The following is a 58059-nucleotide window of genomic DNA, read 5'->3' as shown; positions in this document are numbered from 1 at the left end:
TATATATATATATATATAATACATTACATTTCGTTTCCTTCATTTCTAATATGGCTTCTGTATCTGTATACTGTATCATAATGTGCATTTCATATATATTTATTAATAGTGCCTTTAACATCTATCTGTGTGCTATATAATACCTTTTATATCCATTTATCTATTGCATATAGTACATTCCGTTTTTACCAATCCAATATAGTGCCTTCCACAACTATCTGTAGTATATATTATAGTGCCTTTCATATCTATCTAGCTCTCTATTATACTGCACCCCATGTCTAGCTATTCATCTGTTATATAGTGTGATTTCAAACCGATGTTTTTAATATACCGCCTTTCGTACCTATATCCATTTTATACACAACTAACCGCATCTATCTGGCCACGACTGTCAGACTCATTCAGTAATAGAAATCCGTTAGCCAGACTTATTAGAAACAAATACCCACTCGCCTATTTATCCACCTACACTCTCCATTGATAGCCATCTGTTGGAACTAAATTGCATCACGGGTTTATAGTAAGTAAAGGCTGAAAATACTGTGATTAACACAATATTTCAGGATGTACCTTCTCTTTGGACAGTTGTCCTTTCTTTCGACTTATTTATTGGATACTAGCACCCCAGTGCGGTGAAATTAAATATCGCGTCTGAGCATTTGAAATTGTACAGTACGTGTGGACCGGCCGTTATAAAATAATCACCATCATAATTTAGTCATTGACGTTGCAGGGACAACCTCCGCTAGGAGGTGGGTGGGTGGGTGGGGGGGGCTCCATACCTTCGCAAAATCAGCCAAAAAAAAAAACATTTAATTTTCGCAAGAATAAAATTTGAGCGCTTTACTTTAACTTGTCCTCGGTGGGTTAAATTGTCCGAGTTGTTGGTTTGCGCACATTTCTTCCCGCTGGTGATCTAAATATTCAAACAAGTGGCCCTATGCCCAGCAGACAGGACCTGGGAGAGTGCGATGTGGACGGTTTGGATGTAATACAGTTGTTACGACAGCAGTGTAAATACTTTCACAGTTTCACAAAAGTTTTGATTCAATGACATTTTTGCTAATCCTACTTCTCTAAAGATCAGATCTTTGTCGCACATGAGTGACAAAATGGGAATACAGCTGCAGTGTGAATGAAGCCTTTTTTGGTTTCAAAATGTCAAACGCAGCATTTAACTCAGACTCTAAACATTTGTTTGAATAGTTTCTGAGTTAACGGGAGTGGCAAACGAGTTTGAAATACAGGAGCACACTCATGGAACGTTTTATAGGCACCAGCGGAAATAAAAAAATGTTAAATATAGGAAATTGTTCGGGATTTTTTAATCACCCGTTAGTTCACGTCTGGGTCGGCTGAGTTCAGAGTTTTTTTCACTGCAGTTATTTTTAGGATTTATAGTTATCATCCAGTTCGAAGTGTTATGATTTGGTATATTAAACCTGTTGAATTATCTCTGTCATTTTGTTGTTTCCGATTGTTATTCCTTTCCATGAACGCCGCCGTGTTGCTTGAAAGGAAAAGCGCCATTGTCATAAACCGCCGCGTCACACCCTGCGCTGAGCCTGACCAATTGGTTGCTGTTCGGAAGGAAACTTCTGTGTCTTTAACATAAAACAACGAAATATTTTGAGACCCCAGCGGTTATTATTTCCTTTTTTCTATACAAATACTGCATATCCTTATTATTATTTCAACTGTCCTGGGGTTGTCAGGTTGCTCGGCCCATCGTTATAAATAAGCTCGTGATCGTCTGTAATGGGAAGAGTTGTGTAAGGAGGACAAGCAGAAGAATCCTTTTCTATCACACTTGACATGCAGTAATCTGATCCGTTTATGACACAGGCAACATTACGCCAGTGCCCTTACCACTGATGCTTTAATATTTGGAAGTTTGGCAATGACCTGTTGTGCAGTTGCTTGATATGAGCAGCGCACAGTTATTTTATTTTTCTTAATAATAATTAATAATAATTCCGTTGTCTACTTTCTAAGTTAACGGATTTCCTCGCGTTCGCCCATCTGCTGCCTGTAATGTCACCAGTACCAGTTTTTGTCACAGTTTAGTTTAACCTGGAAATGCACCAAAATACTGTATTACTATTATTATTTATAAAAATTAAATATATTTTTGAGGCTGTGGGCCCTTTAGCTCTGGAGGCTACCGTCTCGCGGGTGCTGCTGGGACGTCCACTACGCCAGTAGTCACAACCGTTCACTGAAAGTTTTCAATACTAAAGATTCTTATTTCAGAAGTTCTAATTGTCAAGACGAAATTCACGAATGTATTTTTTAGGATTCTATTGTTTGAAAAATAAAGATAACTCTGATAATTTTACTGTTATGAATTACAACTGTATAAGTTCACGATATTTGTATGTTCTCGAAACACTTCAGTGGATCTGTGCTTTTTCACCTTATACTAAAAGACAAGTGTATGTGTGCGTCTCTCTATATCTACATGTATGTCTGATTGTTATAACAATAATAATAATACATTTTATTTATATAGCGCCTTTCCCATGCTCAAGGCACTTACAGAATAAATAAAGAACGGCAGAATATACAGTATATAGCATTGTACAAACCAGATAAATAAACAAAGAAGATTAAGACAGTAAATTCTGAAAAAAACAGACAACATAATTGATGTTCTCGCGCACACATACAGGTTATATTAGCAACTTGACAGAGAGGTAAACTGAGAGAAAGGTAATAAAGTCAAGTAGAGCTAAAAGCCTTCCTGAACAGATGAGTTTTGAGTTGTTTTTTAAAGGAATTCATGGAGTCAGCTGACCTGATTAATTTTGGTAGGTCATTCCAGAGTCTGGGCGCTATACAGCTGAAGGCCCTGTCACCCATGGAGTGTAGATTAGTGACGGGCACAACAAGATTACCAGAATCAGAGGACCTTAGTGGGCGGGCAGGCACATAGTGATGGAGAAGGTCACTGATGTAGTTTGGCGCGAGGTTATTTAAAGCTTTGTAGGTTATTAGTAGGATTTTATATTCGATTCTGTAAGACACGGTGAGCCAGTGAAGATGGAGCAGGATGGGTGTGATGTGCTCGCTGCTGCTGGTCCGTGTCAGGACTCTTACAGCTGAGTTTTGAATAAGCTGGAGCTGTGATAGAAGATTAGAAGGGGCACCTGCCAGTAGGGAATTACAATAATCGATGCGGGATGTGATAAAAGCATGGACAAGTTTCTCAGCATTAGAGAAGGAGAGGAAGGAGCGAACACGGGATATGTTACGGAGGTGAAAGTAAGAAAGTTTCTTAATGTGATTTATGTGGGTGGAATAAGTGAGGGAGGAATCAAAAATGACACCAAGATTTTTTACAGTAGAGGCAGGTCTGATGAGATCACTGCCAAGATGGACTGGGAAGGAGCTCATTTTATTAAGTTGCATTTTAGTCCCAATTTGCAGGAGTTCAGTTTTATTGCAATTTAATTTTAAAGAGTTCTGCTCCATCCAGGTTTTAATTTCACTAAGGCAGGTTGTGAGCTGAGAAAGCTCTGATGAAGTTCCACTTTTAACATTGAAGTAGAGCTGAGTATCATCTGCATAAAAATGATAACCGAGTCCATAACTACGGATAATATGGCCAAGGGGAAGCATATAAATACAGAAAAGCAGAGGATCGAGGACAGAGCCCTGAGGGACTCCTTGTGTGACTGGCGCTGAGCTGGATCTACTGTTGCCAAGACTAACAAACTCTTGCCTATCAGTCAGATAGGACTTGAACCACTGGAGGGCAGTGCCAGAGATACCCAGCATGTTCTCCATTCTGAACAGTAGGATGTCATGTCTGACAGTGTCAAATGCTGCACTGAGGTCTAACAGAATTAATATGCTGGTTTGTCCAGAGTCTGCTGCCATAAGCAAATCATTGGTTACCCGTAGCAGAGCAGTTTCACAGCTGTGCCGCGCCCTGAAACCAGACTGAAAGGGTTCCATCAAATTATTAGAGGTTAGGTAAGTGGTGAGTTGGGAAGCTACAACACGCTCAAGAACTTTTGACAGGAAAGGTAAGTGGGAAATAGGCCGGAAATTGTTAAGATTGTCAGCATCAAGGCCAGACTTTTTTAACGTTGGGGTTACAGAAGCAATTTTAAAAGTGAGCGGCACAGAGCCAGTGTCAAGGGATGAGTTTATTATTGTTGTAACAGTCGGGATTATGGCATGAAGGCAGGATTTAAGTAGTGTGGTGGGGATGGGGTCCAGTACACAAGTAGTCGGCCTCATCTTATAAAGCAGGTCATTAACAAACGCAGATGTGACTGGTGAGAACTTAGAGAAGGAGCTGGATGGAATGGGAAAACAGGGAGAGATATAAACAGATGATGTATTTATGTTGGTTGAATTATTTAGATCTTTAATTTTGTTACGGAAAAAGTGGAGGAATTTCTCACAGACTTCAGTAGAAGAGGTAGTTGGACCAGATGCGGGTTCGAGTAGTTTATTAACTACAGAGAACAAAACCCTTGGGTTATCATGGCTACTTTCTATTATTCTGCCATAATGGGTGTTCTTGGCAGAAGTTAGTGCTTCTCTGTAAGCTCTTTGGTGGTCAGAGAAAGCCTGGATGTGCACGGTGAGGCCAGTCTTACGTGACATTCTCTCAAGGCGTCGGCCAGCTGCTTTCATAGATCGCAATTCTGAGTTATACCAAGGAGCTGAGCGCTTAAAGGAAACCTCCTTATGTTTTAAAGGAGCTGTTTTATCTAATGCTGAGTGAAGGGCTGAGTTATAGTGGTCAACAAGACTATCTAGTGTTGATGGAATAGGTGCAGACAGTAAAAGATCAGAAATGGATCCAGAAAGGATAGAGGGACAGATATTTTTAAGGTTTCTGTAAGAAATTTGTCATTTACAGGTAAGAGGTGGGAGAGGTAATGAGACAGTGAAAAATACTGCTTTATGGTCAGAGAGTCCCAAATCAGTGCTGTAAATGTTGGCAACAGATAGTCCAGAAGTGCAGATCAGGTCCAATATATGACCGCCACAATGGGTTGGAAAATCAACATGTTGTGTCAAGTCAAAACAGTCCAGTAAGGACAGGAATTCATTTCTCAGTTTAGATGTGGGGGTGTCAATATGGATGTTGAAATCACCAAGAAGGCTAATTCTCTGAGAGTAAGAGCTTAGGTGGGTCAAAAGTTCAATCAGATCGTATGTATTTGTTATATGCCATTTGGTATGGGAATGGATTTGTAAAAGCAATTTGTAATGCACATTTGCATTTTTTGTATATTTTCTTGATAATTCTGTTTTTAGTTCCATTATTGATTTTTTTTTTATTATTGTATTTATACTAGCTGTATAAGCCCCTGCTGTAAAAAGCTCAGGGTCCTACTGAAATCATCAGAAAAAAAAATTTAAATGAGATGTCAAGTAATTGGAAGGAACTTCTCTGGGCATCTCTCTCCTAGGAGGATTCGTTTTCTAGATGTGCTCGTATCGCTTTTGTATTAGTGGCTAAGCAACTTTGTCTTTCTTCGGAGGTTTCGTTTTGTCGACGTGCTCGCCTCACTTGTGTATTAGTGGTGGGAGAAAAAGTAAAAGGGATACTGTTTTGCTGATGTGCTCGCCTCGCTTCTGTATTAGTGGTTAAGCGAATGACTTTCTTCAGAGGTTTCGTTTTGCTGACATGCTGGCCTCGCTTGCGTATCTTCATAGGTGGAGCCCTTACCCCGACTCCACCTCTTAGTTCCAGGCTGGACAGACACACACATTTCCATGCATAGATGTTTATATACAAGATAATATTGTGATTATTCATTAATTATTTTGTATTTTCCTGTGCATAATATAAATATATGAAATCCAATGTCTGTCTGTCTTTATGTCAGTCCGCTTTTCACAAGAGAACTACCTAACGGATTTAGATTGTGTTTTTTTCTAAATTTGCTTGAACATTCTGGTTGATTTTGTGACTTCACTCATCACGCTAAGTATCATAGTTCTCTTGCAGGAGCGATTTATTTGTGCTAATCCGAGACAGAGGCTTGCTGGCTGAGGGTTGGGGAGGCGTGATGTCAGGAATGGGGAGCTGGGCAGGGCCCTCCTCACTCATGCAGTCTACCTCTGGCCACGTTTTGGAGCGTACCTTACCTCAACTTAGCTAGCAATACCTACTTGTTTATTGATTTTTAAAGTTTGTCCTGTTTCACTACTACGTGGGATGTCAGGAGTGGGGAGCCAGGTGGGGCCCTCCTCACTCACGCGCCAGCCTCCGTTCGCGTCGGTCTACCTGTCACCACGTTTTGGAGCGTGCCTTGCCTCCTCTTAGCTAGCGATACCTGTTTGTTAATTGATTTTTAAAGTTTGTCCTGTTTCACTACTACGCGGGCGGAGCCACGGGGGACAGCTAGTAATTTATGTAGTTAATTTAGTTGTCTGCCCTGTCTCCTTTATGTTGAGGGCCACCTTATCATGCAGTTAGGGTACTGCCCCAGCTAGTATTTAAAGGGAAGCTTCAGCATTGTGTTTTGATTTAGATTCCTGGTTGTTTGATTCTGTAGGGAACTGAGTAGTGAGAAAAATAGAACACATGGGTCTGGGAAATTAATAAAGTAAAGAGATTTATAAAAGGGTCGTAACCAAGAATCAAAAAGTACACTTTCACCAAAAATAGAATGTGAACCAGGAATTCAAAAAGGGGGAGCAAAGGCCTGTAATTTGAAACACTAAGAAACACACACAAAGGTTTCTAGTTGTCTGTTATCCAAATCATGGATGAAGAGTAAAATGTGGTTGCTGGTATTTAAACCATCACATTGATGATATCAAACATTACGACACACGGAACAGTGCAGCAGGTGCCTTAGGGGAGCAGCCTGGCGACAGAGCCCATTAAAATGCTGGTACCCATAAATAAACAAAATAGCATTAAAGGACTAAAATTTAAAAAAAATGAAAAAACAAAAAACCTCTTGTTTGGATTTTCTGGCTTGGATCACTGTATCATCTTTTCAAGTACTGTTTCTGTTTCTTGATGCATTGGGCTTACCTTTAAGGGAATACAATTTTGCTTTCTCGTTTTTCATGCCTTGCTCTGTTTGTGGTCCCCTTTTTGAATGCTTAATAAATAACCTTTAAATATAAAGAAACTTGGGGCAACATGGTGGCGCAGAGGGTAGCGCTGCTGCCTCGCAATTTGGAGACCTGGTAATTCCTCCCTGTGTGGAGTTTGCATGTTCTCCCCGTGTCTGCATGGGTTTCCTCTGGGTGCTCCGGTTTCCTCCCACAATCTAAAGACATGAAGGTTTAGGTGTATTAGTGATTCTAAATTGTCCCTAGTGTGTGCTTGGTGTGTGGGTGTGTGTGCCTTGCGGTGGACTGGCGCCCTGCCTGGGATTTGTCCCTGCCTTGCATATTGTGCTGGCTGGGATTGGCTCCTGCAGACCCCCGTGACCCTGCATTAGTATATAGCGGGTTGGACAATGACTGACTATAAACAAACTTTTATTTTTTTCATTATTACGATAGGTTCAAAGTTTCCCCCTTCTTCTTCTACACATTTTGAACTTTTGCTATTTAAAATGTTAGCCCCGTTTTTGGGCCTGTGCAGGCCAGAAGCCTGACATTTGAGTTTGGGAATAGGCTGGCTAGGGAGAGGCAAAGTCTAAGAAGTCAGACCTGGGTAAAGTGCTGTATCCTGCATGCACATCAGAGGGTTACCCACCAGGTTCCTCCAAAGTATGTGATCCCACTGCAGGCTGAGAGGGTGAGCTGCTTCTAACTGCGTTGTCTTTCTTTTCTTCAACAATACCTAGAAACCACCCAGTGAGGGCAACTGACCCCACCCAAGTCCAAGCGCAACCACAAGAAGTAAGCATCAATCCTTGACCTGAGCAATCGACAAGATGGAGCTCCTTCATACCCAAGCCAAGTAGAAAGCAAAGAGCCCTTGAGAGGCAGCATTTTATTTATTTTCACACCCTTGTGCATTGTTTATGTTTAAAGACTGAAGTAAACAGGGACAGCCGGGTTGGCACCCCAACATTTAACTCTTGTCATGAGCTGTCATTCCCACAACTTTATGAGATTTGGACCCATATTTATCAGGCATCTTAGAGTTACTCCTAGGAATTACACTAAAAGTCTGACTATGATAAGAATTTGTCCTACCTTAGAGTACAGCATAAGAAGCACATAAACAAAAACAAAAATGAACAAAGAAGACATTGTGGCAAGCGGCTGGGGGTGGCACCCAACCGGGATGCCCGGAAGGACCGGGGGAGGGATTATGCCTCCTCCAGACCACGAGGGGGTGACCACCCTGGTTGCTTTGGGGACCACGGGAACTGAGCTTGGAAGCTCAACCCTATAGGGGCCCGTGGTCACCGCCAAGGGGTGCCCCAATGCCTATGGAGCCCTGGACCTCAGCACTTCCGCCACACCCGGAAGTGCTGGGGGAAGAGGACCAGGGACACCTGGAGTGCTTCCAGGTGCAGAGCCGGTACTTCTGCCACACTGGGGAGTGCCAGTGGAAACTTATCGGAAGACACCTGGAGCACATCCGGGTGATTATAAAAGGGGCCGCTTCCCTCCATTGGATGGCTTGAGTCGGGAGTGGAGAAGGACGGAGCTCGGGAGGAGAGGAAAGAAGGTGGCCTGAAGACAGGCAGTGTGAGAAAGGCCTGGACTTTTGGGGGAGTTTTGGGGTTGTGTGTGTTTCACTTGTGTAAATATGAATAAAAGTGTGTTGGGTGTTGTACCTATGGTGTCCACCTGTCTGTGTCCAGGCCAGCTCCCACAACATGAAAATGACATTTGAACTCCAGCTAGGAGAGAAACTCTGATTTTAACATAAATTAGCCCCCTCCCTAAGGAATGGCTTCCAGACATCCCAACCCAGTTTCATATGTCCAAAAACACACCTTTCCTCAGTAGAATAGGTAAGAAGAGAAGTGTTTGACCCGCTTGGGCAAATAAAGTGAGAAGACTTTGACCCGGCAGCAACTCAGCACTCTCTCCTGGGGACTCTGGCAGAAACTCGGCAGCAACCAATTCTGGCAGTCCAGACGAAACAGGCAAATGGACACCATCTCCCAGAAGCAAGTAGTAGAACATGAGATGACCCAGCTGGGGCAGACAGTCTGGAACAGATAAAAAGAGAGGTGAATATGGGGAGGGGATACTCACCTCAGTGCAGTTACAGAAACTAAGATGTCATAGGGTGCAGCTCAGGCAACATTGTGTCCCCTACTGGGAATGTGGTGGCAGGCAGCAGCTGCAGACACAAACCGCAATAGGAGTGTATCTCTTCAAAAGACATTTGGTATAACCCTCCGCCATTGCAACCTCATCATCCAGGTCATAACAATTATCATTATCCTGTAAATGATTTATTCTGGTTAAAAAAGATGAGGCCTCAAATAATTTAGCCTGAATGTCTATCAGGTGATTGTAGATATGCAAACGTATAATCGGAGGTAGACACTTAATCGAGGCTTGACAATAATCATGGAAATGACCATCCACCGTATTCAGAGAATCCTTCACAAACTGCACCTCCTTTTGAACTGAACTGCTGACAAAGAAACAATTTTTTACTTTATTGTGGTTAATTTTGTTAAGAAGTCGAGAGTCCGAAAGCATGAAATCACAAAAATACTCAAAATGCCCACTAGAGGGGGAAATAACATCAAAATCCCAGCTACTTACACAAATAACGACAAAGAATCTTGATAAACAGAAGATATATTTTCACAAAAATGCCCTTGAACAAACATAAGCTCCATGGAGTAGAAAAAGACAAAGGGTGTTCAATAACTGTCTTGGACATATTTACCAAGTTTTTAAGCTTTTATGTTCCAATGATGCCCAGTGCCCCATTCGCCTCCATTTTAAAATGCCAGTAAGGGCAAGATTTTTTTTTAAAATTTTTAGAAAAAGCTTAATTCTGGAAAACAATTACATGTGGCAAATGTATAAACAGTATATTACAGTATGTTTGTGAAGAAATAACTTTGACTTGAAAAAAATAAACTTATCTATACTGTATATATAAAAGTCAATGTGTGTATGTATGTCTGTTCCAGCATAACTTCCGAACAGCTGGAGCGATTTTCATGAAACTTGGTACACATGTTTCTCAATGGTCGACTAAAAATACTGTAGGGTGAAATATTTTATGCACATTATCACCCAGTTGACACTCGGAATGACCACCAGAGGGTGAACTGGAGGTGACTGCTAGCATTCATTACACTATGTAACACAATTTTTGTTCCTGGCTTCCAAGAGTTATATTTCAACTGCTTATGTCTAAAGCCTATGGAAAAATAACTACATTCAGCACAAACTTTGATTTTATGACCACAGCCCAGAAAATTTCATATTTATAGTGACAAAACAAGGGAATTTTTATCTTTTCGTTCATGCGGTCTGATAAAGAACAACACTTGCATGGTAAATAGACAAAGACAGTCAAAACCACTCAAAAAGGTTCAGAAATGAGTAGGTTTTCTAGATTTGCGACTGTACTGCAAATCACTTTCTCGAAGAAGCCCCCAAATGTAGTCCCCCATCATGTTTTTGTTATACTCTCCTTGGTAACGACGTTCAAAGTCCAGTATATCCTGATGAAAGCGCTCGCCTTGCTCCTCTGAGTAAGCTCCCATGTTTTTCTTGAATTTGTCAAGATGAGCGTCAAGGATATGGACTTTGAGAGACATTCTGCATCCCATTTTGGCATAATTCTTTATGAGAGTCCGAACCAACTGCACATAGTTTTCAGCCTTGTGATTACCCAGAAAGCCGTGAACCACTGCAACGAAACTGTTCCAAGCTGTTTTCTCCGTCCTGTTCAGCAGCTTGGCAAATTCGTCACATTCTATGATCTTCTTGATCTGCGGTCCGACGAAGATACCAGCCTTGACCTTAGCCTCGGACAGCTTTGGAAAGAGATCTTGGAGGTACTTGAAAGTTGCTGACTCCTTGTCAAGAGCCGTGACAAATTGCTTGATGAGGCCTAACTTGATGTGCAGTGGTGGCATCAGCACCTTCTGAGGTTCTATCAGCTGCTCCCACTTGACGTTGCTCTTCCCCACAGAGAACTCGGTCCACTGTGGCCAGTCCTTTCTGTGATAGTGCGCCTTAGTGTCACGGCTGTCCCAGAGGCAAAGGAAACAAGGAAATTTCGTGAAACCGCCTTGAAGGCCCATCAGGAATGACACCATTTTGAAGTCTCCGATGACCTCCCATCCATAGTCGTCATACTTCAAGGCACTCAGCAACATCTTGACACTGGTGTAGTCCTCTTTGAGATGCACAGTGTGAGCCATAGGGACAGTCGGGTAGTTTTTTCCGTTGTGAAGCAGCACAGCTTTGAGGCTCTGGGATGAACTGTCTATGAATAGGCGCCATTCACTCGGGTTACAGGTGGTACCTATAGCCTCGAATAGACCGGCCACATTGTTGCAGAAGCACAGCCCATCTTGCCGACTGAAGAAGTTGGAAAATGTTTGGTGACGTTTTCTCTGATTTGTGACTTGCACGCTTTCATCCAACAAGTTCCACTGCTTGAGCCTGGATGTCAGAAGCTCAGCATTGGACTTGGTAAGACCAAGGTCTCTGATCAGATTGTTGACGTCTTTCTGGTTAGAGAAGTATGGCCTTCTCTCCTCAGCTGCATCTGTGAAACCGCAATCTGGATCTGTAATATCTTCCTCGCTGTCTGACTTGCTGCTGTCTCCTGAAGATGGCTGATCCCTCTTCGGAGGAGTGGGAAGGGGCAGCTCGGGGCAGTGTGGTACTGGGGCAATGGAAGAAGGAATGTCTGGATAAACGATTTGAGGCGCATTCTTGCCAGTGCAACGTTTGGTAGGATCCACCATGCAGAAGTAGCAGTTGCTTGAGTGGTCAGTCGGTTGCCGCCAAATTCGCGGGATAGCAAACTTCATGGCTCTCTTTTCTCCCCTGTACCAACCTTCAAGAGTTTTCTTGCAATATTCGCATGTGAAATGAGGTGCCCAGGGCTTGTCTTGATCCCTGACAGGCATGCCGAAGTATGCCTTGTAGGCCTCGCACATCTTACGACATGCTTTCACGGAATACTTTCTCGCTCTTGTCTTTATAAATTGTCCACAGACGTAGCAAAATGCATCTGCTGGGTGCAAGCAACCTCTTGATGCCATCTAAATCAAATCAAAAAAATAACATAAACCGAAATGTTGGTTCGAGTCACCTGTGCTTTTATACTTGTATGACTACTATTGGACAGTCCGAGAACGTTCTAAAAAGTTCTAAAAGTTTCTTGAAAGTTCTAGATATTTCTGGAAAATGCTAGAAACTTCTGGACAATTCTAACAGTTCAAGAATATTCTAGAAGACTACTCAGTATTGAATGCGAATCGAGAATTTTCTCGAAAACAGACAAATTTCAAAATATCATTGTCCTGATCACAAAAGCAAAGTTTTTGTGGAACAACAGCTATTTTCTATTTTTTTTAGGCATAACGGGTTAGGAAAACACACTTTGTACCCAGGAACAAAATAAAAATAAAAATTTGTTACATAGTGTTATGTTTGAGCATCACCGCACCAACCTGTTGCTTTAGAAATTAAATAGATTGGCCAGTTCTGAGCGTCAACTGGATGATAACATACATACAAGACCGCAAGACAAGCATGTTAGTGAGTCTTTATTGTTTGATAATTTATTTTTATTTTTAAAGTTCTGTTTTTTTAAATTATGTTTTTCTCAAACAATTAAAAAATGTTATTTTTCTCCTGGGCAACGTTGGGTATTTCAGCTAGTTATTTAAATGGAATCAAAATTATTAAGTATTTTAACATAGGACCTTTCTATAAGCAGTTTATAAGAAAAACGTTCAAACCAAACAAAGTTATCTTCTGAAAAGCCATGATGGTGGACATCTGGCTACTCAAGTTTCTGTGTCAGCTGATTTTTCCATCTTTACCTACAGACACTTGTGCCAGGACTGCATTACCACAATACTGTATATCCTGTTTTCGCTCCTCCTCTCCTTTTCTAATGCTGAGAAACTTGTCCCTGCTTTTATCACACCCCGCATTGATTTATGTAATTCCCTACTGGCAGTTGCCCCTTCTAATCTTATATCACAGCTCCATCTTATTCAAAACTCGGCTGCTAGAGTCCTTACTCGAACCAGCAGCAGCGAGCACATCACACCCATCCTGCTCCGTCTTCACTGGTTCCCCGTATCTTACAGAATTGAATATAAAATTCTACTAATAACCTACAAAGCCTTAAATAACCTCACGCCAAACTACATCAGTGACCTTCTCCATCACTATGTGCCTGCCCGCCCACTACGGTCCTCTGATTCTGCCAATCTTGTTGTGCCCCACACTAATCTACACTCCATGGGTGACAGGGCCTTCAGCTGTATAGAACCCAGACTCTGGAATGACCTACCGAAATTAATCAGGTCAGCTGACTCCATGAATTCTTTTAAAAAACAACTCAAAACTCATCTGTTCAGGAAGGCTTTTAGCTCTGTGTGACTTTACTACCCTTCTCTCAGTTTACTTCTCTGTCAAGATGCTCATGTAATCTGTGTGTGTGTGCGAGACCATCAATTATGTTGTCTGTTAGGCTTTTTTTTCCTCTGAATTCACTGTCTTAATCTTCTTTATTTATTTATCTGGTTTGTACAATGCTACTGTGTACCCTGCCATTCTTTCTTATATTCTGTAAGTGCCTTGAGCATGGGAAAGGTGCTATATAAATAAAATGTATTATTATTATTATTATTATTATTATTATTATTATTATTATTATTATTATTATTATTATTATTACCATAAGTTCTTTTAAACAAAATCTATATTTTTCAGTCTGAAATTATGGGGAAATTTTACATTTCTTCCCAATTAAGTGGTGAAGTACAAAAAGGGAAGAATGGACATTTCAACAAATAAATTCAAAGAAGTCTCAAGGGCGTGAGCAGCACTGTTATCAGCCTGATGCAGTCCTTGTCGCTGTGTTAACTGCCGTCATAACACATTTCTGCTGTGACTAGGAGTCCATGCAATTAAGCTGTATTTCATAGAACACCTTTCAGGAAGAACACAAAGTTCTCTATTAAGCACATAAAAAGACACACTGCTGATGGCTGTGTCCAAGAGGTCATTAAAGGTCTGGATCTTGGTTTTTATCCAGGACACTTGCAAGCCCAGACACTCAGACTCCTCAGGATCATGGATCCTATTGTGGACGACCCTAGAAAGGACATTACCTGGCACAGAGAGCAGTGTTATCCCCCTGTAGTTGCCGCAATCCAGGCGATCACCCTTCCCTTTCCAGATAGGGATGACAAGTCCCGTTTTCCAGTCAGCTGGGATGATGCCAGTCTCCCAAATGGAAGCAAAGATTGTTTGCAATGCCAAGAGGACATCCTAACCACCAGCCTGGAGAAGTTCACCCCAGATACCACAGATCCCTGCAGCCTTTCCTCCCCTCAGCTGGTTCACCACCTGTGCAATCTCAGTGAGACTGGGTGGTTCACAGGTAATTAGAGGATCAGCCTCAATAACTGTGGACCCAGAGATATCCAACGTCCTAGCCGGAGGATCAGCTTTGAACAACTGCTCAAAGTAGCCAGCCCAGCGGGTCACAACTGCAGTGTCATCCGTAAGGACCGTTCCATCAGCTGCCCTGACTGCGACTCTCTGAGGAACAGATTTGGATGTGCGTAATGCTTTTTTTATGTAGTAATTACAGGGGGATAAAATTCATGAGCCACAGTATGAAGTTATGGGAAAGAGTAGTGGAAGCTCGGTTAAGAAGTAAGGTGATGATTTGTGAGCAGCAGTACAGTTTCATGCCAAGAAAGAGCACCACAGATGTGATGTCTGCTCTGAGGATGTTGATGGAGAAGTATAGAGAAGGCCAGAAGGAGTTGCATTGCGTCTTTGTGGACCTGGAGAAAGCATATGACAGGGTGCCTCGAGAGGAGCTGTGGTATTGTATGAGGAAGTCGGGAATGGCAGAGAAGTACTTAAGAGTGGTACAGGATATGTACGAGAGAAGCGTGACAGTGGTGAGGTCTGCGGTGGGAGTGACGGATGCATTCAAGGTGGAGGTTGGATTACATCAGGGATCAGCTCGGAGCCCTTTCTTATTTGCAATGATGATGGACAGGTGGACAGACGAGATTAGACAGGAATCCCCGTAGACTGTGATGTTTGCTGATGACATTGTGATCTGTAGCGATAGTAGGGAGCAGGTTGTGGAGACCCTGGAGAGGTGGAGATATGCTCTAGAGAGGAGAGGAATGAAGGTCAGTAGGAACAAGACAGAATACATGTGTGTAAATGAGAGGGAGGTCAGTGGAATGGTGAGGATGAGGGGAGTAGAGTTGGCGAAGGTGGAGGAGTTTAAATACTTGGGATCAACAGTGCAGAGTAACGGGGATTGTGGAAGAAAGGTGAAAAAGAGAGCGCAGGCAAGGTGGAATGGGTGGAGAAGAGGGTCAGGAGTGATTTGTGACAGATGGGTATCAGCAAGAGTGAAAGGGAAGGTCTACAGGACAGTAGTGAGGCCAGCTATGTTATATGGGTTGGAGACGGTGGCACTGACCAAAAACCAGGAGACAGAGCTGGAGGTGGCAGAGTTAAAAATGCTAAGATTTGCATTGGGTGTGACGAGGATGGACAGGATTAGAAATGAGGACATTAGAGGGTCAGCTCAAGTTGGACGGTTGGGACTTGGGAGACAAAGTCAGAGAGGCGAGATTGCGTTAGTTTGGACATGTGCAGGGGAGAGATGCTGAGTATATTGGGAGAAGGATGCTAAGGATAGAGCTGCCAGGGAAGAGGAAGGCCTAAGAGAAGGTTTATGGATGTGATGAGAGAGGACAGGTGATGGGTGTGACAGAGCAAGATGTAGACGACAGAAAGATATGGAAGAAGATGATCCGCTGTGGCGACCCCTAATGGGAGCAGCCGAAAGAAGAAGAAGACTCTATCTTTGACATCAGGGCTCGTTTATACTTCACGCTTAGAACGCGTACGCGCCCGCATCATGACTGTCACACGTTCCCAGTGTTTATTTGACGCGTCCTCTGAGCAGGTCCTCAGAAATTTACGCGACGCGTGCGCGAGTTGCAGTACCAGCAAAAAGTCAGGGGGGGCAGTATGCTTAAAGTTGGAATGTGACGTCAGAGTCTCTGGTTACTATCTACATGTGACAGAAAGCCGCTTTGTGGATCCTACGAGATTGATGTGCGCGCTTTGGTGTTTGATGAATGGTTCAATGTGGTGAAGCAAAATGGCGACATACAAATGCATTCGTGGTGCTTTTATATTCAAGCGTTGCATATTCATATTGCATAATGACATGATACATTTTAAAAGTCTCACATACCGTCTTCTGTGTCGTCTTTTTTTTCTAGGGCTTCATCCAGACCTGACAACAGCGGCAAACAGCAATAGATCGCCACACAGGACATAGTAAATGTATGATAACTCTCTGCACATTTAGAATCCTATGATTTATACTTGATATCACTTTCATGATGAAATGCATTAAAGTATGTATGTTACATTTTACAGATAAATCGTTAATTTCATTTAAATAATGAATACTGTTAATAGTTACACACATGGGGGTGACTCGGTAGCATAGCTGTCTCAAAGGGAGTCACGTCGCTGGTATTCTCTGCCTGGAGTTTGCATGTTTTCCTTGTGGGTTTCCACACTGTGCTCTGGTTTCCTTCCAAAGATATTCAGATTTGGTGACACTAAAATGACACCCGTGTATGTGAGTGCTTGTATTCACCTTGCAATGAGCTGATGCCCATCCAGGGATTGTTTCAGCCTCGTGCCCAATGCTGGAAGGAATGGGCACATCCCTGGATTGATGGATTTAATCATTAAACATCCTTTTCAGAGATAATGCGGTAAGGTGCCATCGGAATTTAATGGATGTTCCAGGCAATTCATAACACAGCGAAGCCGAACCTGTTCTCACCGTGATAATATCTCGCACTGCCACCTGGTGGATTCCTCCAGATTTCCGTAAAGTACGCGCACAAGTATAAACAGTACAACGCTTGCTTAGCAGGAGCGTCCGCTGGAGCATGCGTCGCGCCGCGTGAACTATAAACTCGGCCTTATTCTGTTTGTTTGAGTTTGTATTCTGGATTTGTGATTGGGACTTGTTTGGCTCGGATTAACTCTGCATTTTCAGACATCCCCTGCTGTGCCTTTTGTGCATGTGAGACCTACACTGTTTAACAAAGCATTTTTGAAAATAAATCTTTTATTTTTGTAAACATTTCTGTTGCCCTTTTTGTGCAACTAGCTGGCATTGACTATTTCCCCCTCTTCTGGCCATTTTGAGACATTATTCAGGAATTTACAGTTTGTGACTCTCTAATTCATAACAGTGGTTTATTTTGTTATGATATAATATCACAAGTGGCCAAAAATGCCTGCTCAGAGGATGTGCACCAAAAGTCAGCCTTGCTTCCACTCCATAGCTACTTTTGACAAGAGGGCAAAATGCCATTCTTTCTGAAAGTTGAAACCAATTATATTCTGTAATACACTCAAAATGTCTCTTAAGAGAGATAATAACCATAAAGTCCTGGCTTGTTTCTATAACTGGGAGTCCTAAAGCATAAAATTCCAAAAATCACTTCCAAAAATGCCCACTGGAGGGGACTATGCCAACAGACCCTGGCTAGATAAATAAACAAACTAACACAGGAACTTTATAAAAATAAAATAGTTATTGTCCAAAAACCATGTTGTAGCAAGAATAAAGCTCCATAGAGCACAAAGGCAAAGAACAGTTGCCTAAAAATTAAGGCTATATAAAGCAAACACAGTACTAAAACAAAATCCAGAGATTAGTTGAAAAAACAGAGCAGAAAGTTGAAAAATCCAGAATCAAAAAGGTACAAAGCACAAACACAAGGATTTACCAAACTCTGTAGTGCATTTGAAATAAACTGCCAGGAACTGTGTGAGACCCTCAAGATTTACAGGGTGGAGGGCAATACCTGACGGCTATTGGCAGGTGGCCCCACCTCTTGGGGGACAACTCGCGATACTCATGGAACATAACCCAGGTAGCTTACATGTATAGAGACAATTACAAAGAATAATGCAAATGATCGACAAAACTTAATGTAAGTAAATGAATCAAAAATGAACAAAACAGACCTAAAACATGAATTGGAACTCCAGCCAGGGAGAACACTGAAACACAAGAAAAGGTAAAATACAACAAGGGAGTTAAGAGCAAAAAAATAACAAAAAAACCTGCCTAAAAGGCAATCCAAACCAAATGAGTCCCAAATCAAAATCCACAAGAACAATCCAAGTAGCAGCAAAATAAGTCGAAAACCTGAGCAAAATTCCAAGAGAACTCAGTACTTTTTATGAGACTCACCAAAACCCACCAATGACCATTCAAGTCTGCAGGTCTCAGCTTTTTTTTTTATAGGACAGGGGGTGGTCTCTTAATTATGAAAAAAAGAATAAAATCATAAAAAACACACAAAAGCACAAAATATTGGCTCAAAAGTGACGTGTCTTCCTTGCAAAAAAAAAAAAAAAAACGTCAAGCAACACTTCGTAAAAAAGGAAACGTATAGAGGAGGTGGCAAAAAATAAAGAGGGGCTTGTGGGAGCCCCCAAGGACTTGTGTAAGTACTTCCTCATGCCCAGATCGTGCTCCACAACAGTGTGTGTGCTACAGCGGAAGGTTTTACACCTCTCATCACTCACAGTTTGGGGATTCAATACTGGAGGTAGCAGGTACTCAAGAAAAGAATACATACAATGCATCCGGAAAGTATTCACTGCACATCACTTTTTCCATCTTTTGTTACGTTACAGCCTTATTCCAAAATGGATTAAATTCATTTTTTTCCTCAGAATTCTACACACAACACCCCATAATGACGTGAAAAAAGTTTACTTGAGGTTTTTGCAAATTTATTAAAAATAAAAAAACTGAGAAAACACATGTACATAAGTATTCACAGCCTTTGCTCAATACTTTGTCGATGCACCTTTGGCAGCAATTACAGCCTCAAGTCTTGTTGAATATGATGCCACAGGCTTGGCACACCTATCCTTGGCCAGTTTGGCCCATTCCTATTTGCAGCACCTCTCAAGCTCCATCAGGTTGGATGGGAAGCGTCGGTGCACAGCCATTTTAAGATCTCTCCAGAGATGTTCAGTCGGATTCAAGTCTGGACTCTGGCTGGGCCACTCAAGGACATTCACAGAGTTGTCCTGAAGCCACTCCTTTGATATCTTGGCTGTGTGCTTAGGGTCGTTGTCCTGCTGAAAGATGAACCGTCGCCCCAGTCTGAGGTCAAGAGCGCTCTGGATCAGGTTTTCATCCAGGATGTCTCTGTACATTGCTGCAGTCATCTTTCCCTTTATCCTGACTAGTCTCCCAGTTCCTGCCGCTGAAAAACATCCCCACAGCATGATGCTGCCACCACCATGCTTCACTGTAGGGATGGTGCCAGGTTTACTCCAAACGTGACGCCTGGCATTTACACCAAAGAGTTCAATCTTTGTCTCATCAGACCAGAGAATTTTCTTTCTCATGGTCTGAGAGTCCTTCAGGTGCCTTTTGGCAAACTTCAGACGGGCTGCCATGTGCCTTTTACTAAGGAGTGGCTTCCGTCTGGCCACTCTACCATACAGGCCTGATTGGTGGATTGCTGCAGAGATGGTTGTCCTTCTGGAAGGTTCTCCTCTCTCCACAGAGGACCTCTGGAGCTCTGACAGAGTGACCATCGGGTTCTTGGTCACCTCCCTGACTAAGGCCCTTCTCCCCCGATCGCTCAGCTGGCCGGCCAGCTCTAGGAAGACTCCTGGTGGTTTCGAACTTCTTCCACTTACGGATGATGGAGGCCACTGTGAAAAAATTAATTTAATCCATTTTGGAATAAGGCTGTAACATAACAAAATGTGGAAAAAGTGATCCGCTGTGAATACTTTCCGGATGCACTGTAATGCCTCACACTAATCAGCCATCATTCCTTACCATCTAACGTGCTCAAGAGCTGGACCAGATTTAAACATAATGTATTATTATTATTTTTATTATGTGTACTCCCAGGCCGCTTGGCCACATTGTCTCTAAAAGGTCTCTGATGGTTGAATGCATATTACCTGAACATTTAGCGCCTGGATGTTTTAGTGTCATGCAAGGCACTGCACCATTATTATTGATTTATTTGGCTGATGCATTTTGGCTGACCTAAGCAACTTTTAACATTTGAGATACAATTGATTGCATTTCTTTTGTTTTACCAATTGGAGCACAGTCAGGTGAAGTGACTTGCTCATGGTCGCAAAATGTCAGTAGCAAGATTTGAACTCACAATCTCAGGGTTTGTGATGTGCCTGGTGCAATAGTAAATGCACAGTTTGGACACTACAGTATTGATGAGGCCATAGGCATCATTGGTGGTGTGCAGGAATCCACCGGTGGAGTAGAAATGGAGAGCTGCCAGAAAGTATGAAGTGGCACTGAAGGCAAAATACCGGTGTGTTCCTCATTTTGATTCGTCCTGCTCCAGACAAAGCAGGATTATTACTTCACTGCTGGGCTGCACATATGTCTCTATTAATTGTTGATTATAATTATTAATCTCCACATGCTCAAGACCGTTTTTGACCACCGACTTGGCTTCTTGAAAGGCGCTGTCTTATACGGTGTCTCTGGTTTTGTTTCACAGTTCTATGGATAGCTGCCAGTGTTGTTGCTGGTACTTAAGGGCGATCCACCTTCTGACTTCAAAGGATGTGACTGATTTTGGATTGGCAACAGCTACTTTACTTTAATTCCACTATTAAAACACACAAGTGGAGAGCTCAATATTTCTCTTAACTAGATTTTCCAGAACGTACGGCATCAAGTTAAATGTCACAACTACAAAACTTTATCTCAATGTGTTTGGTACCAAGTGCACTAGTGAAAAACCTAGCATTTGAAAACATGGTTTGATAGGATTATTGCTACATTAGCACAGAAAACGAATAACAGTTGACTCATAAATTACATATCAAGCAGACTGTTTCTCCAAATCACACCTGCTACGCTATTCCAAACTTCAGTGATGAGGTGCCCCAATACAACTGCAGAGTCAGTAGTTACCCATCTTAATTATGGAGGCCAAAAACGTGGAATAACTGTAAGGTGCATAGAAGCAAAGTTGTGTTCACTTCCACTCTAATTCCCATTCTTCATTGGTGTAAATTCCAACTGCATGCATTCACATGGGAATCAATATCATCCATGTGCAGAGCTGCTGCACTCCATGTCACCGCAGATCAAGGTCCACAGTTATAGACCAGCACTTACTGAATGGACGTTTTTGAGAATTGTGTGCTGTCTATGTTTTATTGTTCCCAAAAAATGCTCGAATTTGGTTTCAATATTTCATTTTTTTCATTTTAAGTTAGATTATTCTAGAAAACATGGGAGACTTATAAAAATACTGAAGAAAATGAAGTGATAGAAAGGGAAGAAAAAACAGCAAATTAAACCAAGCAATGTGTACAATGCTGATAAACTATTGATTGATCTGTATAAGACGCTATTAAGAGAATTACCTTCATGCTTCTGAAAGACAAATTAAAATACAATTCTTTGTACACTACTACATTTGTGAAGGTTAGAAGTGAGATACTATCCAAACCTATCTTTGAATGTATCTGAGTAATGTGTTTAGTGACTTGTAAAAACACAATAGGGCAGAATAAATTGTGCAACAGCAACTTCATAATTTCCAAGACAACATCAAATCTCTCAGTATTGTATCAAAATAAATTCTGTTCTGCCATTAAACAAAAGCCTCAAAAACGCTGAATTTCTTCAAAAATAGTTATGTCATTTCTGCTAGTTTAGTTAGGTTTTAAAAATGATTTTAAAAAGCCTTTTGATATCACTAAATGAGTTTAAAAAATTCTAACATAAATAATGAAAACTAATATCAATATTGCCCTGTGGTGGGCTAGCGCCCTGTCCAGGGTTTGTTTCCTGCCTTGCGCCCTGTCTTGGCTGGTATTGGCTCCAGCAGACCCCCATGACCCTGTAATTGGGATATGACGGGTTGGATAATGGATGGATGGATGGAATATCAATATTTTAACAGGAGAGGCAGTCAAAAATATTATCTTTAAAAATTAAACCAAAACAGCAAATCTAAATACTAAAAACCATAATTAACAAAAGATTAAATGAATACAGAATGAAACAGACTAAAATACACCAAGTAAATACATCAGAAACTGCTGGTCGACACCCACGGTGGTGTGTGGTGCTACAACTCTGCAGACAGATACATCTCAAGGGTCTTGCATGTGAGCATCTCCAGAGATCATTGAAGAGTTCTGGTTAGACAGCCAATTCCAGGAGCAGAGATGAGTCTTCTGTCTGTGGCGTACTTTTCCCTCACAAGTTCTGGCTTGTTCTTTTCAGGAAAGTGACTTTGCAGTTTTCAACATTTTGTACCAGCGGGTTCTAGTTAATGTAGCATTGCCACATACATGACTTTATCTAACTGCTGTGCCACCTGATCTCCAACTTTTACATTGCTAGTAGTGGTGTGGAATGCCACGTGTATTCTTTGGATTTTTGAATGGGTCACTCAAACGCTAGGCACATGTAGCTGAACGTCTCAGTGTTCTCCGTATTCATCTTTAAAGTTATCTTGAAACTTTTCTTAATTTTTTTTTTTTTTTTAGACCAAGACTTCTGACTTACTCTCTTTATGAGGGCAAGAGTTTTACAAGGCCTGAGCGAAGATGTACTGTTTTGTTTATTCACAGTACTAGCGTGTTGTACCGTGTCAGCCATTATATTCACAGAAATTTGATCCGTTTTTCCCTAGGAGACCATAGTTTTCCTTTATTGTGGTACTTGTAGTCTTTGTTCACTCTTTAGGAAGCGTCAGGGTGCCCGAAAGAACTACAATTACCAAAGAGGAAAGTGGCGCTGCCGAACAACGAATCAGATGCCGAGCTTCTTCACCGCTCCACGCGATTGGCTCATTCATATACAGAATAATTTCAAATGGAAAAGACGCCACATAGTAGGCAGTTGTGTTTGTAGGGAGGAGAGGTAAGTTTCTTGCGAATCGTAAGGGATACGTTGTTTTTTTTTTTGCTGGTATTGGAACGCTTGTGTTGGTAAAATCTGTGCTTAAGAGGAGTGAAAAGAAACGTGAGTATTTCATTTAGATTATTATTGCATTTTCTTATAGAGCTCATTGGAAATAATTCTGAAGTGTTATGTGCAAAGCTGAGCTTTTTGTTTTAGTGAGAGAAAACGTGCAGCAGTCGTTTATTTAGCGGTGCTTGTCACATCAGCAAAAGAGTCGCTGACGGTTCTCTTAATACATTTCTGCCTTTTAAATGTTCAAAATATTATTTTTGTACTTTATCTTAATAACGTTAAAGCTGAAAGTTGTGAAGGGTTGTTGTCGGCACGCAGAGTGCTTAAAAACGGTAGAAAACACGGCTGACAGCTGTGCAGCAACGTTTTATTTATGACGTTTATTCCTCAAATAAACGGGGACAATCCATTATCGATACACATTTCTACATTTGTGATTAAGGATCCGCCCTGCAGTATTCTTCCTTCATTTAAAGAGTTGCTCCTTCAGCCCCCTCTCTCGGCGTGTTTCTGTCGCCCGTTGATTCATTATTTAAAATCCTAGGTTCCATAATCGTGTCTTAACGTTCATCCTTGCTACGCTATTAACGCCCAAAAATACATTTGGTGTATTTTGCGTATGTCACATTGGTCGTTTAATATGGAATCATTATAATCTGGAATATTCCAGCACGCGTTCTTTTTGTCATTTTATCAAATGTCCTCATTTAATTTATATTCTATTGTACGGACTATAATCTGTATGTTATGCCTTTTTCACTCGGCGTTACATTAGTGTGAATCTCTTTTGGCTCACTGCTGCTACTTTGTTAAAATTTGTGATTGTTATACTTTTGGTCTCCTATCACGCATCGTAATACGGAGCATGCATGTTTAAAGGGTCCTCTCTGTTGTTTAGTTTGCATGAATTTATTTTAAGCCTTGGCACTTTTCACCATTTAAAATCTTATTTTTGATGTGTAAATTACTGTGACATAACAAGACTTTACACTTAATCCCACTAAATCGTATTCTATGATGCCTTCAAATGCAGTGGTTCCCAAACCTTTTCCCGGGGACCCCCTGTGACTGAAGGGTTTTTGTAACAACCAATTTCTGTCTTCCATTGGACTCCTTACCTAATTTAGGAAGTTTCTTGGCAGTGTCAATTTTTGGGTTCAATGCAGAACTTTCAAAAATAAGATTTGTAAATTATTATAATGTAAAATGCATTAATGTATGATGATTGGGAGTAAGGTTTGTTGGAGTTTGCAACTGGGTCGGTGAGGTTTTTATCATGATTTTTCATTCTGCTTATTCAATTCATTTATGTACTAATGATCACATTTGTGGTTTTGATCCTGAAGTGGTTGCAGCCTTTCAGCAGGCAATATTGTTTGCCTGGGTGTTTGCTCTACTTTTTGTCATTAGGATAAAATTAAGGGTAAATTTTAAGTAAAATCAGAAGTGGTCTCCCCTAGACTTTCTCGAATACTTGGATATGGGGATGGATATTTAAGGAGTAAACCGCAAGACAATGATTATATTATGTGCATTAAAGAACCATCAACAACAAATCAAATTAATATAGTGAACAATTATTATAAAAGTAAAGTTGAATAAATTGGACTCTGCAGCTGCATGAATAAAAGGTAAAGTACCACTTCTGGTTAATGGAAATAGGCCAAAAGTTGATAGAAATCCATTGTTTGTTTTTGTACCTTAATCACAATTGCATACAAGTATTTAACACAGGTCAGAGTCTTGCAGGAAAGAAGTTGTATTGGATCAGAACAATCCACTTAGTAATGAAGATAATGGCGCTGATTCAGCAGTTTTCTTTTTCAGTTGGTTCATCACCACTGTGGTACTTGCCTGTTTAATTCTGCTTCTTGTCATTGTACCATGAAGTATGTTAAAGTTGTTGCTAGGCCAAGTGGTGTGGCAGACTTATTACCAAATGTTCATAAACTGTCCAATCTGCTTTGTCAGATTCAAGATAAAGATTTGAAAAGGTCATTAATTATAGGTAGTTATCTATCAGGTGAATTGAATGTGCAGTCTTAGTCATGGATTTAGCAAATGACTGCAAGAGCAGTTTTATAGCCTAGATGTAAAAGCTGCTTGCACATTTGCTAGTGAAGCATCACTATGACCGGCTAATGCAGCCAGTTGGTGAGCTCTTAACTGCATTCCTTAAGAACTGCAAATTTTGGTTGACTCTAAGGTGAGGGCAGTGCTAAGCCTTCTGCTGTGTGTTAAGACTGAGAAGGTCCATGTCACCAAATCTATCAACAAGTTAAATACTGTACTTCTTTTCCACCACAGCCCTATTCATGTACATAGGTGGCTTGATCACCAGTCGGCGCCTTTGTTTTCCTTACTTCAGTGAGCAGTTTGAGGTCACTTTGTGATCAAATAAGATGCTTAACTATATTCTTGTGGGCTACTTAGTGTGTTACTGACCTCAGGCCTAGGGGAACCTGGGCCAGGTACAAGCCACTGTTGCTACAGGGTGTAGCCACAGCGATATGGTGAAAAAGCAAAAAAGAAGCAGGCAGCAGTCACAAGTCCCAGACCATACTTCTGTGTTTTTTGTTGTTTCGTTTTTTCTCCTTTACCCAGAAATATATAAATGCTTCAATTTCTGCATAGATCAATATGGCAATCAGTGAAACAATGGTGCAAGCCAATTTGCTCTTCATAACAAATAGTGTAAACACATTTACTTTGGTTCAACAATAGTATTGTGGCCAGTAGTGGTGGGCGGTATACCAGTTCATACCGAAAACCGTTTATTTTTGTTATGCTATGGATTTTTCTTCTACTGCAATACTGGTTTAAATAGCCTAAACAACGTTCGGAACGTGGCGCAGTGAGAAACTGTTTAAGAGGGGACCTTTTTCACTGCGAAACATGCATGCAACGGAGTACATGCGTTAGTGGAGGTATTCTGCGCTGTATGCATTAGACGCCTCACTGAACAGTCTCTCTCTGTCCATGCTAGTGCACAACACTGACGAGAACTGGCATGCTGCTTTGGCCAATGGTAGAGAACAGGCACCAGTTGTTCCAGTATTGCAGTGGATTTTCATTTCTTGGGATTGGTGTTTCTGACAAATTCATGCATCTTCGATTAAACATGCATATGTATAGGGCATTATAATCAATCCTGTCTTTCATATTATTGAAATTGACCTGCACTTTGGCTTTAACCAGGGCTGTCAAATGAAGATTTAAATCTTCATAATGGAAATAAGTATCAGATTCTCTAGCGCTTACACTAAGCAGTCTCGCAAGGCTTGTATCTCATATCCGTATATCCATGATAAAGCTTATGGCTCTTATATTTTCAGCAATGAGTTTGTGCCCCTGACGTAATGCTACTATATGTTGGTCTGGAAGTGTTACTTCAGGAAAATTGACTGGGTAATATGTAAAGGTGCTTGAGGTGCTCAACCAGCTTTAAATCTTGCATCTTCCTCGCCAGAAAATGGCTGATTATCCAGAGCAATGAATTCCATCACTTTTGCAGTAGTTGACTTAGCCTTTGCACTCTAACACTGCAAATTGCACTTTTAACTCATTTTATAAATAAGTGTTTCGACCCCTACACTTTGTTGTATATTTAATTTTAGGTATAAACATTTTCTTGTTTTGGCCATCAGTCTTTTAAATAATCCAAAATGACGAAGTGAAATTGGTTTTCTGAAAGGTTTGAAATTTTATTTAATCAAAAACTGAGATCAGACGTTCAGAACCTTATTCCAGTACTTTGTAGGGACCCCTTTGACAGCAGTTTCAGCTTTTTTTTTTTTTGGTACGAGCTTTGCGCACCTGGCCAATTTATCCCACTCTTTTTCGCAGATCCTCACAAGCTCAGTAATATTGGATGTGAGGGTGAAATGTAATCTGCCATCTTCATGTCTCTCCTCCTTCTGCCCCCCATGGTAGGGTTTTTCCTTATCTCATACTGGAGGGCTGTACTGGCTGCAGTTTTTCCTTCCTGTCGCATTCTTCACCAGTGACCAATTTCTGCTGTTAAATATCTTTTCCCTTCGTTTTAATTGTTTTGGCTAGGACTTCATCATTTGAATTACTGCTTCATTTTTTTTTTTTTTTTTCTAATTCAAATGGCACCCAAATAGAAATGAGATTTGAAGTAATTCACCCCAACCAGTTCCTTAATTAGAGGCCAATTCTTGTTAGTTAAAACCGTTGTTTAATTCCATGGGTTGCTGGTAATCTTATTTTTCCACAGCAGACACTTAAAAACTTGTTTATTTTTCTGGAAGTAGATCAGATATTTGTGAGACTTTATTTTTCAAATATTTTGTATGATGGGCACAGAATAGCTGGTCAGGTGTTGGCTTTGTTTATATCATTTATAGCTTGGCTTCTGTTTAAGGACAAGCAATTAGTGGTATGAGTGTTAAAGAGAGAGTCAATTAAAATTAAGCCACATAGTTTGTTTAGCTGCCAGAACTGGTCACTAAATAAGAAAATATTTGGAGTGAAAACCTGCAGCTATTTTGTCCCTTCAGGATTGTAGTTGGACACCCTCATTTTGAGTAATGAGTCCGAGGTGGAACAAAAGTACTAGAGATCTAAATGTATTAAAGTGGTGTGGCCATATGATAAAAAGAAACAAGGAAAATGTAGGCGTAAGTGATGGTAATGGAAAGACTGGGGAGACCAAAATGGAGGGAGATAAATACAGTAAAAGATTTGATCGGGAAAGATCTGACGGGGGGAGCTCCATCACTGATCAAGGACATCGACCCCACATAGGAATGGTAAAAGACAAAGATGTCGCATTAGATTTTTCAGTTTAGCCTCCATTTATGTAATCTTTTAGCTTTTTGGTGGCAGGCTTTTGTGAAGGCCAGTCGTCTTGTCAGACTTGCCCAGCAACTCTGTCCAACTAGTCCACAATTTGCTCTGACAAATTTTAAACAAGTACAGCAAATCAAGTACTTAATGGTGCTTTATGAAGGTAATTTACAAACTATGCTAGCCATTGCTGCACACTGTTTTTATTTATTTTGCTAAGGTGATGAGATGGAAGCTTTCTGTAGATTTTATTTTGTCCAGAAGCTGTAGTTTTACCTAGACCTCTTTGTGAAAGCAGTATGTACGATTGTATTGATCATGCACTCGCAGAGCTCTTTACAACCAATTCTTCTGTGTGTACATTTTAGTGAGAAGTCAAGCAAAATGACACCTTTTTATTGGCTAACTAAAAAGATTATACCCTAAGTTCTTGTCAATAAGCCGCGGCTTATCTAAGGAAAAAAGTTGTGAAAATGAAAAAATAGAATATCGGCTTATACATAAGTCCAGCTTATACATCCATCGCGGGGGTTGCGTTCCAGAGCCACCCGCGAAATAAGAATATCCGCGAAGTAGAAACCATATGTTTATATGGTTATTTTTATATTGTCATGCTTGGGTCACAGATTTGCGCAGAAACACAGGAGGTTGTAGAGAGACAGGAACGTTATTCAAACACTGCAAACAAACATTTGTCTCTTTTTCAAAAGTTTAAACTGTGCTTCATGACAAGACAGAGATGACAGTTCTGTCTCACAATTAAAAGAATGCAAACATATCTTCCTTTTCAAAGGAGTGCAAAGCAAGCAGTCAAAAAAAAAATCAATAGGGTTTTTTGGCTTTTAAGTATGCGAAGCACCGCCGGTACAAAGCTGTTGAAGGCGGCAGCTCACACCCCCTCTGTCAGGAGCAGGAAGAGAGAGAGAGATAGAGAGAGATAGAGACAGATAAAAAAAATCAATACGTGCCCTTTGAGCTTTTAAGTATGCGAAGCTCCGTGCAGCATTTCTTTCAGGAAGCAGCTGCACACAGCCCCCCTGCTCACACCCCCCTACGTCAGCGAGAGAGAGAGAGAGAAAGTAAGCTGGATAGCTTCTCAGCCATCTGCCAATAGCGTCCCTTGTATGAAATCAACTGGGCAAACCAACTGAGGAAGCATGTACCAGAAATTAAAAGACCCATTGTCCGCAGAAATCCGCGATATATATTTAAATATGCTTACATATAAAATCACAATTTAAATGACCGCTACGCGCTCGTGTTGACTCGGCGACGCCCAGAGCAGAAAGAACGCGCTCCGGCCGCTCCAACCGCGCCATGCGGGGAGTGAGAGAGACAGCAATATCTCACACTCTCTCCCCCCTTAAAGAAATTAAATGGGCGCGAGTGAGACCACTGACCTCCCTCCCTTCTATTAGTTATAGGTTATAGTACGTTCGGCTTATCCATGAGTCCGGCTTATCTATGATACGATTTTATTTTAAAAATTCGTATGATTTTTGGTCTCCGGCTAATACATGAGTCCGGCTTATAGACAAGAACTTAGGGTAATATGTAAGCTTTCGAGGCAACTCCGGCCCCTTCTTCAGGCAAGATGTAATACAGAAACTGGAGTTCCCTCTGTTTATATAGACACCAGGACAGATACAACATTGGAAAATCTTTAAGTGAGACATCCTAAATGTAAAAAAAAAAAACATTAATAGACCTCTTCAGGCTAAGATTCATTAAGCAAGAAAGAACAATGTATAGGCAAGATCTTTGGATAACTGTCCCACAAAGGGAACTCCAGTTTCTGTATTACATCTTGCCTGAAGAAGGGGCCGGAGTTGCCTCAAAAGCTTGCATATTGTAATCTTTTTAGTTAACCAATAAAAGGGGTAATTTTGCTGGACTTCTCACTACATTCATAATGGATAATGCGGTACAACACCCTAGTACTACTGTGTACATTTTGAAATTTTATTTTTTTCTAGTTCGCCGACACTTTCTTGCTTCTTAGGCATGTAGTTCATAGCCAGTTAATGGAATAGTAAGGATGGTCAACAGTAGCAGTCTTTCCTGGGAGGACTGGGTTGGCGTAAATGATAATGTCAAGTTAGTTAGTCTTTGAGCCCTAATATTATTGAATGTAATTGGAAATATGTATCCATTATAGAAAACTTGAAAATGTATTGTAAAGTAGCACGCTTGCTTAAACTATTAAGGCACAAAAGTCCGTTCCATCATTCAGGCATGTTACTGAACTAATTTTCTTTGTTGCTTAAGAATCCAAGTTTAAAGAATTTGGCTTACCATTTAATAACCTAGATATAAGTAACCGTTAAAATTGACTTAAAATTACTGCATATCATAACCGTATATTGACATCAAACATTTGCCAACGTCATTTTCTGAACTTGTTGAAATGACTGCTGGGCAAAAAATATTTAACAGATGTTTTCCTTCCATTCATTAAAGACCGGATTCGCCATTTCAACACAGCAGAACCCTACAGCATTTAGTGGCAGGAAAAAATGAAACCCAGACACTCAAATTAGTTCTCTGAAAACATAAGGAATTAAAATGGTGCACCTTTTTTTTTAAAAAAAAAAAAAAAAACTATTAAAGGACTTAAATGTTTAGGCTTATAGTAAAAGTCTGAGAAAAGGCAGATTTGCTCTCCATTTTGTGATCCAGAGTCCCACTACTCGTGAAGTTAATTTTTATGCTAGTGTATGAGTGGTTGTATGTATGTTTGGACGAGTTTTTAAATACTGGTACTATGTTAAAATAACAAAAAATAGATTTTTCATCTAAAATTCCAATAAACTTAACAATTTCCATAAAGTAATCTTTGAAAAATACTGCCTTAGAATGCACAAATTGAAATGAGGTGTGATCAGCCAGCCTGTTTAAACTTTAGTGATGGCTGTTGTCATTGGTGAGCATTATGACTATTTTTATATTTACACATAAAACAAGTGAATAATGGCTAATTTTCTTTTAATACAGTTGAAGCATAAGCATGGACACTGCGATGGCGAATTCTGAGAAGACCTTGCAGTTCTATGAATATGATGCACCATCTGTTGTCATAGATTTCTCCACGCTGGATGCTGAGCCTAATCCAGTTGATGACTGGTTTTGTATGTATAACTGTTAACCTTTCCCTTCTTGTAGTCAATTTGATTATGGGCTTGGCTGGAATGGATTGTGTGGCATGTCTGCTCCACACTTAAGTGGTATAAGTGGGTAATAACTAAAAGCTGTATTATGGAACTAACGTCTTTGCTTCATTGAGTAATTATATAGTCGTTTCATGCGGTAAATCACTTCCTTCCTATTAAGAACTTTTTACAGAATTTAGTTTAATTTTATTATGGTATTTTTTTTAGAAGGCTGATCTGGTATGCATGTTCATAATACATTTCCTCTACATGTAATGTTTTATAGACCAAGTGGAAAAAAAAGACACTGAAGTGGAAGAAAGAAATCCCGTGTTTGGAGGAAACAAGCAGGACTTACCAACAGCATACATTTCCCCAATGGTCAAGTCTCAAAAACAAAAGGATCACAATGAAGATGATGGTGAGAGTAATACATGGTGGGACTATGTACGGGTAGGGGTCTGAAGAGGGTGTTTAAAGTTAAGAGTGCATGCTTTCATAATTAGTGTGTCATTTTCCCTAGACATGTTGGTTAGTTGAACCATTTTAGTTTACAGTTGTAGCCATCCGGGCACTGGTTAAAACTAGTTCTAGAAGTCTTAATTCTCAAATATGTCATCCGAGAGCAAATCATCCTAGTTTCATAAAATGTACCATGAGCAAAGGTATGTTTATGGTCACTAAGTAGACCTCATTAGTTGTTTTCCTTTTCTGAGTGAAGGTTGGTCTTCTCCATTCCTAGTGACCTGTTGGTCAGTGGAGTGAAGTTGCCCTGTAAGTAATGGTAGCATATGGTGGACCCTGTTGAGGTTGTTGGGACAACACAGCATATCAACAGCTGTTTAACATAAATGGTGAGCCTAGCTAGGTGTCCTTGCTGGTGGTATTTCTCACAGTCCAGTTTTTCAGTGGAAATTTCTTTCTAATGTGTTGGTATTTTGTTTAACTTGAATGAGCTGTAAAGATGGTAGTTATAATATACATAAGCAGATTCTTTGTTTCTAAATTTGATGTATGCTTCTACTAAGTGAGGGGATATTCAGCTTAAACTAATTAAAAAGACGGGAGCATGATAGTTAGGTTTGTGTAGGCTTGATTGCCAAGTGCTGCTGACACTAGTGGCTTCTTCCCTGATGCATAGACGATGACCACCATAGGAATATTTACTCCTTTATTTGCATGTTAATATAAATGTGAAGTGCCTATTGTGATTGTCCTGTCTGTATGAAAACTTGACCCTCAATGTATTAGTTGCTTACACACACTGGACAATATTGTCTGCTAAATTTCAGTCAGGAAAGTCCCATTTTTATTCGGATATTTTGAAAAGGGCATGCTGTACAAATTTTGAAAATTAAGGGTAGGCGTACATGGTGGGGGGGGGGGGGGGGGATGGCTGTAGCGGCTTTTTTTTCCTCCAAAGGTGCTTTCATATAAGATGCTCATCACCTATTGACATTTAGGAAGTATTGGTGAATTTTTGAAATGTTAGTCTGAAAATGGAAACCAATATGCAAGCTTCCATCCATCCATTTTCCAACCCGCAGGACACACACACACCAAGCACACACTAGGGACAATTTAGAATCGCCACTATGCAAGCTTCCATTAATGATTAACTGTTTAAAGTTTACCTTGACAGAAGTTATTTTGACTTCATTTCCTTTTTATAAACTTGTCCAATTGCCGCTTCTGATGGCAAAATAGATCCCTAGTACAGCTGTAACATTGGTGGAGTTAGCACAGGCTGGTGGAAACGTAAACCAATCAGTTGCTTGTGCAAACCTCTTTCACACCAACTTGCTTCTGTTCATGTTATACAAATTAAATGAGTTTCGTGTAAAGTGCCAGCAGGAAAGTTTCATAACAAATGAATGGATGTGGAGTTTTGCGAAGTCATTTGAGTGAATAAACATGCATTTAGTATTTGTGTTAACCTCTGGAGCGTGATTAGTGATCATTTTCAACAGTCAAAACTCTGTGTACATTCAAATATATAAGCCATGTGTGCGTTTTCTAATGTGTTTTTGTCTGGATCAAGTTGTTGTATTTGTGACAGTGATGCTTGTAATAAGAATGTACCGATATATTAAAAAAAAAAAAAATCCATTCTTGTTTGCAGGTGTAATCACATTTTCCTGTCTTTTGCTAACATGCTTATTTTTAAAGCTGTAACATTACTTTCACATTAACTCTTTTAGGGCTAATTTTTTTTTTTTTTTTTCTCCCAGGGCTGAATATTTTTCCAAAAATTAACATTTTTTAAAAAAGAACACAAAGCAATTGTTTAACATATCAAATCAACAAAAAATATTTACTTTTGACAAATGTTACTGTCTTGCATGTTGTATGAGCTTGCATGCTGTGATTTCACATACATATCACATACATTTTACACAGCAAAGTCCTGCAAAGTCTGATCTCCCTCAAAGCAGCCAATTTCAGTCATTGCCACATTGCACTCCTTACAATATGTGTTGCTTTGGTGCCTACTTTTCAATTGTTGCTGCACTTTCTCACATATATTGTTAGTGTGTACTGTAGAGAGACAAGTTGCCCATTTGCCATCGTGCCATGCCACTGCCACCAAGTTTTCTGCCTGCATGAAAACCATATTGTCACCTCTTTCATCTTCTGAAACTTTATGAACTTTATGCATGGCGTTTATAGCCTGGCTAACCCCATGGGATTTGCTTCTTTTTATTACAGAAGTGAATAAAACTTTGCAGCAGCACGTACCTATCACCACGCTGCATAACCTGTCCAAAGCCACCAGGGGACAAAGCACATTTGGACCAATGCTCCCTGAAGTTATATCACCAGTTCTGTCCCATCAATTTGTAATGCCACAGCGCATTTAATCTCGTCTTTTGTTGTGGGTTTCCACTTTGAAAAACGAGAATGCGATGCAACCGCAGCCCGCGATTCAAAAAATTTCTCTGCATACCTGTTTCTCATCTGACAGTAGCTGAAAAGCAGCATCAGGAGAGAGCAGCCTGAAGTACAGCAGCTGGTGATCTGTCGTGTCCAACAGCAAGCCATGCCGTCTTGTGAAGTCCCGTAGTCAGATCGGCTCTCAACGGATCAATGTCTGTGTATTTATCCCACGCGAACCTTGCCGTAGATGCATCGGCCGCGCGAAGGCGTTCAACTGGCAGCAGATCCGCTGGCGCGGCATCAGCTGGTGTTTGATCAGTTGATGCTGGCTTCTCACTCTCTTGCTCGATCTCCTGATCACGGTCAATAAAATCCGATTCTGAAAAATCAGAGTCCGACTCCGCGATAATGCGCAAAACATCGTCTGCAGAGTGTTTTCTTTCCTGCACTCGCTTCGCTCCCTTGTGACATGTCGATGCCATCTTGCCATTGTTTACATTTCGCAACTCGCACACACGCAAGGATTAGTTGCCGAGTCAACGAGTCTAGCATTCCTCCAAGCACAGAGGGAATGCCTGTGACGTGACAGTGAGATTTGTCGCCATTAACAGCTGATTGTCGCCCTCTATCCCTGGATGTCGACTTTTGTCGACATGCGCCCTCAACCCCTCCTGTCGACAAAAGTCGACATCCACCCTAAAAGAGTTAAACTGTAAGGCATAATGCAAAGTATTTCATTTTTTAATTTTTACCAATATCGCTTTTGGTGAAATTACAAATTTCTTCTAAGCTCCTTGTGCTGTCAGTTCAAATGGAGCTTGAGATCTGTGATGCATTCTCATCTATACCAGAAGGTGCCTCTTGTATCCCATAATGTTTTGCCCTTCTAACATCAAGATTTTTGCATTGTGTTGTAATTTTCAGTCTTGGTACCCACAGAGCTTGAAGATCAATTTTTCAGTTCTGTTCCTCAGTTTTGCACCTCACCCTTGAAATTTGATATACAGAACCGGTATCCTAACATTAAGTCTTTAGTTCTAACATGGACAATAAAAATTGGATAGACTCCTGGCTACAGATAAGAGACCTCCCTGGTCAGATGGATCCACTTATCTGTGCACCTGGAATGCAACACGCCGTGCAAGATTCTCCATCCCTATCACTATGTTCACTCTTTCTGGGAATTGGGTTTGAGGTGACCCCTTGGGGCTACTCATTCTTGATGACTGCCTCAATTATCAGAGTTTCCATTCATTTGCACAAGGTCCTCATAATGGTTACCCAGCTCTGCTCTGGGGTGAATTTTCATGCACAATTTGTATCCCTTACCTTATCCTTGTGTTAAACAGTGACCCACCTTCCTCAGCCCCATTGTTTTGTTTTGTGGTCAAAATCAAATAACTTAGAGAGAAACTTATTCTCAGCCGGGATAATTTTGATAAAACCGTTATTAATCAGGCAGGAGAAAAGGTTGTAGATCTGCAACACCTATTACTCTTCAGCTAATGTTTTAACCTTGAGTATTCTTCTCCAGCATGATTGGAATGGTCAAATATTAAAGGTGTAGGTCTACTTTATAAGCAAGTGAATTTTCATAAGTGTCGATCAATACGTTTGTTTACGTTGGTTGGTTCATTGGTTTATAGCCAAATGATCTATAAAAAATTTTGTTTCTTGTTATACCATTTGGGTTGTGCCCCCACCCTTGAAATTTCCGCCTTGTTGAATACAGGACATCTGATCTGTCATCCTTTTAGTACGTTTTGTTACGTTTTTCTTTGTTGTTCACTTGACGTTTTATCTAGTTTCCTGATGTGCCTGATTAGATTTCTGAAATTAACTGTTTATGCTATTTCCTTAAGGCGAATACTATGTTACCTTAAAATTATTCTTCCATGGTTTCCTGCTGTACCTCTTTACTACAATGCAGGCAAGCTCCTCTAAGTTCAATGAACCTGAGATCAAGGTGGTGACTTAATTGGCATCTTGATTTCTTCCTTACTTGAACACCTGCTTGCCTGCATATCCTTGATGTAACTGACTGAGGTAGTTCTTTTTCTCTCCCTTCCTCCTCCTGTGATGTACTTTTTTAGTATTGACAGTGATGCTTATTAGCAGGATTGCTTCAGTCACCTCTATTTTCTGGGGAGTCTTTTCAATAGTCAGTGATTCATGTATTAGTTATTGAAGAAATGTGGTGCTTTGCCTTGCTGTTTAAATATTGGGGTTGCCATTTATGGGAGTACACTCCTGTAAATTGGATTAGGGAGTCTGGAATGTTGACTTAATTTGGAAAATGGTGTATAAATGTATTAGATGAAATTTCACTTGTGAATACTGGTCAGGTGAGGCAGTATAAATAAATCACTTGTATAGTAAATGCATGTGTAAGCATTTTTGTTTTCTTTGTTTTCAGGTGGTGATTCCTCTCATGATGCAAATAGTTATTCAAATTTAGTGACTTCGTGGGGAAATATGAATGCTGCAAGCAATCCTACAGTTCAAACCAAAGTTTCCTCATCCCAGTGCAGGAGGTATGCAATAAGTAAAATAAGGTACCATCCGTGTAGCTTTCAAAAATTTTGAATGTTTTTGAAATGGGTGCTTGAGCATAATAGCTAAGTAGAATGTTTTAAAGGATAAAGCCCCACCCCTCTAATTTCTTTGCAGTCATGGTGTATATTAATTTGCCTCAACGTTCTAGAGAATTTATACATTTTAAAAATACTTGCAGCTTAAGGGTATAAGAGTCAATAGGTGAATGAAAAAGCTTTAACTTAATGAATACATGCACTTTAAAGAACAGAGATTCAATTCAAGAAGGAATGCCTTCCACGATTTTGAGGCACCCACATGGATAATTAAAGAGAACTATTTTTATAAAAGATATTTGAAACTAACTTTCTTGGGTACATTCCTATTTGCCTGTCTCCTCACAGCTTCTTGTCCTGGGTGGAATTATGACGACCCAAAAGCTTCCAATGCCAAGCAATTCTGTTCTGTCATGGTTTGTAACGGACAGATGCAGCCTTAAATAATAGCAGAGTGTGGTACTAGTCATTAAAGTGACTTGTGTGTTTTACGCTGTCAAGGTTTTGCTCCTGCCTTGTGCCTGATGCTTGCTGGCAAAGGCTTCAGCTACCCCACAACTCTACTCTGGTTAAGCAATTTAGGAAGATGGATGGCTTATTACAGTTCCTACAGCAGATGTTAATCTTCCTGGCATATATCACATTATGATGCTGGTTCTACTTGGTACTACTTTGTCCAGGGTGTCTTCACAAGCAATGTTAACTTTGTTCATATCATCCCTTAACCGACATGGGTGCCCAAAGAGATGCTTGCTCAGTGTCTATTTTCCCTTTGAGCTGAGTGGCTACATGATCTTTTCTGCTGACTGCTCATCACTCTGGACCAAGTGATCATTCAATTCACTCATTTTAAGACTAGTTGTGCACAGTAGTGATGTGCAAAGCGATTCTTTTTAGTGATTTGATTCATTTTGTTCAGTTCAACAAAATGCTTTGAATCAATGATTTGTTCACTTCAAAAAAAAAAAAAAAAAAATTAAAATCTAAGGGTAACCACTATAACCATCAAACAAACAAAAGGCAAGCAACAAAATAAGTAATTCACACGTGGTAGTAATACTGTAAATTGAGTTTTGAGAAATAAAATTAACAAAACAATTGTACAAGTAGAACTTTAGTGCACACGTCACATTGAAATCTCCTGCAATTTCCTTATGTCCTGTTCTTTCTGTTGCGATCTGCCATACATGTGTCATCAGTGAACAGTGCTGCTATTTGGTGTACTGAGAGTCTCTTGTCTGCATTACACAGTGATTCTTTTGGTGAACAGTATACTGCGTTGCAAGTCTCTTGTCTGCAGTTCAGGAATGAACCTCTCCAGGGGCCTCGTGTATAAACGGTGCGTATGAACAAAAATGTTGCGCATGCCTGTTTCCACACTCACATTGCGATGTATAAAAACCAGGCATATTTTCATGGCAGCACAATAGTTTGCGTATGCATGTTTTCTTCTCTGTTTTGCAAACTGGCGTCACCCAGTGTCAAAGCAGTGTTCCTACGTGGTTTCCCTTTGATTTTTAAATTCACATCCCTGACTCTGCTTTACCAAATACACTGGAATTAACCGCATATCATTTTTAAATTTTAAGGCTCTTGATTGCAGTCAACCTGTAACAATATAATGGTCACTATATGACCAAACAATTCCAGATACCATAGCTGCTTTAGCGTTGATACTCTCAGTGCACCACTCAGTATTTTAACCCGCTGTATCTGAGTGTGGAATCGCAGCTGATCAGAAAGCTCTATGGTGGATTGTGTTGAGAGCACAGAGGATTATCGGTATACAGCATCTAACCCTGGAGAACATTTATAGCGCAGTCTATCAACAACTTACCATTCGGCAAATGCTTCAGAGCCTTTCCTGTAGGGACCTTGAGGTTCAGAAACCGTTTAATCCCAAGAGCTATGTACACACTCAGTCCATCAAGTGCTCCCAGTAGAACTGTTTAAGTACAATTACCTCACTGTAAACTTGCACTACAGTTGTGATATTGTGTAACCTTAGGGCAAATGGTTCATAAAGTGGCTATCTGCATAATATATACTTGTATATTGTACTTATGTTTTCATTTTGTGTATTTCATTTTTATATTTTCCCATAAACTTGATGGAAGATTTACATATTGTATCTCATTGTATCATACAATAACAAAGGAATTCAATAGCACGTATTTAGAGGACGGCTGGCTCCTAAGTCGATTTTCAAGAGTTGCTATCTTGGGGCTCTCATTTTGAAGACTAAATGTATTTTGCATTATGCAGAAGTTAACTTCATTTAAATGTATACTGTTAATAAACATGCTGGTGCCCTGTTCAGAGATTGATCCTGCCTCACGCTGTATTTGCTGGGACTGACACAACCCTGGATGAATAGATGGATGGGAATAAATATAAATGTACTGTAAAGATATTTCATTGTTCCTTAAAAGTTTTGAGAAATGCTCTTTGCAGTTCAAAAACACTATTGCCTTCATGAGGCATTGGATTGGTTTAGAAATACTTTGTGATCTGTCCAATTATTCCACTGAATTTTTAAGCAAAATTGACTCATGATTGTCTCCTGATATGTACTGTATATTATACATCTCAATTGCAACACTAATTGATTCAAATTCACTTTTTTCCAGTGCAATAAATAAAATATTTCAACTCTTCAAAGGCTTTTTGTATATTCAATAAAGCTATAGCTCTGGGGATTCTCAAGATGCATTTCTAGTAGTATTGTCACGTGAACAGAAATCGGTACAATTAAGTGCATTGTTTTGTTTTTTCTGTCTGTTTGAGGGTGTGTTGCTACAATTTTAACATCTTTTTTGGCTATTTTATTTGTGTGATTTTAATTCTAATTTTATTGAAGAAAAAATGGATGTTAACCCATAATGTAATGTTTAATGATGGAGCTCTTCAGGTTATTCACGTGTATTGGAATAATAGATGAACTGAACACATTTATAGGCTTCTTTCTTGGGTTTTGATAGAATCTCATTAGCCTTCATGTTCCTAAAATGAGTTTCTTCACAAACTAAATTTTAGAGAATTTCATTCTGTTGCTCACAAATTGGAAGACTCTCGAACTGTGTGTAATGATGTACTCTTGTTCAGATTTTTTTTTTTTTGTTTGTTTGCTTGCTAGCTAGGCTAATGGGTAAACTCATTTGACTCTGTTCTCCTTTAAGGGTATCAAAGAGATTATCTGCAAAACAGAAAACCGATCAGAGAAGGCAAATGAGAAAAACTATCCGAGAAGGTGTGCGAAGAAGTAATCGAATTGCTGACAATGAGAGCCTTCCACCAGTTTCAAAGAAAAGAAGGTAATATATCATCCTTTAAATCTGGTGAAATGATCCATGTATTGGTGTCATGTTAGTGATAATCTGCACCATTTGGTGCTATGTGATATATTGTATTGCCTGCATATTGGTTTTGAGTTTACCAAAATTGTTCTTGCAGTAATCCCAGTGTTCTGTAGAGGTTACCCAACCCTCCCATATTGCTATTGAAAAATTTCCTGTAATGGTACATTATAACTAGATAACTGTAAAACTTATTAGAACAGAGTTTTTTGTGATTAGCTAAATTACCGATCAAAGTCTTTTGTAGTGAAAACCATCCAGTTTAGATCAGTGGCTGATCAATTGGAACATCAATAACCTGAAAATTCTTTAGGCCATGATTTTTGTTGTAAAATGGCAGCATTTACTTTGTGATGGTTTTAATGTCCTCTGCTTGAATATTGTAAACACAGCTAGCAGCCTGTTTACAACGGCCAATTTTGAAAAGCCATTGCTGATATAGACTACATGGTTTAATTAGTGGTAGTTTTAATTAAGAGATTCAGCATTCTGTCTGAGACAACTATTTGATTAACGTATCTAATGAATAGTGTCTGCCTAGAATCAAACCTTTAAAACCAACTTCTTTCACCTGTACCCTCAATTGGCGTATTGTACTGGTTTATTTGCTCTATGCAACCTTTGGGAAATAGAATGGTGGCACCATGGGTTAGTGCTGTTGCTTTACACGTACAGAGTTTAACGGCTCAAAACTGAAATCAGGCAATGTGTCTGTTTACACCTTATTCTTTTGTGTGGCATTTTCTCCAGGTATTCTAGCCTCCAGAATACTACAAGTATACAACTTAGACTTTGTAGCTCCTGTAGTGGCTAATCTATCTGTGGTGGTTTCCTGTCTATGCACAATAGACTTGGTGGGTTAGGTAAAACTGATGAAATAAAACTATACTATAGAATTTATTCAGATTTGTCTTCAATCTTGCATATCCAGTGGAATAAAAAAGCAAGTGAAAGATTGCAAATGTGAAGTGTACCCACTGTTGTAATGGAAAAGGTCATAGAGCAGTGATCATTGGATTGATTTTTATATAATGGCATTAGCACCATATATATGGTAAGAGGGTATATTCTAAGTTTAATGAGATTTAAGTTATTTAACAGTTGAGTATTATAGTAACTTTTTTTTTTTTTTTTTTTTTTTTTTTCGTGTTTTACCACAGCTGCTGAATTATTGTAATATAGCAATACCATTCCTGAAGGGTTCTTGGTTTTGTGCTCGTCACGTTGTCCTATGTAACCCAGAATCCATTAACTACGTTAATTGCTGTTGTGTGATAGATAGATAGATACTTTATTAATCCCAATGGGAAATTTTTCTGGTTGTGATCAGGGAGTCCACAAAGACTTTTTTTTAATATGGTGAACCTTGTATTTGTGTTCAAGTTCATCTCCTGTGTCAGCCCAACTGCTTGGTTGTGGACATTTATAAGTGTACTTTTTTTTCCCTTCCTTCCTCTCCTTGTCTAGGTCTGCCAGTAAAGGAGAATCTGATTTGACCAGTTCATTGTGTGCTCCATTGGTTTCTCCTAAACATCAAGTTAAAGTTACCCAGTCCACCACCCCAAATGTACTCCGGTATGAAAGAACTTATTTTTTAGTTAATGGTGCTTTCGATTTTTGTTTAAATGAAAATGGCAGTAGGTTGTTGGAAAAACTGCTCTGTAAGCGTTCACATTGATAATGAATTGCCTGTAAAACGAGTTTTGCAAAACATTTCCACCATATAATATACAATGTTAAATAAGCATGTTTGTCATAGTAAATGTTAATACACATTTATCTGATATAATCTTGATAAAGGTGTCACATTTGCACTTGGTAGTTCTTTGTGTCATTTGTCACTGTCTTAACACATTACACGTGCTTTTTAGTAATACTGATTTTTTTGAAAGTTTATTAGCTAAAAATTTCAAACTTGTGTATTTAGGAAAATTTCTACCCGTACTGGAGGACTTGTGTATGTTTTATGAAATGGCTGGTGTGAAGCTTTTTTCTAGTGCCCCCCTTTCCTAAGAAAAACTTTGCATTCTGGGCTGAATGTCATTGTAGACAAGGGTGTAGTATTCAGAATCCAGAAGTTAGTCAGATCAAGTAATGTGTGGGTATAAGTGGGATTTGCAGATTATGCGTAAAATGCTCAGTATCTTGTCTGTTTGAAAAACGTACAGGCAAAGAAAATCCCTTTTGAGTACTAAGACTTTAAAATGGTCACTTTTTATGTGTTCAGAAGTTAATTTGATTAGTGGCTTAATTTTTTTTTTTTTTTCTTTCTGTAATGTTTATATAAAATCCTACCTCCGACGTTGATGTAAGGTCAAAGGTGTGTTTGTTTTTTTGTTTTGTTTTTTATATAAAGTTTGATTAATTTTTAGTATGCCCAGGTTTAAAATTTTCTGTTGGATTTTTATGTGGCTTTTCAAAATATTTTTTCATAGATGTACTTTTTCACTTTTAGACCAAAGATTCTTGTATCTGAGGTCCAAGTTGGAAGTCCTTGTGACTTCTTTTACACCTATATTTTGAAACTACAAAACTGGAATGATTCCAGGCTAAACTTAACATACTAGTATAATATCCACTAGTGTTGAAGGCTTGTTTTATGATTATCTCAACCTCTTTTGATACAAGCGCAGCCCAACCTGACAATCGAGAATCCATCTAACAAGTAATTCTTTAAAAACTGTACAGACCTCACATTCCTTAATGTTAAACATCTGATACCAATTCTATTCTGTGGAAATATCCAATACAGTGGTACCATTCTTTATCTCCCGTCTTGTTGGATGTCCTACCACACAAACCTTCCTCCTGTTAAGGCTGATAATGTTCTAATGGCATCGCTTATACAGCTGCTGTTTTCTGAAGCAGAAAGTGGGCACATCGCACCAGTGACAGTTTCAGAAATTAATCTGAATTTGCATCTTTCACACTCCTTCCACACTGAGTGATCGACCTCTGAACATTAGGAGAGCTTTTGCCAGCATGTAAAGTCTAGAAATTACCTAGCTGTGTTCTTGTTCCACTGTTCTTGGCTCCCTGCCGATCATGTTTCCATTTACCAGTGTAATTTTTCCAGGGTAGGGCAGTTTGCTACTAAATGAATGCTTATTTGTGGTTTATTCTTTCCTTTAGAAGAAGCAAATCCTCTTCTAAGGTGAAAACCACAGAGGAGCAAGAACTAGAGAAAATGCAAGAGCTCCAGAAGGAAGTGGCAGAGCTGCGGAAAAAAAATGATGAAAGCTTAAAAGCCGCTTTAGCTGGAACAGGTATGTTGGGGTTATAAGTAATGCTAGGTTGGGTGTTTTGAGTGCAATTGGCAAGTGTTAGCAGGCTTAATAGTTTAAAGCCTTCTGTGTCCATGTGTCATTTGTGATTTTTGCAAATATGTATCATTTTTAAGAGCAAGCATTACTCTGTGTGCTGTTAGTTTAGTGCGGGAAATGTTATTACTACAAGTGTATATTGTTGTTGTGGCAAGTTGAGATGATTTTATTCCCAGATCAAATAATGTTTAAAGGCAACTGTCAAATTGTCAGCCAATATAAAGAGAATTTTGTAATTGCATGTGGGCTTACTATTCTGTCTGTCAGAAGAGCAGCAAGAATAATGGGAACTGTGCATGATAACTAATGAAGACTAATTTGCTTGGGTACCACCAATAATACTCGCCAGTTATAAATATTTGCTGTATTTCAGAGTAACCATCCTCAATGTAATTTTTTTGCCTTCAAATCTGAATGTTTGCTATATAAGTGCAGTGTGTGACTGTTTTGCATGAAACTGATTTATTGTGGAATAACATTCAGTCCAAGGACAGTCCCGGCATTCCTCCACTGGGATAGGCTGCAGCTCTGTCACCAAAATTTAATATATATATAAAAAATCGGAAAAATGATTTGATGGGTTTTGTGTGTCCATCTAAATTACATGCTGTAACCTCCATGTAACTTATTGGAATTTAAAGTGTTTTAAAGCAGGCACAGTGGAATCTTGTACTTAATATTATTATTCTTAGACTTTAAATTCCATATTTAGCTTATTTTGTTTGCATACATTGGATCATTACTGGTGATGACATTGTTAAAAAGCCTTCAAGTTTCCTCTAAGTTTTCTTTACAGGGTTTTTTAAATTTTGTCATTTTAAATTGATTACTTAATGGCTATATCCTTTTATTGGTAGACGCTTGCTGATTTTTCTCCCTTATATTGCAGGCGTTCCAAATAAAAAGACGGTCATTCCAAGCACAGTGCCAATAAACTTTCATTTTTATACTGACGATCGAATCAAGCAAAATGAAGCTCCATCGGAAACGACATACAAACAAGTAGACTTCACATCAGAGCTTCGCAAGCATCCTCCTTCACCTGTATGTTTTTAAGATATTTGTGTTTTCAGTATTCCATCAGTGCCTGTTTGCTAACCTTTTTAATTACCTTAAAGTACTTGGACTCTTGTAGATGTGTGTGAATGCATGTGTATCATCGATAGTTGGATATGCAAATCTTGTGGTTTGATTTGTGTGAATCTGTGCAATGCTTTGAGCTCATACTATGAAAGCTATCAGAATGATAGATTCTCATGAATGTGACAAAACTGTTGGCTTTAAGTTTGGCTTATTTTACTTTGGCATTCTTTACCAGGCCCGAGTAGGAAAAGGCTGCACTATTCCAAAACCTTTTAATCTTTCCTGCTCAAGCAAGAGGAAGCTAGAGGAAAATGAATTTGTGCCAATGGCTCAACAGATTGAAGCCTTCCAAAAAAGAACACCTATGCGATTCCATGGGAGGAGTAAACAAAAAAATGACGAAGGTAAGCAGAGTAAAATCTGAAACACTTAAGGTCAAAAAAGTGTCCTTTAATACTGTGTGTTACTTTTGCTCACAATTTTTTTTTCCTTCCTTAGGTCCATCACCTGTAAAGACAACAAAGTTAAAGATGACTGACCCGAAAACTCCTAAGCTGCTTGCAAAAAGGCGTCATCGTCCAGTCACTTGCAAAAGTACTGCGGAGGTGGAGGCTGAGGAGCTGGAAAAAATTAAACAGTATGTTTTAGTCATTCTTGCCTTTTTTGTATTTGTGTATATTTGCTTCAGAAATTGGAACAGTGTTGTGCATTTCTATTCTGTTAAATTTTATGCAATTGTAGTTTATGTATGAACTAGCCACATAACCAAAAAAACACCCACCCCACCCCCCAAAATAACCGGCTTAACATCTTTGAAACTTGAGTACATTTTTATGAAGGGTTAATTTGTGAGGATCATTTAATGACTTCCTTGCTTTTTGGAATACTATATGCTGAAATACCAATCACCACTGGAATTTTAACAATGTTTAAGTATAAAGTAGTCTCTCGGTTTATATCCAGGACCCTCGCTCAGTCTCCAAAGATCCAGGCCTTTAATGACCGAATAGGCACCGCTATCAGCAGTGTGTCTGTCTGCAGAGAGAATGTTGACTTTGTCGAGAGGTTTACTTACCTCGGCAGTGACATTCATGTCTCTGGTGACTTTTCCTATGATGTCGGTAGACGTTTTGGGAGAGCATGTGGGGATCTTGATGTCACTAGAAAGGGGTGTGTGGCGCTTCCGATATCTTTAGAGTCCTGGGGCTTCCTGTTTTGTTGTATGGTTGCAAGACATGGATGATATCCAGTGACCTGAGATGAAGACTGGACTTCCTCAGTACTGTCTCTCTTCAGAGAATCCTTGAGTACCACTGGTTTGACTTTGTGTTGAATGAGTGGTTGCTCATGGAGTCCTCCCTGCATTGTGAGAGAGCGTCAGTTACGGCACTACGGCCATGTGGCATGATTCCCCGAGGGTGACCCAGCTAGCAGGATCCTCATTGTTGAGGACCCAAGTGGACGCCCACAACACCTGGTTGAGGAAGATAGATGGTCATTTCCAGAGGGTGGGACTGGACTGCATGTCAGCCTGTGAGGTTGCCAACCAGGATCCCAAGCTGTACCACTGCATGTACTTGACCAGAAAATATATTTGGAGCCGACTCTGTAATCCACACTGAATTAGTAGCCCTAGTCTACACTTGAGTGGCCCAACTTTGTAGAGCATTGTAGAACCCCAATGAAATCTTTGTCTTTGCCTAACTTTGGTTTGCATGCATGATAACAAAAACATACTGTGATGCAGTAGTCATAATGTTAAAAACAATGTAGTGAGATTAGGAGTATCAAGAGAAGTCTATATTTTGACATTTTTATTTTTTTAGGTTTAAATTTAAAGCACTTGACCTCAATCGGAAAATCCTAGAAGGTGGATTACTACCGAAGAAGCCTGCAGTTAAAGCCGCAACACAACCTGTGGGTTTTGACTTGGAAATTGAAAAACGCCTCCGGGACAGAGAGACTAAAAAGACTTCCACGGAAGAGGAGGATTACACTTTCCATCCAAGGCCTCTTCCTATAAAAATCTTGGAAGATGTTGTGGTATGTTTTCCCCAAAGGCTGACTTTTCTAAGTGTTTATGTAACTGATGTCAGACCTGGTGTTCTCTAAGGTCGGTTTATACAACAATTTCTCTTTTGCAGGGTGTACCTGAAAAGAAGCAACTGCCTCCAACTGTACCACAGTCTCCTGCATTTGCGCTGAAAAACCGTAAACGTATAGAACACAAAGTAGAAGAGGTAAGCCGTTGTCCTCTCTCTTCCCCCCCCCCCCCCCCCATCACTTATACTTTATACAGGCAATGTAGCCTAGTGGCTGAGGTAGTAGTTTTAAGTCATAGTTGTTTAACCTGCTTGTGGTCCACTTGTATTTGTGTGTGTGTGTGTGTGTGTGTGTATGTAATATTTTTGGTACAGTACCAAAAGCTTATTGGGATTGTTGGCCAGTTGTAAATAAATGTTTAAAGTCTGCTTTGCTATTTTTCATATATAGGAAAAGCCAGTACCAATAAAAGCGAATCCAGTGCCACATTTTGGAGTTCCTTTCAAACCCAAGCCCTTAGAAAGTAAACAAGTGGAAGTGTGCCCGTTCTCTTTTGAATCTAGAGAGAAGGAAAAGCAAGCCCTGAAAGAGAAGCGCATGGAAGAGCTACGTAAAGAAGAGGTTAGAAAATATCTTAATTTAAACTCTTAGCAGTTTGATTTCTAATCTTTTGTATAGCTAGATGTGGAAAGTTGTTGTAGGATGAGTGAGAAGTAAACTCATTTTGTATTTTTACTATTTGTATTCTGAACACATGCCTTCATATGGTCAATTCTGATAATAGTGCAGTTAATTTTGAATTTTCCATTTTCCTTTCTGTTAGTAGTTTTAAGTTGATCTAGCTATACCTCAAATACATTTAATATTTTTAGGTACAAGGCTTGGCTGTAAATTTGATAACTTAAGACATCAAAACAAAGTGGCATCCATTATCTTTAAGATTTACCTATAAATTTAAAGTTTGATAGTCTATTTTTTTTGGTTACAGACTGTTGCTTTGGTCTCATGTAGCTAAGCATTAAAAATTGTAGCAATCTGTTTTTGGATTATAAATCTAAATAGATGTTTTGAATAATATTTAACCTTTTGGTAAAAGAAAAATATATGCAAAAGTGCAGGTTATATCAGAACTCTACATTTCCAGGACACACGTTTGACTTGCTTCTGCTTTTCAGTGTTAGCAACAGTATTTTGTGATATTCAAGATTGTTCAAGTCTGCATCGTTTTCAATGTCTGCTTAATTATATTTCCAACCATTATTTGAAGGTTTCCAAGTTCAAAGCCCTCCCACTTCCTGACTTTGATCATATTCATCTTCCTGAAAAGAAAGTAAAGGAGGTTACACAACCAGAGCCATTCAAGCTGCTCATCGATGAAAGAGGTGCTGTTAAGAATGAAAGATGGGAACAAATGGTAAGGCTATCTGCAAGCTCTGATATTAATGGGTTCCTTCTATAAAAAGGATCTGTACATTACATAAATCTTGTGTAAAGTGCAGTTGACTCTTAGTGTTTCTGTGAATTCATACAAGTGCTGTTAAGCCATTAAATCCCTAAACCAAGCTTGAAAATTTTTTTTCTCAAATTTTTACTTGCCACCTATTTATGAAATTGAAATGCTTTCAACCTAGTTAATTCACAATCCATGTACTTTGTTTTGCACGTAAGAATGCAGCTTCAGTTTGTGGTGTTAGTGTAAATGAAGCAAATGTTAAATACGTATTATATGTAATACAGATTTAAGGGTCAACCATTTAATTTGTCTATTAGATGTGGTTTTATTATTTAGTGATGCTCCAAGCTAAAACCAATTTATCTAGATCCAAGTTGTATCCCGTATGTGGTAAGTCGCCTTGGATAAAGGTGACAACCAAGTAACTAATACAGATAAAAGCACAATATTGCTCACATTAATAATGGAGCTACTTTTAATAAAGCAGTTGAATGGAATTTCTGTTTTTGACTTGGTATTGTGAAAATTCACTGGTATTGGTACACTGAAACACCCAGATGTGTAATGTTGTAGTGGAGTCTTCTGCAGAAATGGAGAAGCTGCTTGGAGCTCAGACTTTCATTTTGCTTTACCCTCAATGACACAAGTAGTGTTTTTCTTTTATGTTCTTTTTATAATTCTTCTAGGTTGTTGTGTTAAACAAGCTCAGATGCTAATTAAAACAAAAGTGCCCTGACTACTTAAGCTAACACAATTATAGTTTACTAAGAGCCAAAACTGTTTTTACTGGGAAACCTGTTAAGCATGTTAGCCTTGTATTTTCATCACAAATATCTCAATGTTCTACTTTACTACAATCATTGTTGATGATATTTTCCGAATAAGCAACACCTTTTGGTCTGTGGCTTATTTTAATAGTTATTACTTTTGGCTCCTGCATAACCAAACATATAGAAGCCTTATGCTCACTATTGGGTTTTTTTTTAAGCAGAAAATAAAAATCATACTGAAATGGCCCTATTCTAGTGACATGACATGAGATTAATTTTGTCGCGTTTTCTTTAGCCAATACTGATGACCTATTTTATATGTATAGTCGTGATCATGTAGACAAAGACTAAAGTTTCGGAGGTGTTTCTGCAGCTTCTGTCTCTTTAGATTTAACAATGTCTTCACAGAAAACTTTCTTCTGTTGTCACACAACCAGGGCTTAACTTGGCACCGCAATTTTTTGTTGTGCCTCCATACTAACCTGCATTCTGTGAGTGACCGGGCCTTCCTCTCTGTACCGTACTTCCCAGACTTTGGAATGTCCTTCCTGAATTATATCTGCTGACTCAATATGCTACGTTTTTTTTATCTGTTCAGAAAGGTATTTAACTGATTTTAACATACCCCAGCGCGCCCCCAGTTTTTCTTCTGTCCAGAGGCTCAGGATAACTTTTGTCTTATATCAAGGTATTCAGGCTGTTCTTCTAGTACTGAATTTAGTATTTTACTCTGGTTTATTGTCTCATTCTATTTAATGCTTTGTATATCCTATAATTATGGTGTAGTGTTCTATGCAGAAAATATTTTCATCCAATATTACCTTTCCCTTACTGTTCTTTCTTGAGACTCTGAAGCACCTTGACAGTGCAAATCTACTGTTTTGGTATCAACTTCCCATAATGCATCTTTATTCTTTGAAAAAATCGAAAATTAAATGATTTTCAGTTTGAGTAATCCGATTTTATTATGTTTTGTTGAAGTTGCATTGTGCCTTTTGGTTCATGGAAATTCAGAAGTTTTAGAAATTACGAACTTTCAAAAATCTCAACAGAGTGCGGGCTGACTTTTTATTTATTTTTTTTTCTCCCCCCATCTTGTCTGCCATTTTTAAGTTTATAAATGTATGTAATTTGCTTCTAGTTGAAAGATGAGGAAAAACAACAAGCAGAAGCTGCAGTGTTCAAGGCTCGTCCCAATACAGTCACTCACCATGAGCCGTTTATCCCAAAGAAGGAGAGCAGATTATTAGAAGGTACCAAACTTTGTTCTTGTTTTTACACATCCTGTTTTAATGGCAGAATTTGACCCAAATTCAAATTTTCAGTATTCACATTTACTAGTTTTTGTGATCAGTTAAGGTGTTTAAACACGAGACTTGGCAGTGCTTGGCGATCTCTGAAATAAGTTGGGTCTCGAGCTTTTCCTTTTTTGCACCCCAACTTTTTTCTGCTTTATTTTCAAACTTAGAGTCCATTTCTAATTCCGTAGCTACCAGAGGCTTTGAGCTCAGTACTGAAAAGCGTTCAAAAGAGCGAATGGAGTTTGAGAGGGCTTTGGCAGAAAAGGAGACCATTTGCGCCAGAATGGAAGAGGAACGGAGACGGGATCAAGAAGAGCGAGCGAAGGAAGAGATTGCAAGGCTCCGCCAAGAGCAGGTAAAGTTCTGTTCAGAGCAAACAACTTCTCATCTAAAGGTAGCTTTCTTTTTTTCCCCCTCTAACCCCAAATCAGGCACACAAGCATCTAGAAACATTAATTGATTAGAAATTCACCTCGGCTTTGGGACTAAAACATTCAGTGTGTAACCTGTGTGTCGATGTTTTCAAAAGCTTTGTTTCTAGGAATGCCAAAATGTGTTGTAAGTAGAATGATTATAGACCGTCATTACAGTGAACAAAGCAGATTACATTTCAAGTTTATGCTTCCCGTGATGTCCATAAAAAGGCTTGTACTGAATACCTAATTCATCAAAAGGGAATGAGTTAATTGTAATAAGTTTATGTTCCCGTTAGTTGCATTCCATGTGAAACACTCACCAGATTCTGCAGTGGTGTGTTTTAGGGTTTTTGTTTTTGTTACGCCCTTTGTTCTGTTGGACTAATTTATTCCAATAACCCCCCCCCCTTAATTTTCCACAGGTACACAAAGCTCAGCCAATTCGGAAATTTAAGAAGGTTGATGTGAAGCACAGCACCCAAGCATTAACAGTTCCTGTTTCACCTAAGTTTTCTGATAGGTTCCGTTTGTAAATTTCATTTTTGTGCCACTTTTAGAAAGATCAATTTTTTGGCAGGATTAAGTTTTATAATTTATCCTTTTATGGAACTTCATTTTTTTTTTTTTTTTTTTTTTTTGGTGACATGTAGTTTAGATATTTTTCAGTATTGTTCGAATAAAAATATACTTTGTTACAAAATGGATGACTTTTACATTTATACTACAAATAAAGTCCTGTCTGTCTCTTACATCTAAGTCAGACTACTGAATATTGAGTGTGTGAACTTTTTTTGAACAGTTTTTCTTTCAGCTGTTGCTGTCATTTTCCAATACCTTTTTTGTGAGTTGTTGTGAGTGCAATTTGTGAGCTTAACTTGGTGACTTGTTTTGACAAATGAATGAAGCAATCAAAAAGTTCATTGCCATGTTGAATTCGCCAGTAAACGAACTTTAATTTTGAAAGTAGTTTCTCTTTGCCCACCACTCCTTTGTCTTTATTTCTTCCATTGAAAGCTAAGGCTTTTGCAATGCCCTTCAGATCTCAAATCAATTCCACTTTAATTGTTTTAACACGTTTCCACTTTTCTCTTTTAATCCTGTAAGAAAGTTTGCTGCTGTCAGTGTTGGAACGTTTCCTTTAAAAGTAATATTACTTGTAATTGAAAACACTAATGCATTGCACATTTTATAATTCTTGTAATTTTTAATTTGTATGAAAAATAACGCCCATTTTAGTGGCCTGCGTTTCATTGAATCCAGAGCTTGAAGATTAGTGTGCAGCATACCGACTTTATTCCATTTTTCGCTTCAGTCTACTGACAGTGAATGGTTGCATCCTGTCCTATCCTGCTCTAACCTTCAAGTGATAACACCCAACTCCTCCCCCACCACCAAATCTAATTTACAAAATCCTGACTTGAACCTCCAAGAGGGAACCAGAACATCTGGCCAGCTGCAGTTCTCCAGTCACTCTAATGTATGGATGTCATCGCGTGTGAAACTCTGATGGGCCAATCTCTCTTCTTTGTAAACCTGAAACATGAAATCTACTCTGCTAAGCCAAGTCTGAGAAGCAGCATTTACTTCAAAGCGGGAACTTCATCTGAACTCTTGTCCTGGAAAAGAGTAGTGCTTTCTCCAATGAAGTGGCCGAGGATTCTGCAAAGAACCTAAATGAGAAGTGCAGCCCATTACCAAGGACCAAATTTGTGAGGAGAGGGAGTGCACTTACAATGCAAGAAGAATCCTCCCCTTGAACCTGGAGCAATAACTCCACATGACGTCTGACATCATCCTTAAAGACTTGGTACAAGAAACTGTTTTAGGATATCGAGATGAATTACAACTCTTAAATCGACATCTGCTCTGAAAGAGTTTTGTCAATTCAGGGTTGGATGGCGGTGATCAGCTGCTGTCACATTTTAGTTAGATTCTCTTTGCTTGAAGCTAGCTTCATTGATTTGACTTTAATTCCTCGCGTGTGCATGAGTAGCAAAGAGCAGACCATCTCTAAAATGGCATTGACATCCTGGCAAGAGACTGAAGTGAAATGGGAACAGCAAAATGCTTTGTGGATGACATTTTGTGTATTATCTCTGAATCGAATTCTGACTTGTTGGACTCCAACTTTGAGGCAAGTGCTCTGGACATCAAAGAGGTACCAGCATTAGCAGATCGTTCCCCAGCTGATTGTGGCGCTGAATGCATTTTGTGTAGCTGATGCTCCTACAGGAGTGTTTTCCTGGGAGGACCACCATTTACGAGGGTAAGTGTTGCAAACCAGATTGTTGCACTGTGACTGCCAGTGCCACCTCGTAATATCTTCCTGCTGGCCATCGAGCCCCTCTGCACAGTCACTGCTGCCACACCATGTTGATTTATGTGAATCCATTACTTTGTGTGCTTTTTGGAAAAATTATTCAACCTGTAAAGGGTAAACAGCCCCTCTTTTTTTGTCTGCTTATAAATATGCAGTTATTTCAGTAATCCTTGTTTATCAAATTGTATGCTTGTTACGTCTAATGGCTGGAGATACCCCACCTACGATACAGAAAGGCAAAGTAAATTAAAGTAGGAGCCATTCTAAATTATAACACTGAAAGCTGACTGTGATCACTTGCTTTCTTACATTCATTTGTAGTCTGTGAGGAGCTGGGCAAGTTAAGTTCATTTTTGTCTACAGTGTCAAACGTCAATTTATTGGGGCAACTGAACTAGTTCTTTAAAATACTCTGAATAAAGAAGCAAGGCAGTGACCACGCTCTCTTCTTTCAACAATTTTCATCTGTATGTATTTGATATGTGAAGGTAGTTTCAAGGGACAGTGTGTGAATTTAATGTTGGTTTTCATAAAACCAAATGTGTCGTTAAAGTTGGAGATCCATATGCAGGTAGCAAATTGGTTTAAAATTTAAATGAACCAAGATGTCTCTTTACTAATGAAAGTTGGTATACAAGTGAAGAATGGCCGGCCCGTGACAAAACCGAGCATTTCTGAAGCAACTGCCTAAATGTAGAAAGATGCGGTCTAAGCATTTAGTCATCTAGTGGGCAGCATCTGTCATCTACTGGGCATTTAGAACCTCTGTTGGGTTTCTTCTAATCCTGGAAACGTCAAGGCACTGAGGATTGCAGTCTTTAATTGTCAATTGTGTTGTCCTCATTGGTAAAATGGGGGTTTTACAACCACGGCTCAACAAAATATCTACACGTGACGGGAGAAGTGACCCCACCACTAAAGGTTTTCATCTAAATATGAAATGACAGACAGCTATTTACATGTAAAAGCTTCCAGACATGACTAAACGCTTTCCATTTTGTGATAATGGAGTTTTCTTTCAGGCACATTCCATTCTATTAGATTTGCAAATTTTGTTTGGGAATGAGTTTTGCAGCAAATTCAATTCATTTTGAGCAGAGTCCAGCTGATATGGACTGATGAGTGCTTACTTTGTGCCAACTTCTTTTTTTGTGGCACTAAATTAAGCAGGAAAAAGTGTTCAACAATCCCAAAATGAGTGGCAATGGCCCCTTCTGACTCCATTTATCTGTCCTCAAGTCCATTTATTGGTGCTGAAGTGGTAGGAACCCGCTAATATAAGAAGATGCCCTCACAGTCCGAAGCCCAGTTGCTTCTTTCGCTCACCTGGCTGAGAAGTCAGATCTCTGCACTCTCGAATTCAAATCCAGCAGCTGAGGTGCCAGTTAGGGTGAGGCTGCACCTTACTGTCTCAGGTAACAGACACTGGTTCCTTCAGGGAAGCTCTCACACTGTGATCTGTTGAGGACAGCAACTTCTATTTCAATACCTGCTTATAGATAGATAGATAGATACTTTATTAATCCCAATGGGAAATTCACATTCTTCAGCAGCAGCATACTGATACAGTAAATAATATTAAATTAAAGAATGATAATAATACAGGTGAAAAAAAAAAAAACAGACAATAACTTTGTATAATGTTAACGTTTACCCCCCCTGGTGCTGCAGATATGGGTGGAGTAGCCGCCCCATGTAGCACTCGATATGTGGCCAAAATGAGATTGTCCCATTATTTGTAATTAATTTAGTATGGGAGTGTTGCTAACTGATACTTTATCACAGAATGTGGACTTACAGAGCTTCTCTTCACCTCTACCTTCATCATTTGGCAAACGGGTCAACAAGCTGGAAGTTGATGTAGGAATGCGACTCCATCTACTAGGCAGCGATAAGCTCAAGAGGGTCTTGCTACAGGTAATGTCATCAACAGGATGACTGTGTGAATCAACATATGAGGTGAGATGCTTAAATAACCGGACTGGGCTTGGGGCTTTCCTGGAAAACCGGCTGGAGGTCGGCCAGACGTGACTCGTACAACTATATCCCCTCCTACACGCCCTCTTAAACTGCCGACTGGCTAGGTATATCTTGTGAAGAGCCCAGTCAGTATTTGCACAATTGTTACACAAGTTGCCGGGTGAAAAAAATCAATGGAAGATACGTATGGAGCGGTGGAGAGATCGGGAGGGGGGAGTATATAGAAGGTGACAATGTTTAGAATGCATAAATCCGGTTATTTTTGTGTCATACCTCGTATCTTCAGTTCTCGGTTGCTGTATCTCAGTGACTCATGGTGCCCTCAAACACTTTACACTGGCATAATTAAGACCGGATCCAGTGCAGCACTGTGGTCGATTGCGAGTTCCTGATTCAGTATACTTGCCAACTAAGTTTGAGCATAGATGTGTGTTTTTTGAGTTACACTTTTGAACTTGCCATGACGAATGCCACATGAATCTGGTTGCTCTCCTCTATCTTGAAGATAAGCCACAGAGACCTTCCAGAAGCATCCCAAAGGATATGAAGCTCGAGTTGCGGACGAGGACCTGCTATGCGCAGGAGTGTAACAGCAGGGAATGGTTTTGTTCTGTAGGTTAGGAAGCTCCCCTATCTATTCCTGCCAGTCCCATAGTTGGTCTTCTGGTATACAGTAGGATCATCCCAGTCTACAACCTTTCACCACAGTATCCGCATCAGAATTTTGGGCCTGGTAGTGAATGGAATTATAGGCCCCAATATATTGTGTATACTCCTTCTTAATTTCCTGTTCAAAGTCTGTTTGGGTATCGGGGATAGCATTAGATGTGACACCCCATTGGTGCCCTGGCTTGATGACAACTATATGTCATTAAGCCCTGTCCTGTGTCTTACAAGAGGAAGACACGGAAGCTCATCATTGTTCTAGAAAAGCAGTAGCTGACCCATGCATTAAATTTATTTGTCTAAAGATTTATTTAGGGCGACATTCAACATTTGTAATGAAATTGGTTCCTTGTTTCCCCCCCATTTTGGAGTACAGGCTGAAGTGACTTGCCCAGGGTCAGACAACATCAGTAGCAGGATTTGAAGTCCAAAGCCTTAACCACTCCACCACAGTGCCTAGATTCATAATGCGTTAATTACGATTATAACATCTGTAGGGTAGGACACTCTGTGCCTTGACCTACACAGCAGGGTTTGTTCAGATGAGGGGAATGTGACACGTGGGTGCGTCAGGTTTGGAAATCATAAAAAACCTAAATGCGTACGTGCTGTCATGAAAGTTGATCCCCTAGTAGGAAGCAAGCCTAAGCAGCAAGCCCGTTCTTCCCTTTGTGATTTTATCAGCACCCTTCACCTTCCAGGTCACAGAGAAGGAATGTCCCTCTGGCTGCCTGGGAAATTTTTTTTTTTTTGTCAGGGACAAATATGGGCTTGGATTCCTATATTTGGCACAGCGCTGCCACTGATAGAGCAGGAATCTAGCTGGCTGGCAATTGTCTGTGACCTCTGAGCAACAATAACAGCTACAGTGCCACCAATCCACTGACTGACGTCACCAATCAAAGACCTTCTCCGGTCCAGCGCTCCTTTTGAAATACTGCATACAAGTCATTCCGTTTAGGGATAAGCACCTGTGTCACCTTTCCGGGATATGCCTTGTGGATTTTATTATGGGAACGGTCAAGAAGCTGACGGTGATGCACAAGCCCCCTGAAGGCCTGAGCAGTGTGGAGGTAAAACTGGACTGTCTTCACCGAAAAGTCGACAGACTCCTCCTAGGGCAGCAGAAGCAGCCGGGAAAAGTTGAGGAACCTGAACGGCGAGAGGCGCTTGATTTCGATGGCCCTCAGGTCACTTCTCAGACTGCTCCTTGGCAGTGTGGATGCCGGCAGAACTGGCAAGAAATGACCAAAGTGATGACTGCCCTCATCTCATCCTGGGAGGGGCAGAGCCAGCGTCTGGAGGCTTTAGAGAAGGTGGTCCTGGGAATGCATGGCTCTCTGAAAGCACTGGAGACGAAACTCCAGAGACCGGGAAAGACGAGAGGTGCAGCTCAAACACCACAGCTGAGGCCTTTGAAGAAGAAGGTATGGGGTCTTATTATTAGACAGCAGTAAACAATGCACCTCTATTACTCTGTGTGGGTGTATACACTGTATGGATGTGTGTGTATATATACAGTATATTTATATCTGATACATCCATCCATTATCCAACTCACTATATCCTAACTACAGGGTCACGGGGTCTGCTGGAGCCAATCTCAGCCAACACATGGCGCAAGGTAGGAAACAAACCCCGGGCAGGGCACACACTAGGGACAATTTAGAATCGCCAGTGCACCTAACATGCATGTCTTTGGACTGTGGGAGGAAACCGGAGCACCAGGAGGAAATACACGCAGACAACCAGGGAAGCGAACCCGGGTCTTCTAACTGCAAGGCAACAGCGCTACCCACTGCGCCACCGTGCTGCCCATATCCGATACAGTACCTGCCAAATAATATAAAGAGCACACAACACGTGTTTCGCCCTTATTGGGACTTGTCAGGTGTTCGCACTTTTGCATCCGCTTAACCTCCATGTCACCTGACGAGTCCCAATAAAGGTGAAACACATGTTGTGTGCTCTTTGTATTATTTGGCAGGTACTGTATCACATACCCATGAGCTGCTTCTCGCAACTGGGAGGACGTGGCAGATGTTTGCCAACTGGCTGACCAATCACAAGCCTTAGCTGGTAGGTAACCACCTAATAATCAGATTGCAATTGATTCACAATTAAAAGAGAATTGTAGCGGACAGCCGCGGTCCTTGCCCAGCCAGGATGCCCCTGTGCTGGGAGGACCAGGGGAGAGGGCATATTTGGGACAATACCTCCCCTGTAAAATACGAGAGGGCAACCACCCCTTGGCTCACAGCGGGTCCACGGGTTTTGGAGTGTAGAAGGTTAACCCTGCTGGGGCCTGTGCCCACCACCAGGGGGAGGCGTCCGGGCAGTTTCTGAGCCCTGGGGTGCGGCACGTCCGCCATACCTGGAAGTGCTGCCGAAAAAGAGGATCTGGGAGCACCTGTGGGTGCCCTGTAAAAGGGGCCACCTCACCCCATTCAAGGAGCCACTGCCGGGAGGAGGTGGACGGTACATGCTGGGAGAAGAGCGGAGACGTCAGAGAAACAGAGGAAGAAAGGAGTGTGATGTCCTACTTGTGTACTGTGCTGTGCTGTGTAGTGGGGAGCAAAGGGAAAGAAAGGGAATAACACGTGAGCTGAACTTGAACTTGTGTCTGCCTGTCTGTGTTGGTCTGTGTTGGGTGGCTGGTACGCCCCCTTGGTGCTCCACAGTATGTATATCTCTATCTATTATATAAAAAAATTTTGGGTCGAGACGTGATCATCTCTGAGAGTCCCGGGAGACTTCTTGT

The 58059-nt window shown here is 40.1% G+C and overlaps 2 protein-coding genes across 4 annotated transcripts in view; both read left to right on the top strand.

Moving 5' to 3' along the window:
* The first annotated feature begins 23069 nt into the window (after positions 1 to 23069).
* On the top strand, positions 23070 to 51045 carry tpx2 (TPX2 microtubule nucleation factor). Of its 3 annotated transcripts, none has more exons than XM_051932554.1 (17): positions 23070 to 23206; positions 30965 to 31098; positions 31406 to 31540; positions 36413 to 36530; positions 39767 to 39901; positions 41411 to 41518; positions 43076 to 43209; positions 44156 to 44310; positions 44585 to 44753; positions 44848 to 44986; positions 46176 to 46392; positions 46494 to 46589; positions 46843 to 47013; positions 47660 to 47806; positions 49757 to 49868; positions 50084 to 50271; positions 50755 to 51045. In XM_051932554.1, exons 2-17 carry the CDS (start codon positions 30978 to 30980, stop codon positions 50863 to 50865), a joined length of 2256 nt encoding a protein of 751 aa, XP_051788514.1. In that variant the 5' UTR covers positions 23070 to 23206; positions 30965 to 30977; the 3' UTR covers positions 50866 to 51045. The 3 variants fall into 3 exon arrangements, with proteins under 3 accessions (XP_051788514.1, XP_051788515.1, XP_051788513.1); XM_051932555.1 differs by having other exon boundaries at positions 23086 to 23104; positions 50105 to 50271; XM_051932553.1 differs by having other exon boundaries at positions 23086 to 23104.
* Positions 51046 to 56043: 4998 nt separating this feature from the next.
* The window catches only part of LOC114658459 (myosin light chain kinase 2, skeletal/cardiac muscle-like), an 88082-nt gene continuing 86066 nt past the window's right edge, over positions 56044 to 58059 (top strand). Inside the window, exon 1 of the mRNA XM_051932556.1 lies at positions 56044 to 56725. Coding sequence (XP_051788516.1) covers positions 56309 to 56725 — 417 coding nt within the window. The 5' untranslated portion in view covers positions 56044 to 56308. The remainder of the gene's footprint in view (positions 56726 to 58059) is intronic.

Source organism: Erpetoichthys calabaricus, chromosome 10 (assembly GCF_900747795.2).
Source record: "Erpetoichthys calabaricus chromosome 10, fErpCal1.3, whole genome shotgun sequence".
NCBI lineage: Eukaryota > Metazoa > Chordata > Cladistia > Polypteriformes > Polypteridae > Erpetoichthys > Erpetoichthys calabaricus.
This window is presented reverse-complemented; position numbering and strand designations above follow the sequence as displayed.

Bases quoted from the DNA above. Each gene is read 5' to 3' on its own strand.
- tpx2 (XM_051932554.1), top strand. From the start codon at position 30,978: ATGGACACTGCGATGGCGAATTCTGAGAAGACCTTGCAGTTCTATGAA. The intron at 31,099-31,405 runs GTATGTATAACT...AATGTTTTATAG, and splicing joins TCCAGTTGATGACTGGTTTT to ACCAAGTGGAAAAAAAAGAC. The intron at 43,210-44,155 runs GTATGTTGGGGT...CTTATATTGCAG, and splicing joins AGCCGCTTTAGCTGGAACAG to GCGTTCCAAATAAAAAGACG.